Raw genomic sequence first — 72089 nt, forward strand, 5'->3', positions numbered from 1 at the left:
GACATAGAGTTATTTTTCTCTCTTGCAGTCTAGAATTGTTGTTCCAAAACCATTAATTATAATAATGTTCCATGCCACTCTAGAATAAAATGTGAGAAATGTCTATCGAGGGCTTTTATTCAGCCTGAACAGCTTTACACTATGTACTCGACCAAACATGGTCCTGTTTTCAACTAGGTTGTTGCAAAAGGATATATTATTGGAATCCTCAATTCTAAGGGTAAATTCAACATTAATGATTTTTTCTCAAGGGAAAAAAATGTAGCAGAAAAAATTGTATTTCTTTTGCATATATAATTTCCCATCAACAGGTACATGTATAATATACATTTCATTTGCAACTGACTAAATAGGATTAACTGATCAATAAAATACCAAATATGTCATCTCTGAATAGTTTCTACATATAGGCACAGTTACATTCTCAGCAAAAATGAATGCCTCTCAAAATCTGGCCAATGGAAATAATATGGAATATCTTGCATTTTTCATTGTCTATGATTAAAAATAGGCACAATGCAGAGATGCAGTTCAAAGTAAATTCAGTGTCACTGAACATTATCAAAATATACCAGTTTCCAAGACATGAGGACATCAAAGATAACCCCATCCTCATTGTCCCATAGAAATGAAATCTTATCCAAATAAAGGTGGCAGTACATTAAAATTTTTGTGAAAAAAAGTTTGCCTTGTAACACATTATATTTCTGGATAAGTTTATATCTATTTAAACTAAACATGTCACACAGCACCTTTCCTTTTAATCTTGAAAAACCTACATGAGCAAGAGTGGAAGAAAAAAGGATTGATTAGAAAAGCCCACAGTCTTTCAGATTCTCTTTGATTATTATATCTGTAACTGCATCAAACACGAACTTGACATTTTGGGTATCTGTAGCACAGGTCATGTGAGAATAAATTTCCTTATCTTCTTTTCTTAAATTCAGGTCTAGAAACTGATTCTTGATGTAGTTCCCTGCATCTTCAAATGTATTTGGCCCTTGTTAAAAAAAGAAAAAGAACACATTAATTACTTTTTAAAAAGAATAAACTTAAAATTTTAGTGAGTTTTAAGAGTTTACTTTTGCTGTAATTTGGTATACTCAGTATAGAAAAGTAAAAATGGCAATGATCAGGAATTTATACATCGACTTTGTGCTAAAAACTATCCTTACTCCAACAAATGACTCAGGTGGCTAAAATAGAACCTTTGCATCAAAAAACTCATAATACAGTAGAAATACTAACATATTTATACAACAAAGTGAGTAATGAAGTCCATGTATATATCTAAGGATTTGTGTGTGGATGTATACATAAGTGCATGTGTTTTAATATAAGTTAAAAGAAAACAAAGTATAGATGAGTAAACTACAGAATAAGGTGGTATTGAGCTGGACCTTGAGGGGTAGGTAAAAGAGAGAAGAAAAATAGTATGCGTGAAAGCCAGAAAGTGAGAGTGGAAATAGCATGTACCCTGAGGGTAGGGTTGAAAAGCAACCCTTTAGAGAATGTGCACTTTAGAGAATCTGGTCAGATGAGTGTGACAGATTTTTGTCAAGGAATGATCAGAAGATAGAATAGATGATCTGAGCCAAATCATGGACTATGTCCCTAACTAAACAAACTGGCTGCGATGAGATACGTTAAGATTATAAAGAGCTGTTCTTGACTAGTTTCAATAGAGCTAACTGAAGAGCTAATGAAGGCTGTACTTGGGAAAGTTAAGCCTCGTAGTAGGAAACATAGAATGAGGAAAGGCAGAAATAAAATAGTAAGGCTAATAAATACAAGACAACTAAAGTGACCTGTTGATTGGCTTTGTAGCAGAATGGTTTAGTGGGGACCTAACAGGTAGGGCAGTAGCATAAAGATTTTCCTAGGAGATAAGATTTTGTTCCCCCACTTTATATATCTAGGAGAGAAATTCTGTGAGGGACAATCTTTAAAACTATGTTAACACTGCTAAAATCCAAAATACTGACAACACCAAGTGTTACCAAAGATGTGGATCCCCTGGAACTCATATTCATTGCTGCTTGGAATGCAAAAACTTTGCAAGTCAGTTTGGCAGTTTCTTATGAAACTAAATATAGTCTGACCATACAACTGAGCAGTTGCACTTCTACACAAAAACTTACATGCACGCAAAAACCTGCATGTGGATGATTATAGCAGCTTTATTCATAATTGCCAAAAACTGGAAGCAACCAAGATATCCTTCAATAGGTGAAAGGATATAGAAACTGGTTTGCTTATGAAATGGAATATTATTCATCAATAAAAATAAATGAACTATCAATGCATAAGAAGACACAGAGTAAATTTAAATGCATATTCACTTAAAATTGAAAAGTGAAAGAAGTCAATCAGACAATACCATATACTGTATGATTCCAGTGACAGGACATTCTGGAAAGGGTAAAACTATAACTACAGTAAAAAGATCAAAAGACCTTGAATAACCAAACCAATCCTGAGAAGGAAGAACAAAGCTGGGGGGATTATGCTCCCTGACTTCAAGCTCTACTACAAAGCTCCAATAATCAAAACAGTTTGGTACACTGGCACAAGAACACACCCATAGATCAATGGAACAGAATAAAGAGCCCAGATATAAACCCATATATGCTAAATTAATATATGATAAAAGAACCATGAATATAGAATGGGGAAAAGACAGCCTCTTCAGCAACTGGCGTTGGGGAAACTGGCCAGCTACATGTAAGAAAATGAAGCTGATTATTGTCCAACTCCATACACAAAAGTAAACTTGAAATGGATCAGAGACCTGAATGTAAGTCATGAAACCATAAAACTCTTAGAAGAAAACATCAGCAAAAATCTCTTGAATGTAAGCATGAGCAATTTTTTTTCCTGGACAAAGGAAACAAATCAGAAATGGACAAGTGGGACTACATCAAACTAAAAAGCTTCTGTATGACAAAGGACATCATCAGCAGAACAAAAAGTCATCCTACAGTATGGGAGAATATATTTGTAAAAGACTCATCTGATAAAGGCTTAACATCCAAAATATATAAAGAACTCACACACCTCAATACCCAAAAATCAAATAACCTGATTAAAAAATGGGTGGAAGACCTGAATAGACACTTCTCCAAAGAAGAAATATGGATGGGCAGCAGGCACAGGAAAAGATGCTTCACATCACTAATCATTAGGGAAATGCAAATCAAAAAACCACAATGAGGTATCACCTCACACAAGTTAGGATGGTCAACATCCAAAAGACAGAAAACAACAAATGCTGGAGAGGATGTGAAGTAGGAACCCTCCTACACTGTTGGTGTGAATGTAGATTGGTGCAACTGTTGTGGAAAGCAGTATGGAGCTTTCTCAGAAAGCTAAAAATAGAAATACCATTTGACCCGGGAGTTCCACTCCTAGGAATTTATCTGAAGAAAACAAAATCACTGATTTGAAAAGATGCATGCATCCCTATGTTTATCGCTTGCACTATTGCAGTGGTCAAGATACAGAAGCAATCTAAGTGTCCATCAGTAGATGAATGGATAAAGAAGATGTGGTATATATACACAATGGAATGTTATTCAGACATAGAAGAAAAGAAATTCTGCCATTTACAACAACATAGATGGATCTAGGGGGCATTCTTGGTGAAATAAGCCAGGCAGAGAAAGACAAATACCATATGATTTCACTTATTTGTGGAATATAAAAACAAAGCAAAACAGAAGGAACAAAATAGCAGCAGACTCACAGACAATGAGAAGTGACTGATGGTTACCAAGGGGTTAGGGCAGGTGCCGGAGGGAGGGGCATATAGGAGCACAATACTTTGCAATCACAATGTAAGTTTATGACGGGGACTGTTGAACCACTGTGATGTACATTTGAAACCAATGTAAGGTTGTAATTAGTGATATTTTAATTAATTAAATAGATAGGTAGATAAACAAACAAACAAACAAATAAGTAAATAAATAAAAAGTTCAGTGGTTACCAGGGCTTGGCAGGGAGGGAAGAGATGTACATAGGTGGAACACAGGTGATTTTTATGTCAGTGAAACTATTTTGCATGATAGTGTGATGATTTATACACACCATGCATTTGGTCAAAGCTGTAGAACTGTACAACACAAAAGACTAACCCTAATGTAAACTATGGACTTTAGGTAATGATGTATCAATATCCATTCATCAATTGCAACAAATGTACCACATCCATGCAATATGTTAATAATAGGAGAAACTGGGAGCTGACTGGAGAGGGAGTATATGGGAATTCAGTATTTTCTGTTCATTTTTTTCTATAAACTAAAACCTGCTCTAAGAATAAACTAAGTGGAAACATACAGCCTTTAATTATGAGTGTATATTTAATGTGTATTATTCAATATAGAATGATTGTATTAATCACATGATAAATGTGAACTGTAATTAATATTTATAAGTATAGGAGAAAGATATAAACACTAATTATGGATTAGCACAAATAGCTATTTTGACAGAATGCCATGCTCCTATTAACATCTGGGCTACCCACATAACTGTTGGAATTGGGCTTGTAACTGTGTTTAAATCATAAATATTTCTACTTTATATAATTTCATAAACAACAGGGAATATAAGTATTTACAAAAGAAAAATTGTCTCCAAAGGTAAAACAGCCCTTCTTCAGAAGCTAACATTTACAGTCACTGGCTAACAGGAGCAGCATTAAAACTCGGAACCTGGAAAACTGGAAAAAGAGAAGATGTCACTGCTATCAAATGCAATCAAGCTGTCCGTCCAGGAACTTAATTCAAACTTTGAGATGCTACTGAGATCTAATACAGTATTACAAGGTTTCACTAGGAAATATATTTTAAAAATGACAGTTAAGAAGAAAATTACATTCCTAGTATAGTACTTAAAATAACAGTTTCCAATGTGGTTTAATATATAGAGTAGCAACCCTGGTCTATCTAACTACTTCCAATTTATTCATTAGAGCTTTGCCTTAATGTTGACTGTGTAGAGAGGTTTTTCTCTTGATTTGTAAGATTCTTTCCAATTTGGATCATACACACGACTCAAAAAATTACCATAGGCCTCAACCTCATAAATATTACATGTCAAGATCTACATGGGAAAATACATGGCTATACAGGAATTTAGTACTGTGGAATTAAAGAAAATAATCTTACCAGAGTACTCTGGAAAGCAGATACTAAGATGCACTTTGGTTATTTTTTCTTGGAAGAGATCTTTTTTATTGAGAAATAGGACAATAGAGGTGGTTGCAAAATACTTGTGATTACAGATACTGTTGAACAGGAGAAGGCTTTCATGCATTCTGTTCTGTTAGGTATAAAAGATGAGAATGTAGGGTTATTATTTGCAAATATTAATTGGGGCATTATTAACAAGGATTTGGAAATAGCACCTATTTTTGGCAGGCCTTTGTCAGGTTAGGAAATGTGATTGTAATGTTGGCAAGCCCAAACACTTGTTTTTCACCCTGGCCTTATTTTTGGTTAGACTTACCACCTGTTCATCTTCCACTAAGACCATGTCATAGGCACTGAGTGCAGCACAAAATATAATGCACGTGACTCCTTCAAAGCAGTGAATCCATTTCTTTCTCTCAGATCTCTGTCCACCTACGTCAAACATTCTTCAAAGAAATAAAAAATAACCGAGTAACAAATCTTACAGATATCCTCCAAAACTTACATTAAGGTTAACTTTTAGAGTGATAAGTGGATGCTCTCATGTCTTTAGAATGTATTCTTCTGATTTTATTGATTATAAAATAAGTCTTATTTGGCCAACTGCAGCTCAAGGACTATTGAAAAAGAGGAAGGTCATTTTTTTGTTTCCTTCTATATTTATGCAGACCATATTGAAATAATTCACATACTATCTTTGAGCAACTGGGAGATCTAAAGCAGTTTAGAGTTTTAGCAAGAAATTTCTAAGCTTTCATATATTTTGATCAAAGTTTGTACATAGTGGTAAATTAAGAGAACCTACAAGAAGATTGGAAGTTACTATAGTTCTGATACTAGGATTCTTGCCTGTTCTCTTAGCTCCTCTGACATTTATTTGTTTATTCCTTCAGTTATTGCCCTTTGTCCACTAGTACTCTGTGAACTGGACACTGTGCCAGGCCTGCTGATGCAAAGATTAAAAGATATGATCACTGTTTTCAAAGAAGTTATGATCTTGTAGAGAGACAAATACAATGTTGTAATATGTAATAGATATTCTAACATGCAAGCTTAAATGTAAGTCCAGAGGAAGATTTAAGCAAGCCTGAGGGATCATGAAACTTACTTAGAGATGTTTGAAAATCTGGCTCGCCCTCTGTTTTTATATTTTGGTAAAAGGTACCACTGTGGTCATAGCAATTTACATAGCATAGTAAAGAGAACTAGGAGTTATTCTTAATACCTCCTTTCCCTTATCCAACTTACAGTACACGTGAACAATGCAGTTTCTAAATCATCCACTTCTTTCCAATGCTTCTCCTTTTGTACAGGCGACCAATATTTCTCACCAGGGCCACTGAAAAAATTTTGCAGTTTTGCAAAGGCTTCATTTCCCTCGGAATCAAGCACAAACTGGTTTTATGTCCACTGAGGTTCTAGCTATTTCAGTTGCTGCTTACCTTTCCAAGTTCCACTTCCCTTCTTTTAATACAGTCCAATCACAAGGCAGTCTTTCAGTTCCCTTAATATAAACGTAACTTTTTGCTGCTTCATGATTTTTGCCCTCTCTCTCTCTTTTCATTGTGACATGATTCCTTTCTTCCTCAACTTAGAAGTCTTGTCTCCTTCAGAAAGAAGCCTCTTGACTGTTCCATGTCAATTGTATCTCTCTCCATCCTCCATTTATTTCTATAACATCACTTTCTTTATGTTCTTTATAGTAATTATCATAATCAATAAACTTTTAAAAACATGTTTATTACCTATTATTTCCCTAATACAATAGTGGCCTCACGAGGGCAGGGGCTTATCTATATTAGTGCCGACTACATTCCCAATGCCAGGCACTGTGCCTGACACATGATAGGCATACAATAAATATTTGCTCAATATATGAATATATTCCATGTTAATGCGATGGAGGGGGTACTTTTACATAAGTGCATGTGCAAGTCATCAAGGAGTGAGAGAATGTGGCATGTTTGGGGTAAGCAAGTGATTATTATCTTGGGGATCATGAAGATTAAGGTAGGAACACTGAAATATATGGGCTGATAATTATTCACTTATTCAACAAATATTTATTGATCATGCCAAGCATAGAGGTCCAGCCTCAAGAATCTTCTAATCTGGTGATGGTGGTGGTGGTGTGTGGTGTGTTTGTGAATAGATTTAGGATATCCATATATGATAGGGAATGTAGGAGGTGGATTATAATTTGAAATGGAGTAGTTGAAAGCTGCAGAAGATGATACTTGTGTAAAAAACTAAGGAGATGAGGTATCAAACCAGTGGATGTCTACGGTAAAATGTTCCAGGTAGAGGCAACAGAGGAAACAGCAAGAGCAATGGATTTAAACAGCAGGACTAAGCCTGAGGTGTTAGGCCAGAAATGGATTTACTGGGTCTTTTATCTTACATGAGATTAGATTTTATATTGCCGTCAATGGGGGACTGTGGCAGGTTTTTGGGTAAGGGATTAAGATTTTTTGTTTGTTTATTGTTATGATTTCAAAGGCAATAACTATAATTGGGGTAATAAATGTCAATTGGCTGATGTGTTGACAATCGAAAGTACAATATATTATACTGATTCATGTGTGAACTAATAATAGAATCAATACATAGAAACTAAAATTCCTCAAATACAGCTAACCTTTGAACAACATAGGGTTAGGGGCACCCCTCCATGCCCTTTAGTCAACAATCTGCATATAACTTTTGACTCCCCGAAAACTTTCCTAATAGTTAGTTGACCTTACAGATAGTTAGTAGCCTAATAGTTAGTAGCCTTACAGATAACAACAGTCTATTGACACATATTTTGTATGTTATATATGTTACATACTGTATTCTTACAATAAAGTAAGTTAGCAAAAGTAAATTATTTTCAAATTATTGCAAATCTCTGAAAGCTTTTCCAATATATTTATTGAAAAAAAAATTATGTGTAAGTAGACCCAGGCCATTCAAATCTGTGTTGTTCAAGGTTCAACTGTATATATATGCACTAATGCAAAAATCACTTCATTCAGTAGTAGATTGAAAGAGAAGATGCTCACAATATTCAAGATAATGTTTAAGTCTTCCATAGTTATGTGGCTTGGAAATTTAAATTCAGTGTCAATAAAGACATTTACATGTGCTGCAATTACCAGACTCTCTGTAGTTTCAGGCTTACAATATAGTTAATGGAGGAAGAGGACAGAGTTTTGATTTTAAAGTTATATTAATGTGAAAATTAGCCAACAAACTTAACTTTTAAAACTTGAAAGTCATCAGTTGACATTCTTATGGAACCAAGGATAATAAATTTGCATTTCACCTTTAAATTTTTAGTCAAATGTTTTCTTAATTCATAAAAGTGATCTTAGTTTTTTTTCAGACTTTGAAAATAGAGTTTTATCTATTGCTTTATTGAAATAAACTGTAAAATGTGGGAAACATGGAAATAGTTCTATCATAATTTTTATTTTCTCCAAAAATTCCCACATCAATGATTGTAATGTCTCAATCTTAATTGGTCATGTGTACTAAGAGTTTACTATTTGCCAGGCATGTAAGCATTATAATAATTTACTCACTTAAACCTCACTATTAACCTAAGGAGTAGGTAGAGTTATTACTGCTGTATTTCAGATGGACCCTTTAAACACCTTGTCCCAGGCTTATTAATTCAACTAATATTTGTTGAGGCTGCTATGTACCAGGTGCCGTGGCAGGTTCTGTGAACATGATAGTTATGCTGTGAAAGCTGAGCTCTGTTGTGAAGCTCGTTGAGTGTAAGTCTATCCACTTAGACCAGAGGTCCCAACTAGTATACAGTGTCTGCCATTAGCTGTCAGTGTCTCACCAAGTGGACTAGAATTATCTTTCTAGTTGAACTGATCATTCTTCCCCAAGTCAAGCAGTTCTCCATGTCGTCAGTAGGTCACTGGGCAAAAATTTAAAACTATTTCCCAGGTGTTTTGTTCCATTCTTTTAATGGAGTGAGTATAGATTATCTAGATTGTAGGTGTTGTACATATTCAATGTTTAATCACATATGAACATATGATGGATCATTTATTGGCAAATATGATATTGTAATTAAACAAAGATGCATTAATTTGTGGATTTCAGTGAGTTGAGGAGAGGGTCTACATCACTAGGTTGAAACTCTTCATAGGCTTTTCAAATGAAAACCATGCCTTTTGTCCCCACCCACTAGATTTTAACATGTAAGAACCTCCGTAATTCTTATTTCACCTTCTGCTCTAACTTCCTCCTCGGAGTTTGCTTCCATAGTGGGCATCTATAATGGAGAGTTAACCAGTCATGAAACCAGCATAAATGTCACTGAAATTAATGAAATGTTTGTGTTGAGAGGGCCCAAAGTTCAATTTCCACTGTAGGAATGGCTGTAGGAACCAAATTCCAGAACACCTTATTAGTTTTCTTCCATTAAACAGGACTTGGGTTAGTCCTGTTAACATGAGCTTCTTTTCTCTGCTTTTATGGTCAACTACCTATCTCCATCCATTCTGAGTGACAACTTCTTCCTTTAATCACATTTATATTTTCAGTCTGATTTATTCAAATCATGCAAATCTGAGAATATCCTTAAGGTGACTTTGTGTAATTGTCCTTAAGGTGACTTTGTATACTTGCTCAGACTCCCTGCATAGTGACCAAATAAAATACTTTACCTCAGAGAGAATAATTTCATTTTTCTATGTTAATGGTTTTTAAATCAAAAAAAATTTTTTTGCAGGGTGTCCCTAATCCCTAATAGTGAAAAACAGTAGTAAGAATGAATTATCAAGATATGGGAATATAAACTCCCCAGAAGAGGGAAAAAGGAAATTTCATATACTTCCTACTTATTTCTTTTCTACAACATAATGATCTCAGATGGCTTTCCCCAGAAGTGGAATATCTAAAAAATCTTTGAGGTGAAAATCAGAGTGAAAGTAAACCCAGCAACCTCATTGGCTATCTCACAAATTTTTCTGATGATTCAGCTTATTTGCAGCCTACGATTGATATTAACACAGATGTGAAAGATACAGCTGTTATCTTCAATAATTTATACAATCAATGAGTATAATCTAATATAGCCCTTAGCTCAATGTTCTTTCAACATATCATGCAGCCTCCAATAAACATGTTTTAATAGGCTTAGCTCTCCTAAGGTAGGGAGGACAAAGATTACTCAGTCTTAGGGTTTTATTCATATTGATAAAGTGGCTTTTAAAAGTCTATCTTGGATTGCATGCTAAGAATCTCATTTTATGACTCATTTGATAAACATTTTATTTTTTGCTGATTGACATTAGAGACATCGGTTCAAGGAGCATTAAACTTTTCTCTAATGTCATTTGCTATTACTGAACTGAAGGGTTCATTAGTAAATCAGACCAGTGGCTGGAGGTTTACATATATATTGATTCTTCTATTATATTAGCTCTAAGAAAAGTTATTTTGTTTTGCCCCTGTTGTAGTAATTTCTTTTTCATATGTCTATTTTCACTTTTAGCACTTCATCTAAAGATTAATTTGGGGCTTATTTTAGAGGAGTAAAGCATTATAATCAATTGAGAAAATTTGGAGATTCTCAAAGTGCAGCATTTGTTAATTATATTTTTCACTGAAGAATATATACATACACACACTCCATCACGGCCATTTTGTGGAAAAACAAAAATAACAAATCAGAGCAAAACACATATATTTGCTGACTAAACATTTGGTTTGGTCAAATCTACATGGGCATTCGATGAGGTGAGCGGGCATGTAGGTAACCACAGCCTTAATGATATTGAATGGAATTTGTAGTCCTCATTCTGGATAAAGGAGGGTTCTTATATTTAACAGAAAAGTTTTTAAGTGCCTGAAGTATATGTAGCTAAACATTGACAGGCCAGGCTTTTAAATGACAGCTGAACATTGGTTATTTGTCAAACTGACCATGGCATTAATGTAGGGCAAGTCATTAGAGTTTTATGGCTTTATATTAAGCAGCTGATTGAGCAGCTGAATTTTATAGTCTGTTTTAAATAGTTGGGAAAGCTGTTGTGTTTTATGGGCTTATGTCAAACAGTTGTTTACATATTTGACCACACAAGATTATTCACACATCATATCAGAATAAATTACTATGAAATAATCTGCCCTTTATAGTGCTTGGAAAATCATTACATAACCAAAGATAGCTAAAAATCAATAACGCTACTGCAGCTAATTTATTTGTTAGATGTCTTCGCTCACCTTATAAGCAAGATGACTTAAAATATCACAATTTCTGACATCCATCTATTTGACCATAGAACAGTTCATATGTAATCTGAGTTGGAATTTATTTTAAACTATTCTGTTGAATAGGTTTTACTCAAGATACCTGACTGTATCAGAATTGGTATAACTACTTAAGATGGCTCCATGTAACAGTGCCAACAGGTGGATCTGTGTTGTCACCATATCAAATGGTCTAACCAACTCTTTCCTTTGTCCACAGTTCTGGAAATAGATCAGGGTTGATACTTGCAGACACAAAACATATGGACAGAGGTTATTCTAAATGCCTTAGCTGCTCGTGATTAAAAAACAGAATCAAAAGGACTTACAACCATATGGGAGCCACGGTCTTAAACTCCCATAATTGTTAATATAATTACATACTTTCTATTAAAGCGTCTGCATGTGTGTGGAACTTAAAATGTCCCCTAGACAATATCTCATCATTGAATAATATAGTTCATAAAGTCATGAAAGTAAATTCTATTACTAGATAAATTAGACATCATCTTAGGTTTCTTCTTACTTTGGTAATATTAACCATGAACATACCTGAAACAAATATATAGTTACATATATATAAATTATTGATCTGTGAGATCTAATAGAAAATAACAGCTACGTTGAGATTGTGGCTGTTGGTGGACAACCAGACTCACTCTTAAGTTAAGGTGACTTATACACCTTCACAGAAATGAACACAGTGTACCTGATTTAATTTCAAATTCAGGATTTTATAATTTATTTTATATCATAGATCTGCTCAACCATTGTTAAAAATAGCTATGTTATCTTTACAAAATCTAAAGCTCTACATTGTGATAGTTGCCAACCTCTTTTCCTTGTCTATCATATAGTTTTCTGTCTTTTCAATCTGTTTTTTAATCGTGGAGCAGTTAAGGAGAAAGTGATTTTTCTATCATTGCTTGATAAATTCTTTTAAGTCTGTAAATTCTTTGTCCTGAGGAATTATAAAAAATGGCCCACATTTACACTGCATTTTAAATTTACACAGTACTTCAATATCTGTAAAGATAATTAATTTTATCATTTTGACTGTTGGAGTTCTGGTTTGGTAAGAAAATTTCCATTAAATTAGGTGATACATGAAGATAATACAGTACATTGGCAGAGGGAATTTTTCATTTTGATGTTCCTGTTTAAAATTCAAGCATTTCCCTATTTAATATGTAAATTAATTCTTTAGTTTTATATAGTCATAGGATGATTTATGCTATGTGAATACAAATCAATGCTAATGTAATGTGTTTTAATTCTGGGCACTTACTGAAATGAAGTTGTACATTATTTTTTATACTTTCTATTTTGAAATACAGAATTTTATACTACAAAAGCCTGTGCACTTTCAGATATTCACTTAAAAAAATGACTTAACTGGGGGAATTTATTAAGAGATTAATATATCTCAGTTGCTGTGACTAAGCTTAAAAATGTATTTAAGTGATTTTAAATAGTTCCTTAAGAAAAAGGTATAGTTGCATTTTCTATGTTATGCAGTAGAATTGCATTTTTTCAATACCTGTTTTTAAAGAAACTTCCTACATTTGAGTGAGTAGCTAGTATTCTCTATTCTCTTCCATATAGAAGATGCCTTTAATAACACACCCCCAGAGCCAGAGGGAAACCAAAACCTATTATTAAAAAAACAAAAGGCCTCAAAACCTGTTTTAGTAGATGGCAAAGAGGTAGTAGCTGAATAGTACAGAAAATGTGTCAAAATAAGGTGTCATGGGGCTTCACAATTCAATTCACAAACACCTTACATTTTAGCATTGATAGTGTAATAGAGAATCAGCAAGGCATTTCTCATTTCTTTGTAAAGGCCAACAATATACTAAATACACCTTATATGACTGAAGGCAATGCTTCATACAATTAACCACAGGTCTATAAAAGGACAGGAAATAATGATGTACCAATAGGGATTGGGAAGTCTAATTTGAAGAGGCCTATTATGAAGGAAACATTATCTTTAAAATAATATTTTACTTTTTTAAAAATTGCAAATTCTATATTCTACTTGGAATGTAATTTTAAAAAGTTTACGAGTATTTATATTACTTGGTATTGAGTGAAACAGTTGTTCCAGGGAATGAACATGATTTTCTGAGGTTTTACATGTTCATTGGCAATTCTCGTGTATCCTGGTTTAAGAGGCACAGACCTGTCAAGTACCATAGAGCCCTCTACCTCAGAGATGTCTCCCCAATGGGCTGTCATTTTATTACCCCTTCTCTCCTCTCTCTGAAGGGAATTATGATTGGCTAACAACATTGGAAGAAGCACGTACTATACCGAAAAAGAATGGTTTCCATTCCAGATTACCTAATAGCCCATCAGTGATATGCAATGTAAAAACTTCAGTCTTTGAAGTTAGAAAGATGGGCATTCTACTCATGTTTCTATATGATGTAGAAATCATGTATGATGTATGGGTCTTAGGGAAATCTCTCACTTCATTTTAGCCTCCATTTCTTTACTCTGTCCTACATGCCCAGTTCATCATGTTACAGGGAGGGTGTAAAGATAGTGTACATAGAATGCTTGGCATAGTCGGGTATTCATCCAGCAAGAATTAACTTTATGCTTACTCTGCTGGGTGCTCTGGTAATCACAGGAGACAAAGTACTGTATCAGACATGGCCTCTGGCCTCGTGCAGCTCAGAGCATATAAGGCAGAGGCAGAAATGAAAGAGCAAACTAATAAACAAGGCAATTTCATATATTGGAAGGTTTCAACAAAAGACAGTAGTGTGATTTATCAGTGGTACAGTGGTGCGGGCTCATCTTGGCATGGTTAGTGGGAGCTTTTGGTTTCTTCTCAACTCTGCACTTAGCGGCACCACAGTGGCAGGCTAAAAGTGGCCACTGTCAAGATACTGACACCAGTGAAGCCACAGATACGGCTCCTCTCCCCCAGCCCCAGAGAGCCAGCTCTTCTGTGTTCATCAGCACACTGCCAGGTGTAGTAGCGACAGGGATATGCAGGGATGGTTAATGAGATGGTCAAGTTTCCATGAGGAGATAGCATTTGATTTGGGAACTCAGTAATAAGAAGTTAAGCCAGTCCTTGCAGAGATCCAGGGTCAGAGTGTTTCAGGCAAAGAGAACAGTGAGTTCAAACAAAGACCCTAAGGCTTGGAATGTTCAAGGAATAGATACATAAAAAAGATCATCTAATTGTGACTCTTTCTGAGAAGATAGTAAATTGGTTGGTGGTGCAGAGAAGGACCAGGATTGTGAGTCTGTAGGTGTTCAGTATGTGACAGCAAAACTGGCTTATGATCCAGACAATCTAAGATCCAGAAAAATGTTGTTATCTCATGTAAAATTGCTAACAACCAGCTGTAACTCTTTGCCAGGACTTGACTTCACTTCATCTTTATTTGGAACCTAGGATTGGAACCTTCGTAGGACCAGCCTCAAGGCTGACACTCAGCTTCTTGTGTGTGTTTCAGTGAGGAATTTGGAGAGGTGGAAAGGAGAGTAAAGGAGAAAGGGGAGTGTGCCAGAAATGCTTTCACAGGCTTAGGAGGGACAGAGGGTCCGAGTAGCTGGACTTGGGCTCCCAAAGAAAAACTCCGGAACTGGATGAGAGATCAGCAGTCTGGGGAAAATAATTGCCAATGAGGAACTGTAGTACAGTGATGACAGGACAGAAGACAAATTTGGCTTACGTTTGCCAAGAGTGGATGTCAATCCCAGTCTTTTCAGTCCCTTTTTCCTGGCTTGATCTTTGCCTCATTTTTGGAAAATTAACTATTTGTGGACCTGAAATTCAGGTATAAATCTTAAAGAGCTTTCTTCCATATCAATTTGAAAATGCCCTGTCCATCTATGTAATAGCTGTTCTAATTCTAATATTATGTATCACCAATTTTAATACTTAAAACATTTTAAGGCTTTTATCCCACTGAAATAAATTTTTCCTCACAAATGGATCCCCATAACTCAGGTCACCATTTGTCCACTTTTTCTGCTTTTTGAGAATATTCCCATTATTGCATACATGAATGACTTATAGTTCCATTGTTTTTTTTTTAACTGCTAAATGGTACAGCTTGAACTTAGTTTTAATGCTTTAATAGTCTGTCTCATTCACCTCCATAAGGAGAGGTGCTTATGTGTCAAGAAACATTTTCTAACATTATGGTATGATTTCCATTTGTTGGTATAGGAAATGAGTAATTTTGCAATAGAATTTCTAGGAAGCTTTGGTATTGCAACAGCAATAAAAATAATGGACTTATTTTCATACTTGAATAAGCTTATAAAATCTGTGGCACCAGATTTTTAAATGGAAATAATATTTAAATAAATGTTACTTAAATATACTTCCTGTGTTTTTCAAAGCAGAATATCAGTTTGAAGGATGAGAAAAACAAAATCTAACTCCTACCTGCTCAAGATAGAAGCATTTTTCTTGGTGGGATGGTTGATACTCAGGGTGAGGGTTTGGGTGCCAGATACATGAGATCAGTAAGGAGCCTGGCACTCAGAGCGAGCCAGCCCTAGTGAGCACGCCCTAAAGGTTCACTGCACTTAAATGTGGGGGCAGACCCTTCCCCCATAAACCAGTATTCAACCTGATGCATATTTCTGTTGACAGAAAAGACATTTGGTCATACCTGAAGTACAAGTCTTTAAAGGAGAATTGAGTTTCAATGATTCCAGTTGTTTTCACTCGAGAATGTAGAACATCCTGCTCATTTGGGACATATCCAGGGGCTGTTATTCTGTCTACATCGTTAAGGTAGCTAATAAAAAAGAAAAATCCAGCATATGTATTTTTAACTTTGCATTTTATGATACCAGGATTCAGAACAAATGAATTTTTAGTTTAGGGTCCATTAAACTTATTTAACTCCAGACTGTTGCTTTTCATACTCTGCTCATCAGAATTTTAGGATCTGAATGGCTGGGATAGTGAGTGAGGGACACAGCTGACCCGTGGGGGCCTCTTACAGAGGCAGCTAGGTCAGTGCTGCCTTAGGCTGTATTTTCTGAGGCGTATGTGATAGATTTGCTGGTATATGGATAGGCCATTGAGAGAAAAATTCTCCTAAAGGTTCTGGAGAATCCAAAAAAAAAGCTACCTTATTATGTTAGTCACTTGACTATTCTCAAGATGCTGTAGTTTGAATTTAGACACTCAATTTTAAGAGAGTGATTGCTTAGGACTCTGAACCATTTTTGTTAACTGCCATCCAGTTAACTCAATAAAGGAAAATCTTTTGACTTGCTTGCTGGCTAATGCTAGAACTGACTCATGAAATTGCTGACCCATCCCTGAGCAGCAATCCTGGAGAAAGAATTTAAGTTCAGCCAAAATTTATACATTATATCCACTCCTACCTCCTCTTCTCTTCCAGGGCATCAGAGTGTCCTTAGACTCTTCTCTGGAGGCCTTATTTAAAATCCCTACAGTTACTCAGTTGAATACTGTTCTCTTTTTGCCCACAAGATCAAGGTAGTGAGGAGCAGGAATAAGATGGATTAAGCTGTGTGCTCTTTAAGTCTGTTGGATTAGAGGAGAGAATCTGTTCTTTGCTCCCTCCTTGAAACCAGATAATGTATTCAGGTTAAAAGTATTTTATTTCTTTAGAAACAGTTGAAAAATCACTGTTCTAGACTTTTGAAATACCAAGTCTTTAGTAGTTTAGCAATATGGCTAGCTCTGTGAAAATGTTACATTAGAGATTATAATAGCCTGGTAAACTTTTTATGACCAAATTGGCCACTATATTGAATCAAGTTTAGGTATTGCTTAAATAGAAAGATTGTGATAGCTATACATGTGTCCAGACAGAATATGAGAGGTAGAATCCAGCTGAACATTAGTTATGATCCAAAAGTTGAATTTTTCAGGGCCTAAAGAGCTGTAATAGCTTAGCATCTACAATAATGCCTTAAGAAAACAACAAAAAAATGATCATTTAATCTTTTTTTAATAAGTAAATTAAAGAGCAATATAGAGCATTTATTCTTGGAGGATCTTCCTGCTTTTAAGCTGAAACAAACTAAGAATGGGCAAGTAACCCAAAGGTATTTTGGCCAATGAAAAATAGACAGTTATCCTGCAGAAACACATATATGTGTAATGTGAAAATGCATCGTCATGTCTTATTCTAATAAAGTTTAGCTTTACTTAAAGAGACACAAAGCAAGATAGAAATATGTCAGAAGAAAGCATTGGGAGATTTTTCTAGTTTGTTTATCCATTTTCTATTTTGGGAAGCACGTTCCTTTGTGAATTCCCTACTGACTCGGTCTGCATGTGTGGTTAGGTATCTTGACAGTTGGTTCATGTAGGGGCAAAAAAAAAAAACATACCTGCCAACACAGAGATTAAATTCATTTTAATAACAGCTCAGTGAATACTTTGGTAAAGACAGATTTTAATGTACTTTCATTTGCATGTTTCAATGATTTCAAGCAAAACAAAAGCATTACCAGAGTGACACATTTGCATTTGAAATGCTTGCTTTAGTAAACAAACACAGGATTTGGGTGCTCGAGTGTGTGGTCTAAAACTTAATATAGCTCAACTGCTTTAAAAAACATCTGATTCTTTTTCTAATCATGTAAAAATAGTTTTTTTTTCTAGTAAAGTCTATGTTAAATATTAAAGCATATGGAATTTAAATAGCATAGTGGATGGCCTCAATCACTACACCATGAAGTAGTAAGTAAAATCTTCACCATTCTTGCCACGTCATGCCCTTTTCTCTTTTATTTGCTAGTACCGATGGGAAGGGGCTGCTGTGTGCTCAACAATGTGCCAGTCCTTTACTCTGAGTAAGACTCACCTTTTTGTTAGCCTAAACTCGAAGTGGATAGGGGACCACTCTGGTATTATATTTAATTTTAATATGTGAATGTAATTCAGTACTTGAAAAAAAATTTTTTTTGAAGAAAGCAGTGGCCATTCAACTATTTTTGCAAGCTTTTACTTACTATATATATTTAAGGACCTCTAAGGGCATAAAAGAGTTAGCATTTCGATTTTTTCATTTTATATGAAACCTTAGACAGATATGGGGGGTGAAGATCAACTTTCCTGTTGTTATTCTGCCATCCTGTAAATGAATCAGTAGTTAAAAACCAAAGAAAAAAGCTAAAACTAAAAATGAGAAAGTCTAGAAAATACAATAAATATCATTTCATCTGCCCATTTTGACTATACAATGAATAAATATTGATGCTAAAGATCAAAGTATTTGGTAAGCATAATGATAAAGTTTATGTAAGCAGAGTGACACATGTATATAATTGCAAGTGATACCTAATGTGTAATCACAATCGTCTAATCAGTAATAAGCATCTAATACTAAGTATATTAATTACAGCTATCTATCATCTGTCTCTCCATCTCTCCCTCCTTCCCTAGAACTTTGCTTAGCAACATTTTATGGAAATATTTCACAATTCAGTTTCTTATTAACTGTGACTGCCTTTATTAATGATTCATATAGAAAATCAATGTTTTCTATCCTAGAGGGAGCCCTCTTAGTATTAAAATGTGGCTAGGCACTGGGACAATTATAAAAAAAATTATTCAAGTTTATGTAGTCACATGATGATTTCCATTCTCTGCTTTATCAGAGAGATGAGAGCAGGACTTTCCTCCAAGGGCAATGTGTCCATTAGGATTGGAAATGAAAGTGAATGAGTAATCCTAGAAGACTGTTGCTGTTAGCTTTCCCTAAAATTTGTATGTTTTTTTTTCTCTCCATAATCCTTCTGCCATCACGATTTATTTATTTTAATTAATTAATTAATTTAATTAAAGTATTATTGATATACACTCTTATGGTTTCACATGACAAAACAATGTGGTTACTACATTCACCCCTGTTATCATGTCCCCTCCCACACCCCATTGCAGTCACTGCCCATCAGTGTAGCAAGATGCCACAGAGTCACTCACTATTTGCCTTCTCTGTGCTACACTGTCTTCCCCATGATCCCCCCACACCATGTATGCCACTCATAACACCCCTCAATCCCCTTCTCCCTCCCTCCCTACTTGCCCTCCCCCACTCATTGGTCTGTCCTGAAATAATCCTTCATTTGCTTCATTTTTACACTGTGTTTTTTTCTTAAAGTACTACTGAAGTATAGCATGTTCTGCTGGGAGTTCATCAAAGGATTGTATTTATTCTGTTTCATACAACTGTATGCAGAGACAAAAATATAGAATAATTCAGTTATATTTACATACATGTGCATACATGCACACAGGCATATAACCGTAAGATAGGTTAAAACCACTTACTAAAGTGGAAATTTAAAATCATTTTGGTAATGAAACTATAAATAGTGTCATAACCTCTTAATTTCCTTGAGGCTGATGATTGCTAATTGGTTATTATCTGTGAAAATTACATAATCTTTCTTGAGTCTCAAAAAGAATCCCACAATATGCAATTGTTTTGGAAATCAATATATTACTTTCTTCTAGAATTCTCTATCATGCTCATCAAACCAGTGAAACCAAAGCATATGTCATTACAGAATTATTTTAGGTGATTTCAGTAATTAAAGAGAGAGGAAATGAATAGCTTCAAATCTCAGTGTACATGTCACCAGTCTGTGTTATGTTGAGCACAGTACACAATGATTAATTCTTTGTAATTGGGAGAAAATACTTGCAACATACAGATCTTCTCAGGCAAATAGTTTCAAAATTAGTTCTTTAAATTCTCCCCTGCCTATATTTTTACATCTCTTTTATGTTATCTTGATATTTTTTATTTCTCCTCAATTACTTTTGTTTAAGTATAATAAAATGTAAAGCCATTTCCTTTCCCCATTTGTGATTACACATGCAGAAAATGCAGAATTATAATTCTTAATTTTAAATGTTTCAACTATAACTCCTGTCAAGTGCATTTACTTACTAAGCTGCTGAGTCACTGAGGTGATACTCTGATGCCCTTTCAAAGCAGGCCTGGGTTCCTGGATCACTCCATAGCCGTTTGATTACCTCAGCTAGTTCGGGGGTCATGCTGCCATCTTCCAGGGCATTTGCCATCGCAGAAAGCTGCTGTTGGTCTTCCTATATATGGTGTTTTTGTGAAAATGATAAAGATGTGGTATTTGGAATGACAAATCCTCTTTTTTTAAAGTAGAGTATTTCAATTTGATGATTTTTATCATATTCCTTTAAGTAATAATTCTACTTAACATTTATTCAATATAAAGGTTAATAGAACTGCTGTTCTTGATCATGGCTGGCTGATGTTCAAAAAGAGTTATCCATTGTGAAAGTTATGAAATATTATACACTCAAAATAAGATATTTTGTCATATATTACTAACTTCTGAATATAATGTTAAAAGTGATAACAGTACTTCAGTGTAAGTTCATTGAGCTCTCAGAGTGTCAAAGTGCTAGGGTAAAAGGGTAATGAATCTGACCTAATCTGTACTTTGTTTTCCCTTGATTATGGCCCTGTATTATCCAGGAAATAAATACCAAGTAAGAAAAAGTGGAAGATAAAACTTCAAAGTATTTAAAAAAAAAATTGTAATGTAATATTCTTTGCCATCACATACCTTTTGTTGTCATATAAATAAGCAATGGTAAACATTTTGAATCACAGACAGTTTTTGAGCATTTCTGTAGGTGGTGTTAATTGCATGCCTTTGGGGCAAACGAATAGGGCAGAGGTGAGATTTCATTAAGAAAAGAAGGAAAAGAACATAAAGAAGGCAAGCATTGCTTTAGTCCTGATAGGATATTTGGAGGTGACAAAGGCAGGAAGAAATAATGGTTCATTGAGTAAATAATGTATTCCATGGTTTATTTAAACTAAAATCAAAATTGCTTTATGACGAATTTTTTTGTAATTAAGAATTTGAATTTCAAAGTAATTAAACTACTGACGATGATACTTTACTGGGCAAATGAAAAAGTGTGGGCTCAAATCCTGGTTGTCATACTCCAAAGCTCATCCTCTTTCTAGTGCGCATTATTATTACAGCATACAAGACAGCACCTGTATTATCTCACACACTCCTCACAACAGCAGTCACATAGATACTGTATTTTCTCCATTTTACAAATCAGGAATCTAAAAGTCGGAGGTTAATTTGCCAAACCAATAAAGATAAGCATCAGAAGAAGTCAACCCTTATCCTACATTAAAAGTTATTATTAGAAGGTAGTAATACTTAATATTTACTAGGAGCTTACATTCTGCAATACTTTGTACTTCAATGTATTTCTTATGTTTCTGCTTCTTCTTACAATAGTCATTCTAATTCAATGAGGAAAGCACTAGCATTTTTGGATGAAGAAACTGACAGAGAGTTCAACTAACTTGTTCAAACTTTTAAAACCAGTGACCAAAAAAACTTACATAAATTTTCTTTCAGGGCTCTTTCTCTTTTGGAATGGCAATCTGTGTGATTATATACAAATGGTTATGTAAAAACATACAAACTGCATAAATAAACAAATTGAAAGCTAAATCAAAAGCCATGGTATTGTCAGGCTGCCATGTCTGGAACAGTCTTTCCCTGCACACTAGACAAAACCTCAGCCTGGACAGGATAGGGCTCTTGACTCTGAACAAGAATGAATTCTGGAGCAGGTCAGACGAGTGTAGGTAAGGAAGGAATTAATTAAAGCAAAAATAACAGGGAATGGCAGCAGCCTTGCAGACAGCAGAGAGCAGGGAAGAACAGAGGGAGGAAAAGGAAGCTCACTGTATTTCTGCTCCACATAGGGCAGATTTTTACCAAAATGCTAGCTATTAATGCAGACCAAATTGCTAATCTTCCCTTTGGTCCTTATTTTTTTACATCTTTAAATTAGTGGGTTATATTGAGGTATGGCAGGGAAATAGGACAAGGTTCATGCTATTGTAAAATCTACTTAGCTTGGAAAAAAGGCCCAGTTTATTCTTTAACTTAATCTATATGTTGTTCTTCCTCTTCTTCCAGCACCTTAATCAATTAAGTAACTTTGTAACCAGAACAGAAGATAGACCTCCAAAGTGTAAATGAACTTATGTGGATAAAGAATGCCTAGATATGGACCAACACAGTCACCTAAATAACCTATTCTTAAGACAAAACTTAAAAGAAATTATGAACCATCTGTATCATCATGTCTTATGCTGACCCTTACCCAAAAAGACCTATAAAACCCCAAACCCTAAACTCTTAAGTATGCCTCCTTTTTGAGGTCACCCACACTCCCATCTGAGTGTGTACCATCTTTTCAAATAAACTTTCTTGTTGCATAAGCCAATTGTGCTTGTCTCTGAACTCTTTTCCATGGTAAAGACAAGAACTCGATAAACCTCCACCTCTGGTGGTAAATATCTTTGTTCCTTTGCTATTTCATTTGGCTTTCTAGTCTTAACACAATCCTTTTCTCTCTTCCTGTTTTATTTCACACCAGTAGGAAAAGTGGAAGCTCTCAGAACATAATCTTACTCTATCCAGGGCTCTGTGACTCCCCCAAATCCTGGAGTGGTAGGGGCTTAGTTCCCATGCCGAGCAGATTCAAGCAGGCACTGGATGCCAGGTGACCCTGGCTTCAGGAGTTGGCAAGGAATTTGTCCTATGCTGAACAAGAGTTCAAGGAGCTTCCCTTTCCTCCCTCTTTTCTTATTTGCTGTCTGCTCTCTACATGGCTACTGCCATTCACTACTGAGGTAGAAAGGCATCAGGGAGCAACTCCTGCCCAGTTAGAGTACAGCGTGGGACCTGGAAAAGGACAAAGTCTTACAAAACAGAGTGCTTGAAATTGAAACAATATAACAACTTAGCCCCATCGGGACCCAGTGGTATAGAACAGCCCATTGCTCATAGTCCTGTAGTCCCACTAGTTTACAACAGAGCATCTGGGAAACCTTCACAGAGATAGTTTAAAATATAACTACCATTCTGGCTGACTGTAGAAAACTCCCACTGCAGCAAACATAAAACCCTAGTATAAGTCTGGGGAGAGGAAATCCCAGGGAAAAATACCTCTAAAAACCAAAATCAGTCAAAGGGAGAAATAAAGTTTAAAATCCATTCATTGCTCACAAGCTGCAGTCCCGGGATGTCTCTCTTTCCTGCTCCAGCAGAAAAAAAACAGCCCTCCCCTCACCTCTCAGTACAGATAAGCCCTCCTTGCCCAGGTAATTACCCACTGATAAGGAGATGAACTTCTCTCCACCCCTGAGGAATGATACAGATGCACTAAAGCCATACTTCTTTCCACCTCTGAACGCCTATTGATATACAGATGTACTAAAGCCAGGTGAGGTATTCTGGAAATGTTACAATTTACTTGATCCCCCTCTTCTAACCAATCTAGTAACATACAATAGCACCAGCAATAAAATCTTGATAATGCTCAAGCCAGAAGATTCAGCCTATGCAGATTAAGTAAATGTACTTTACTGCATAGTCTCTCACTAAGTACAAATATTTTTCTACACTTGTTTACTCATTCCTAACAACCATGCTAGATTGCTCACAAAACTTTTACCAAACATTAGACAAAGTCAAGCCTCCCTTTAAGCATTTTTTTCTTCACAACAGCAACACAATCATAATTCTCAAGCCAGAGGATTCAGCGAGGTTCAAAGTCCCATGCAGATTAAGTCCAAAGCTCATCCATTCCAGGCATCATGCAGCAGCTGCAGCCAGGGGGTGCATCCAGGACACAAGGACTGTAGAAGCAAATAACAATGATTGTGGGGGGCCAATTTACTGTTATTCTAGGACTACACAGGAGGCCAGCTTCCAGCCCTTTTCCCCAAGATGCCAGAAGATCCAGCCATCGCCAGCCCATGTGTCGAAATGTCCAGGGATATGTCCATTTTATTCCTAATTGCTGCACCCATCCTTGCAACACATGTCCAGTAAAGTGGGTGCCTTGATTGCTCTCAATCACCAGCGACCAGCCATAGGCTGCAAAGAGATGCTCTAGGCCCTTCTTGGTGGTTTGATAATCTGCGCAATGTGCAGGGCACTCCTTCCGGGCTTGGCTGACTTCTTCAAAGGTCAGTGGCAAGCCCCACTGGTGGGCTACAGCCCACATTGTCTTTTGCCCCAGGTACAACAAACACTGATGTAGCCATTGGGCCACATCAGAGGCAGACTTTCCTTCTGGCCAGAGCACTCCTGGGCCAATGATCTGCTTCATTATTCCCTGGAGATGCCAAAAGCAAATGGCCAGTCACATGATATATGGTAGGTGTCTGTGCCACACCACTCCGTGGCCTTTGGGTCCAGTCTCTCACCCACCCCATGATGGGATAGGTGATTATTACCTTGGTTGGAGCTGTTCCAGCAATGGACTCCGTAGCCAGCAAGGTGTGATACACAGCAGCCAGTTGTTTCACTACCAAGGTGACCCAGACCTCTGCTCCTTTCCATAGTTGTGACCAGGCTCTGGCCATCAGCAGAAGCAGCAGCAGTGGCAGAAGCAGTAGGCTCAGGCCATGGCTGGTGTTGGTCCAGCCAGCAGTGGTGGTGCCTCCACGACCGCATGAGTGTAGATACATGTCCCTCAGCACAAGTGCCACTTCTCCCCATCATTTCTAGGGGCAGCCCTCCCAAAGGTCACATCCATTATGACAGATTTCGGTTTCAGAGGAATCTGGCCAACTATGCCAGATGTAAGTCTGGGGAGAGGAAATCCCGGGGCAAAATACCTCTAAAAACAGAAATCAGTCAAAGGGAGAAAGAAAGTTTAAAATCTGTTTATTGCTCACAAGCTATAGTCCTGGGCCATCTCTTTTTCCTGCTCCAGCAGAAGAAAACCAGCCCTCCCCTCACCTCTCAGGTACAGAGAAGCCCTCTGTTGTCCAGGTAATTACCCATTGATACAGAGATGAACTTCTCTCCACCCCTGAGGAATGATGCAAATGCACTAAAGCCATACTTCTTTCCACCTCTGAACACTTATTGATATGTAGATGTACTAAAGCCAGGGGAGATATTCTGGAAATGTTACAATTTTACCCACACCTAGACACAGAGACCCCAAATGGCAACATTGCCCCTCCCTGCACCTGCGGGGAGTTCCATACTTTCTCTTATCTTGAATAAAGCTCTCTCTCTCTGTATCTGAATAAAAACTCTATAAATCTCCTGCCTTGTCTGTTCATGAGGTTCATTCTTCAACTCCGCCAACAAGAACCCTGGCATCACTACTATTCTTGCTTTAATGAATTCCTTCCTTCCCTACACTCCTCTGACCTGCAGAAGAATTCATTCCTGTTCAGAGTCAAGAACCCTCCCCTTTCTAGGCTGAGGTTTCACCTAGTGTACAGGGAGAGACCTCCCCAGATGCAGCTGCCCTACAACAATACCAGGAAATCTCTTAAAGGTCAGTTTAAAATCTTAGGTTTTTAGGAAAAGCCAGGGTCAGAGCAATAACTGAACTGCCCATAAAAAGAAAATCAATAAGTCACAGGATGACAAAGAATTAAAGAATATTGGAGTTCAGTTCCTGCAGCTTCCCCCTTTTTTATGTGAGAGGGAAACTGTATCCTCAAGAAGTAGGTGACTTACTGGAGCCAAGTTGTAGAGAAAACCAAAAATGGAAGGAGAGTCTAGCAGAATTCATGACTGCTTATCACCTATCTGCTTTAAGGATGTTCTTAGCATTTCCGTGCTCTGTTGGAATGAGGCAGAATAAAATGTTGATTTACCATTTCCTTTAAAATTAACAGCATGGAAGAAGTATTTTTCTTTGCATTCTAATGCCTTCCAATGGTAATTTTCACAGTCTAACTGTAAACTCTGGGGTGAGGGTGGGGGATAGGAGTCAAATGTCTCTTTCCTCTCTCTACTTACTGTACTGTTTCTATTTTTATTAATACAAGGTATCTAAGAACTACACTGTGAACAGTTCAGTTGACATCATCCAGAGGCAACCAGGAGGGGACACATGGAAAAGGTGAGTTCTTCCTACCACTTGTATACAATTACTCTTTTTTGGGTGTGGTTACTCTTGATATTTGGGTAATACTATGCTTCATTTGCCAGCTAGAATAGTTTTATGTTTACATACAAACTGTTACAAAGTAAGAGATTTTTAGTGTGTTTTAACATAAAATCATTATATTATAAAACATAAAGTAGAAGAAAAATGAAAGTATTAGATTTTACCTTATGAACAAAACTATGACTGAGTATATTTATTTTACAAGCATTTTATTTATTACATAATTCTGAACTCCTTTTTAAAAAAAAATTAGCATTATAAAATAATCATTTCCCTGTACCACATAGCCTTTGTAATTAGCATTGAACATTAATGATAATTATAGTGTTATTACTATCAATAAAGTCTCCATGAAATGACTCAAACTAAGAAAATATAGATAGAAGAAAGCTTGATTTTATGGAATAAGCTCTTTTGTATCTAGCAAATCTAGCAGTATTTTTCTCTAATATAGTACATTATATATTAGGTTTGATTCCTGGAAAAGCAGTTAATGTTGAATAAGGTTATAGCACACAGCCAAAAAGAAAAGTTTCATTTAAAGGAAAATAGGAAACCTTACACTAAACAGAATTAATGTTTCCCAAATTCATATTTTATATTCTTAAATTTTTGTAAAGATTTACTATTACAAATTTATTAAGTCCTACTGTTTTATGGCTCAAACTTCTTGGTAGGACTTACACCTGTCATTATTTGCATACTTACTGAACTTCTGGGATTTACATAATCAATCCCAAGGGTATCCATGGCTTTCACAATAGCTAGGATGGATTGCAATGTATTACTGTAAATTACTGCTTTGAACTCCATGCATTCTTGTTCACTGTAACCATTCTTATGGATGATCCTTTAATGTAAACATGAGAAGCTTTTGTGAGTTGAACAATTGATTTTTTGTACATTAAAATACATCAAGAATAATTTGCTTGGATAAAATTACAGTATAGATTTGTTAAAAAGAAGAATTTTGCACACATGTTTGTTAAGCCTGCACAATTTTATGGCTTTGGATTTTTATTATCATTGGGGTTTAATATAATATTTTCTCTCTGAGGTTTTTATGCTAAATATAAAGAGGATTTAAGATTTGCTCTAGATAAACCACTGTTTAAAATGAGTAAATCATGAGCATTTTACTTAGAAAGCTTATATCTTTTCAAGAGAAAAATTTCCAGATTCTCAAGACAAAGATATATGCAGAGTTCTGAAACATGTCGTGTTTACAACATATCTTGAGGAAGTGAAGTAATTTAGTGGGATATTCATGTCTTTTCCTATCACTTAAGATACAGTGGAAAATAGGAGTGCCTGGTTTCTATTTATAGCATTAACAAAGGCATCTTTGCTTAATGTAAGTAATTACCTGCGGTGAAATTCCTTGTTACTTTTCCATCTGTGTGCGTGCTACTGAGTTCTGAAGGCTGAAATGCCCAGACATCGTTTTATTTGGGGGAACTCGTCTTTTCCTTCCATTCATTTAATCAGAACTCAGAGTTTAACCAACAGTTTTGGAAAAACAGATTAAAATAGATTTACCTATGCAAAGCTTTGCATATGTTAATTACTTTATTGCATTTTGCTGCATAATATATTCTCGTTACTTTCTGTTGTTTTTTCTAATTGTTTTTGAAGTGCTTTCTGTTCATTTGGCATTATTTTATTTGCCAATTACTAAGGATTTGTGTTGTATCCCTACACATAGTGGCTTCAGCATGGGGGGAAAAAGAACACAAATGCTCCCAAGATATTAAAACCTTCAAATACAAGGATTCTGCAGTGAAAGGAGTAAAGGCAGTATTTACATTTATTATTTATTGTTTTTAATATTTGATTGCCAATGGTTGCTGTATTTCTACTTTAAACATGGCCATATTTGTCTTGCTGAATTAAATACTTAACTAACTTATAAAAGTAATTAAAACAAATTGAAAGCTGTAGAAAAAAATGCAGTAAAATGTCTTTATGGATAGACCAGGAGTAAGTTCATTCAAGAAATCCCAGTTCACTGTCAAAACTTGAAATTGGAAAATAATGTTAATTATTAATAGATTTTTGAATTTTGTGTTTTGTATACTGTTTATAGTCTCTTCCCATTTATATATTGGGCAGCTTATTCTTCTTAACAGTCTATACATCTTTATATCTTAAGGTAGTCAATTAGCATATTTGTAAATTTTTTCTAGTTTTCTATTGTTTAATTTTATTTAAAGTTTGGTATATTTAAATGTTTTAATTTTTATGTAGCTAAACAGTTGGTCATTTCTTTTTTTACTGCATTTAACCTCGTAGAAAATGGAGAGGTAAAAGGATAAGAGGGATTCTAGCATGGTTATAGCCTGAAAGAAAGGTCAGGTGAACACAGTAGTAATGTCATAAGGAAATGTGAAGTGACTTGGGTGCAAAGGTGGAGCTGAACACCCAAAAGCAGTATGATCAGTGATTAGGATAAAGGAGTTCTACTCCTTAAAGACAGGAGAAAGGGTAAAAATTTGGTTGCAGATAAAGGTAACAGGAGATGTCAAAGGTAGGACTTAAATACTGATTGATACAGAATTTACATGGCATTATTATCTAGGAAGAAGAATAAAACAGTGGCTTAGCTTATAGACAGACAGTTTCATCATTGACTGGGATAATTTCCTCATATAGTATATTACAAGGAATAAGATCTTCAAACATATAATTGAAAGTAAGTAAATAATGATTATCTTCTTCTCCTGTAACAATTGCTCCTTAAAATCCTTCAGGAGTGACAGAGCCATGAGGTTTTGTATGCATCTGTGCTTATCGATTGCCATTTTATTCATTTAGACATTGCATTCTTGAATTACAGCACTTTTGTGTTCATTATCTCCTTATTAAGAAATTCAGGTCCACTTATTTCATTATAAAGAGAAAAAAAGTAGACAGAATATATGCAAAAATAAATTGAAATCCATGAGAGTGGTAGTTTTAAATATGCATCCTGTGCCCAGGTAGGCAAAATGCCAGTTAGATTTAACAAATCATTTCCTCCTAAATTCAGATATATCATTGAGTGACATATTTTGAAATACTTATGGCTTATGCCCATGGATTTAAAGCCCTAGATCATATTCATATTAATATATTTAAAAAATAACTGCTTTTAGTATTCATCTCAATGAGAGGCAAAATTTAATAGAAAAATGGAAATTATTACCCATTTGTATGCTTTCTGCTAAAAGGAAGAATATTTGCACAGGAATTGTCACAGCTCTGCCACTACCTGTGATTTAGAGGCTACCAAACAGATTTTTCCAAAATTATTAATTTTAAGAATGGCTAAATACATGGACAGACACCAAATAATGTGTACTTACTTCATTTGTTTAACGATAGTACTTTTTCCAGATTCTCCTGCTCCTGCAACAGAAAGATGGGAGTATTACCAACTGACACACCAAAAGCATACAGATATTAAAACTCGTGTCTCACTTTGTCATGGATTAATCTTTCAGACAGACACCTCCCCTGTGTAAAGGAGAGTAATCTTTCTGTCAAATCTTGAAAGGTATTAGCTCTTTACTTGCCAGGACAGCAGAAGAAAATAAAATGCCTGTATATTGATGCTAGATCCAGATATAGGTCTGGCTCAAAGTCACAGTATATCTTCTAAAGCAAGAAGTGTATACAGTCAGGAAAAATATTCTGTTATTGCATTTGGACGTAATTTGGAAAGCTTGTATTTCCTGGGTTGTAACCCAAGAGAAATGGTCCCAACTTCAACTTCATAGTCTGTAGATCACTCCTTCTCCCAGAATGACTTCTCATGCATCTTATTTGATTAAACAGCAAGAACAGCAACAACAAAAAAAAAACACTAGACATAGTGAAAATAAAACAATAGCCTTTTATTTTCACAACTGTTCAAGCTGATTCTGACTGATGGATGGGCTCTTGTCATCAACATCATACTTAACTTGGTACGCAGCTCTTTTCTGTTTAAACAAAGGAGATTTGCTAATAACACTAAGAAAACCTACAAGCCTATGGGTTAACTGATAGAATCCGGACAGGAGTAAGCCCACCCACCATCTCAGAGAGATCTAGGTTTCATCTTACTGAGGCTACAAGCATTCTCCAGAGGACACATCAGCAAGGCATAAGCCCACCTTTCCCCTGACCCCTCCTTCAAAGAGCCCCCCCAGAAATCCTGGCCATAAAAAGCCTCTCAGCCTGTGAGAGACACCTTCTTTGTTCTGCCAGCCAGAACAGGGGAGTCTCTCTCAGGTTTAGCAATAAACCTGCTTGGACTGTTGCGTTCACATCCCCTCTTTTTTCTTTCATTAACAATGATACAGCAGTGTCTCAAAATGGATTACACATTCCTCGGGGAGGGGCAAGGGGCAAGTATATTTATTCCATATGTATGTATAGATATATTTATTCCATATATTCCATAGCATATCCTGTTTATATAAAATTCTAGAAAGTACAAACCAAAGTATAGTGACAGAATGTGGATTAGTAGTTCCTGCTCATGGGAGAAAACAGAATGGATTATAAAGGCATATGATGAAAATTTAGGGTTAATGAGAATGTTCAGGATCTTGATTATTGTAATGATAATTTCACCTGTGTATACATGTCAAAACTCATCAAGTTGTGGCCTTTAAGTATTTGCTATTATATATGTACATTTTATCTGATAATCCTGTTTAGAAAACATAAACCATCAAAATTAAAAGCAATGACATTGTAGATTACTATCAGGAAAAATACAGAACATAAAGCAAAACACCTCAACAATTTTCAAGGTCTAATAGTACCAAAATATCATGAATTTTAAAAAGTGGGATGTTACATATATGTAGTTGTATTTTAGGCAGTTGGAAATGCAGTGGGACTCAGGAGAATTCATGTAAGGGTGTTTAAAATAATGATATAAAGATGGCTGCCATATGAGAAATTAGAATTAATATGACTCTTGAGAGTGATATGATGAGAATTTTTTTAAAATTGTACAATATGCAGGATATGGATAAAAAATAAAAACAAACTTTTTAGTTTGTCCTTGTCTGTGAATCCTAGGCTTGTGAGGGAGGAGTGGGAACAAACATATTCAGGCAGTGAGTTCAACTTGAAAGTCCTGGTTTTATAGGCAGGAGAAAAGCGGGGAGTCACCAAGAACTGATGATACAAATTTGTTCATAGAATTTTTACAGAGGATCACCAACAAACCTAGAAAGTATTGAGGAAACAGTATTTTAGAATTGATATGGAATCACATCTTTTAGAATGTGTCCGCAGGTTACAACTAACATTTATTAATAGAAATATGATTGAAATCTGATATGGACCAAGGGCTTGATCTAAAATGTCAATGAGCAGATTTTTAGTCTTCTTCTACCAGTTTTTATATCTTTTAAGAGGAGGAAATATAATTAGTATATTACTGGCATTCCAGAAATTGGGTCACAGGACATCTTCCGAGGCTCAGTGTGCCTGTTAAATTTTAGACATATTTCAGAGTAACACAATGAAGGCAATTGAAAAATTTCCCAAGAAAAATCCAGATTCAAAAAAACTAATAGATGTACACATCTCTTACCAGCATAGCAGTCAACTGCCTTGCTTTACCAAAACTAGTATGAATTTATGTCAGCAAAGGTAGTACGACTTTTGGTAACAGTGAATCTCAGAATTCTATTCAGATTTATATTAACATATATATTGAATCAGAAGATCCTGATTACCCTATTTAAATTGTAATGCCACGGTAACCCATTCTATCTTTCTCTCCCTGCTCCATTTTTTTCTACCACTTGTCTTATTCTACAAACTTATAAATTGTTCACATATTGTTTTTAATTTTTCCTGTCTGTATTACACTGCTACAAGGTAAAGTCCATAAGGGCAGGGGTCTTTGTCTGCTTTGTTCACCGGTATATCTGAAGCACCTAGAAAAGTGCATGATAGTAGAAGCTCAATGAAACAGATGAATTCTTTAAACTCATACTTTGAAAATAGAATTTTGATCCATTATGCTCAGGGAAATAAGCCAGGTGCAGAAAAACAAGTGCCAAATGATTTCCCTCATTTGTGGAGTATAACAACAAAGCAAAACTGAAGGAACAAAACAGCAGCAGACTCACAGACTCCAAGAAGGGACTGGCAGTTACCAGACAGAAAGGGTGTGGGAGGGTGGGTGGGGAGGGAGGGAGAAGGGGATTGAGGGGCATTATGATTGGCACACATGGTGCGGGGGGGATCATGGGGAAGACAGTGTAGCACAGAGAAGGCAAATAGTGACTCTGTGGCATCTTGCTACACTGATGGACAGTGACTGCAATGGGGTATGGGGGGGACTCGATAATATGGGTGAATGTAGTAACCACATTGTTTTTCATGTGAAACCTTCATAAGAGTGTATATCAATAATACCTTAATTAAAAAAATAGAATTTTGTCCTCTATTTTGTATATCATTTTTTTCATATTGAAATATTCAGCCTGATTTGCAATGTTTTCTTAGGCTATGATGAACAGATATAACTACACCTTAATTTCATTCTACTTCACAGCAAATCTGTTTTGTCTCAGGCATATCTAAATGTATCTAGTTTGTGCAGTTATCTGAAACAGCTGTCCATTTTATATAATCTTGAGTAGTGAAGCTATGGGGAATAGTATTTTATTGCCTGGGGATGGTATATAGATTCCCACTATACTTTGGGTAAACTACTAGCATACTTCTCCTTACTGATTTTCATGCTCGAGTATTCTATAACACAGAGTGTGAAATTTGACTACAAAGTTGATGAATGCAAGAATCAACCAAAGCAATTTGCTAATCTTTTTTCATACGCTTCTGGTAACATAATCAAACACAAACTGACAGATTGGGCACAACCATCTCATTTAATTAGAGGCAACTATGTCCAAGAATAAAAAACATTTGAGAATAAAATAAAAGTCACAGTAAAATACCACATCCCCCATTCTCAGAAGACAACTGGCTATATTATTTTGCATGGCTGAGCACTGCTTGTGTGTGAGTGGCAATAGCCAATCAGCGAGCTTTGCATGATATCTTGGTTCATTGGCTTTGGAGAATTTGCTCTTTTGCTCCAGGCTGTGTTGTCACTTTGAAAGAAAAGCTATCCAATAAGATTGTAAAACTCTTCTTGGTTGTTTTTTGTTTTATACTTTCTAACAGTAAAAGTGAGCATTAGAAATTGTAGCATCATTCTACACAGGTGACAGATTTGGAGAATATCTCACTTTTCCAAAGATATTTTTTTCAATTTTGCTGTTTGGAAAACTGCAGAGTCATAGGGATGTGGGAGGAAAATCAGTGGGCCCAACAAGGATTTCAGTATTTGTTCATGCAGGTGTATTTATTTCGATCAGAATGGAAATAGTGAGTTAAAAAAACCTGGTGAAAATCTGAGACTGAGAAAAGAATGTTTCATTTCTGATTATCAATTAAATTTCCTTAAAAACTGCTATAATATCTATGATATTATATTTCTATGATATTATATTTCTACAGTGGAGTGAAATTAATTTAGATCATTTTCATTTAAATAAATTATCTACCTTAAGAATAATGAAAAAAAGTGTGTAAAGAATTTTCCACAGTTGTACCAGTATATGTTCTGGACAAATACAGTATAATTGAAAACCACTATGGACACCTACAATTATTTTTTTTTTATTAAGGTATCATTGATATACAATCTTATGATGGTTTCATATGAGCAACATTGAGGTTATTACATTCACCCATATTATCAAGTCCCCCCACCCCCTATTGCATTCACTGTCCATCAGTGTAGTGAGATGCTATAGAGTCACTACTTGTCTTCTCTGTGCTGTACTGCCTTCCTCATGACCCCCCTACATTATGGAACACATACAGTTTTTTAAGTAATCACAACCAAATTTCATTATATTCATTCTGTGTTACTGACAAGTGAAAAGTTTATCATACATTTGAGGAAAGCAACTTTTAGACTGTGTCAGAGAACTGATGTACATCTAGGATTTTTTTCTACACTTCATAAATATGGCCAACTTACTGATGACAATAAGACCTGGTAAGTTCCCCAAATTATTTCTGAAACTAGAGAGTATATTATTATGTAATGATTCTTTATAATTTAGCTGATCACGATGTGTCTCAGGTAGGCAAAGTTATCTATCACTTTAAAAATAGCGTGCAGTTTGTTAAGAAACTGTTGTCAGGGCAGCTGCATCTGGGAGGTCTCTCGCTGCCCATTAGGTGAAACCTCAACCTGGATGGTGGAGAGTTCTTGACTCTGAAAGAGAAAGAATTCTTGAGTAGGTCAGACAAGTATAGGTAAGTAAGGAATTCATTAAAGCAAGATAGTAGTGAATGGCAGAGAGCAAGGAAGAGCAGAGAGGGAAGTGAAGCTCTTTGAACTCCTGCTGGCTTAGGGAAAATCCCTTGCCAACTCCTAAAGCCAGGGTCACCTGGCATCCAGTGTTTGCTTGTATCGCATGGCATGGGACCTAAGCCTCTACCACCCCAGGATTTGGGGGAGCTGCAGAGCACTGGGCAGATTATATTCTGAGAACTTCCTGAAGTCAAAGAAAGAAGATTTTTCAGGGAGGCTACTAAAAAGCATGATCTACAGCTGAAGTCCTGTCTGGGTCACCCAGGCAATGGGAACTTGCAAACCCAAATGAGAGGTCTCAGTAGCCGTTCCATGCTTGTTTGAAGTAGGACAGAGAGAGTAAATACTTGTGTTTAAGTCTAAAACAGAATGAAATAATGAAGTAACAAAGATGCTTATCACTGAAAGACCACAGAGACAAAATGCAAAAGTTGAGCAGTGAGAAGTCTTTATTTAAGGCAAAAAGTACTCAAAGGGGAGTGTGGGCAAACTCAAGAGAGGAGGCGTGCTTAGAGGCTTAAGATTCTGTCTTTCTAGGCTTTCAAGAATGGGGCAAAGGGTTGGGGGTGGGGTATGTGGGGTAAAAGGAGTGGTGGGGGTCAGCCTAGGCTTAACATGTGGTCTCAGGATGTACCTCTCTGGTGAGAGACACTGTGTCATCATCCATAGTCTCTTCTCTAGATGTTCTGTAAGATAAACTTAACACAAGGGATTTCTTGATCCTGTTCTCCAAGATAGTGGTTACCCTCAAGCATTGCAGACATACCATTTAGGACCACTTGCCATGGCTTAACATAGGGTCAGTTGTTGGTTAATTACCATAAAATATGTTAGGAATCTTACCTCCTACTCCCTGGTTTTTAAAATGGGATCTTAGCCTTAAGGTTGGGTCCCTCCTCTTCTTAATATACTATTTATATCTCTTCATTTTTCATCATAGGCAGGAAAAGTTAAAGATGATGCTTGCTTGTCCCATGTCCCTGCCTTACCACAAAACTTCATATGAAACATTAATATGCTCCTTTGGAAGACTTTACAGAAGGTATCTGGATTCCTTGCTCTGTGTGTTGATTTCAGACTTCTGTATGAAGGTTCAGTAGGATCAACTATAGCATTAACAGGATAATTTCTGAAGAAAACTCAATCTCTCCAAAAATCTCATTTACTATTTAGAATCCTGTTGCAAACTTATTTCAGAAATAAATTTGTGAATCCCGTTCTCACAATGCTTCTAGGTCTTAGTTCACAATAGCCATTCCATTCTTGTAAGATTAGATCATGTCACAGAGCCAAATATTACATCAAAACAGCACATTCACATAGACTGTGGGTGTCCCAAAATAATCTCTTCCTTCCAAACTGTGGTCACCACTAAAATTATTTTCTGGGTCAAGGGGTACCAAAGGAATTTTAACAAATACACATTTATTTCTTTGAAGTAGGTAATGTTTCAAATAATTACTTAAGTTTATACTCTGTTCATACTTTAATATCCATAAATTATTTTAATCTTATTATAATTAATTAGGGTTTTTATTCCACATTTTTATCTACAAATATAAAAAACAATTTTAAAGTTACACTATATCTGTATCTGTAACTGAACTTCAATTGAACACACTGAAGGCTTGAGTGCTTATTTGGTATAATTCACTGAAACAGGCAAAATAAGAATGCAAACTTCTACTTATAATCATGAATAAGATTTTTTGTAGGCAATCTTAAAAATTCACATAACTCTACAGTAGAAGGAAACTTCAGAAATCAACTATGCACCTCTCTTCATTCTATGCATAAGAAAAGTGAGTCCACTAGAAATTTGATAAATCATCCAAAGCCTCAGACCTGTCTTAAAGCAGAGACCCTAGGTCTCCTGATTCCATACTAATGCTGTAATATTGCTTTGTTTTTAAGAATGCACTGATAGTGTTCAATGTCAAAATGATTTCAGTACTTACAAATTATTTAAATTCATTTATTTTAGATTAATATAAAAGCAGTTACTTTCATGGATATACTGGTATGCAGTATCTGCTTGTTAACCATTGGTAGACTGTTGGCACAAAAGACTTTTTAGGGCAATCCTTTTGAGCTACTTAATTTGTTGCCTCACTATTCCTCCTTCTCATGGGGCAACAAAAATTCTACCTGTCTCTTCCACATGACAACCCTTCAAATAGTCTAGAGTGAGGGGAGGAGAATGTAATAAGCATACTTATGTTTTGAAATTAAGTAAATGTGGGCTTGCACTTATTTCTGACTGAGTATCCAGATCAAATTTAAGAGTGAGTTTCCTGTTTTGTAAAATTGTGTTATTAATATCTACATCTTAGGGTTTGGGCAGATTAAATTACACATAAAATACTTAGGACATACTCAGATAGTGAGCTTTCAACATTTTCTATTACTTGAAGCATGTTCTATCTCTTTTGTAAGAGACTTTTCAAGTATAATCCATTTTTTTAGTCCTTTTTTGTGGAACATGATCTTTAGACTCCTTACTACACTGAATCACACTCCACACAAGAGCCAATGTTCTTCCAAAATGCTGGTACTAAATATTGTGATGTAGATATCAGGAGATTTATCAAAAGCACTGGTATGGTATTCTGATGTAATAGGATAGGAATGCAATTTAGGTGTGCCTGACTCCTGGTAATTGTTTCTAAATAAAACACTTTTCTTGATAGAGACCATGATTAGTTTGCCTTTTTTTTTTCTCTGTAGCTTTATAACATTCTTTACCTATATTGTATTTATACTAGTTAAAATTTGTCTACTTTTTTTCACATCATCTCTTAGCAAACATATTCTCTCACATACTACATATGTGTCATTGATTTTGACCTCAGTAAAAGGTAGCTATTAAATTCCACTTTGTTTATTTGGACCAAGTATTTCTGCTAGTTGAGAGCACTTTGTTATATGTCATTGTATGCTTCAATTCTGAGTCTTACTCAAGTGTGAAATGCTCCCTTATCCACCTTACCCAAATCCCTGATAAAAGCATTGGAGAGAAGAGCATCAAGGGCAAGAGACTGTAACAGGCCCACTAATAAGTCCTGGTTATCTGTAGTCAACAATGCTAAATGCTTGCTCTTAAGTATGACTATTACTGAAGGTTTTGTACATACTGTTTTATCTGGTTAAGGGGATTGCCATCTATTCTAGTTTAAGCATTTTTACTGCAAAACAGATGAAAGTTTTATCTTTTTGTTTTTCTTTCGGTGCATCTCCAAACAATCATGATGAATTTTCTCCCCTAACAATAATGTAGTGAGTAATACTGATGTTGTAAAACTGTTTCAACCATGCTTTCTTGGGATAACTCCCTCCCACTTTAACTACCACCCATCCCACAACTTTCTCTCTTTATTTAAAAATTTTTTACATTGTATACATTGCTGGAATAAGTTTGCTAATATTTTGCTTTGACTTTTGTATTAATGTTTGTGAAGGAGATTGGCAGGTCACTGTCTTTGTTAATTTTACTTGGCAAGGTTATCAAATAATGCATTAAGAATTTACTGTAAGTTTTATGTACTTTTAAAATGATTCATTCATGAGATAATTGGAAAAATTCACTTGTAAATCTATATTGAATTTGCAGATAGATTCATAGATAAATTGTATAATTTCTTTTGCCAGAAAATAAGTAATATCCCAATGTGCACTTGTTTTCCCAAACTGTTTATTTTAGTAATCTTAAAACCTAAAGTCTGAGAAAATAGTACATTAGAAACCTATATTTTATACTCTTAAAGTTTACCAGTTATGAATGCTTTTTCATGTTTACTTTCTTTCTAATATATATTTATACACAAAATATTTTTATATGCTTTGTTTTGATGAACATTTTGAAAGCAGACATTTTACTCATAAATACTTCATAATACATCCTGTAATCATAAGGACATTTTTCTATAAAACCACAATACTATTTTCATGCTTGAGAAAATTTATATAAATCCAAAATATTATTTAATATACACTTCATATTCACATTATCTGTACCAAAAAATGTTTTTCATATTTTTTGGATCTTGGATCCAATCAAGGTTTACATATTATGCTACTTAAATTTTTTTAATTTAGAACATTTTGCTTGTCATATTGTTGGTATTTTTGTTTCATGACACTGACATTTTTTCTGAACTCTAGCACAATTTTATGTAATCTCTATTCTATATTTGATTAGATTTAATGTAAATATTTTTCCATAAATATGACACAAGTAATATTATGTTTTTCAGTGTAACACATTGAGTCAGATATATTTTTATGACTACTAATATTTTTGAGTGCTTATTTATGTGATATAGTATTAATCAACAAAATAATTTCACTAATCTGTAAAACACCTCATCAGGAAAACTAAGAATGTTTCAGTTGTCAGAAAGAATGTTGTGACTATGTACTACTGTCTTTTCTTTCTTATGAAATTTTATTGAATACTTCCAATTTTATACTTGTTTTAAAAACATCCGATAATATTTCTGACATATGAGCCTTCTTGGATTTTGAGATGTATTTAAACAAATATGTCACCTTTTTTATTAGTATTCCCTTTAGTCTAAAAAAGGAAGAAACTGAAGTACATAATTTTTCCCAAACAGGCCTATTTTAAATAGAAACATAGAAGATTAGATAGATATTTGTCTAAAGGTAAATTCATTGCGGGAACAGTCATGCACACAACTTTTTGTATAAAATAAAGCTTTAAAAAAGACCCTGGTTAATTACATGGTTAGCCTATACACATTTGATGCCTGGAATGTAGTCAGCCACCAAGTTCTATTGATTTTGTCACCTAATGTCTCTCAAATCTTACTTCCAAACTTGTAATTTCCACCTAATTTACAGTCTCATCAAGTACTTCCATGGCAGTGACAAATTTCCTAATCATCCTCATAAAATCTCAGTCTCATAGGATAGCCAGGATGGCTTTTGACAAAAAACTCCAGGTATTATAATTCTCATTTACATCTGAAAACTTATCAATATCTTACTATCTCAATTAAAAAAAAAAGAAAGCTCCTCTGTGGTGAAATATATGGCTGTCTTCTAGCTGTATTCCTACATGCCAAATGTATGTTTATGCTTTAGTCAGGATGAACAACTTATAGAAATATTTTAGATTCCAATTCTATCATGCCTCCATACATTATGCATGCATGCTGTCCGGTGCTAAGCCGCAGGAATTCAGTGAAGAGCAAAAGTAGACACGTTCTGTTTTCACAGAACTCAGAATACAGATAACTAATTTAAAACTGACACACATAAAAATCAAAGGTTTTGTTCTGTATACAAGTTTGTGATCATAGAAACTGAATTTCCTTCTTAAATTCTCATTTTCTTTTTATCAATATAATAAAAATAATATCTATTTCATAGGGTTTTCCTGTATATTGAAAACAATAACAGAAGCAGTGGAAAAAGAGAAATAGGAGGTCTAACCCATCAGAGATAGAACTAAAACTAACCTTTGTGAAAAGATTGACAATGGGCAGGGAATGATCACAAAGAAATGAGCTAAAGAAGATAGAACTAGAGAGTTGATAAAATGGAAAAAATATAATGGGGACCCCATTAAAAGCAAAGTTTGGGGATGAATAAACAGCAAGATAAACTTGGAAAATAATTTTAAGGTCTCTCAAAGTACAATCAGGTTATTGATAAATAATAGAAATTTGCAATTATGGGTCAAGAAATGTGGTAAAAAAAGGATGTTAGTGCCATTCTTCTAGGAATGATAATTATGTCCGGATAAGAGGTTCCCAAGAAAGAGTACAGATTGAAAAACACAGAGGTCCAAGGACAAACTTTGGCGAATGAAACCATTTAGGAATGGGGAGAAGAAGCAAACTTGAATTGAGGAGTGAAGGGATATGAAAATTGAGAAGGTATTGGAGTGTTACAGGAGTTAAGAAAGAACAGAGATTTAAAGTTATGGAGGTCTGAGTTTTGTGAATTGGGGGCTATTGGAGCTGTGGGAGATAATTTTTTAGTAAAGAGGAGGATAGACAAGTTAAATTATAATTAACTGAGAAGTATGTAGAGGGTAAGAAAATAGAAGTAGTGAGCACAAACTACTTTGAGAAGCATTTCAATATAAAAACATTTTTAAAAGATAAAACCATATCTTCATAGGATGAATTCAAGGGGATTATAGAGTCAAAGAACTTTTTTTTTTAGACTAATGGAAATATCTTTAAATTACAAGAGGAAGGAGTCAGTAAAGGATTTTGAAAATGGCAAAAGAATAATTCATAAAGCAAGATTCTTAAGATATGGAAGAGGATATAATTTGTAGCACAAAGGCTGAAATAGAGTCTTAAAATGGAATACTACCACTTCCTTAACAGTGGTTGAAGTAGAAGAGGATGAATTAGTGCTCAGTAAGATCTGGAGGTGATGGCTTGATCATGCTCACATGCATGGGTGGTCGTCTAGGGTGGGAGGGAGGGGAGGAAATTCTACATGAGTTGGGAATGCAGAAACAGCTGCCTTTTAGAGTATTTTAGTAGAAAACTAGGAATAAATAAAATAATATTGGCCCAGCCAAAGTTCAAAATGAATTTGTCAGCCAGGAAACTGAAAATGATAAATTGTTTTATTTTACAATGCCTGGGAATGGAGGAAATTAGGAGTTTATGGGGGGGATCTGGGTTAGATCAGCACTAAGGGCTGGAAGGATGTTCAGTAGCATCTCTCTGGAGGAAATCCGTTGGGAACAGTGTATTAGAACAGAGTGGTAAATGGAGAACTTTGAATAATTATTCAGGGTTGATGGTGTGAGTGTCAATAAAGGTAGAAGATTAAGGGGACAACATATTCCAGAATTTTAATAGGAATGCAACTAAAATGACTGACTCTTATTGGAGGGAAGTATTTGAAATTGAATAACTAATACAGTAAGCATGGAAAAGTATGAGAAATAATACAATATAACATCCTGATGAGAGAATGAAATTTCTAGACTATCTTAAAAGAACAATTCTAAGTAGCAAATTCATTCTACTTGAATATAAAATATTGTGGCAGGAAATAACCCATGACTTGTACTTTATAAGCCCTGAGATCAAAGACACAGAATGGGTATTTTCATATCTTGATGAAATCTCATCTTGAATCCTATTCTTTAGGTTCAAATTCTACATTGATGTATTTACACATTAGTATTTAGAGGACCCTTAAATAAGGAGATGGTTTCTGAATTTGCATCTAAAATCTTAACTGGAGTATATTTATTCCATGTAAAACATAGTGAGTCTTTATGCTGTCAAATATTCCACTAACCTGCTTGCTTTCTAACAGTAGGGGTAAATAACTTTATGTTAACTGTTGATTGCCTATCAAATTGTTGTTCTGGCATCAGTAATTCAGGATTTGAATGAAAAAATGTGAATATAAAAATATTCTGTGATATTACCAGGGAGGTTCTGTTAAATTGTAATGTAAGAAGAGACATTCTTAGCAACACAGGATATTTAATCTCATTAACAAATACCATCATTTGGTTAAATACGGAATGGCTTAATAAATGGTTTGCATCTTTTATATGAGAGACTTGTGAGTCTATGTTTAACATGTGCTGATTATTTGAGATAAATTAATCTTAAATAATCAGATTTATTCAAAACATTTACCCAAGTGCTTTTTGCTTTTGGAAAAAGGTGTGTTTTAGAAAGCTACTTGATGCTGCCATCTGCCATTCTTTATAAATGCAACTTTATAAATATTTGGCTTTGCTTCTGGAACTTTGAAATCGCCGTGATGTGGTCTGTTACATTTTGGAGATAGTTTGAAACTCTCCAAGTAGAGCTTTACTGCATGTTTTCTCTCCACATTATTGAAAAGCAATTTTAAACATTTATATTAAAAACATTCATGCATCCACAGAAGTGGATATCTTTAGAGACATAAAATAAATTATTATATTTTGAAATAAAATATTAAAGCAAGGAAAGAACAGCTTTAATTTAGATAAATAAAACAAAATATTAGAAACATTATTCAGGAATATGCCCTACATGTTCACAACATACTTCTCTTATTACTAGTGATCACAAAGAAATTTATTGGCTCATCTTAATATCATTTTTTTCAGGGGATCTGTTAATCTGATTGTATCTATGGACAGGCATTGACTCTATTGGTGTAACAGAAACTCAAAAAGAATGTCTTACATTTGATGAATTTATAATCTACCCAGTGACTCAGGGACACCTCTTGTTTCCTGCATCCTCTCCTACTCATATCCAGAGGTACTTTTTAAAAATAAAAATAAAGACCTATTTAAAAATAGAACTAAGTTTTTGAGTCTTGTGTCCTGTTTTCTTTTAAGTATACAAAAAAGGAAGAAAAATTGTATATATTTATTAACATTCAATTTACTTCAGTCTTGAGAATCTATTACCCAGAAGAATAAGCCATATTTGTCTGGATTTGTACAATTTACAAAATCCTTTGACACCCATTATTTGAGGCCATGTGACTAGTCCTAGGTCACTCAGAGAAGTGAAAAAAGCATAGCACTTGATAAAAATGTTAACATATCAGTTTTTATCTCAGATGGCTTAAAAATATCTTCTACTTTACTGGTTTTGAATTGTAGTCTCTCCATTCTGCCAGGTGGACAAACCTATTTAGATAATTCTGCTGTGCAATCTTATATTTCCAGCTATTTTGTAACAGACTTTTAGAGAGTTTCACAGTCATCATAATTTTCCTATGTCTTACTAAAAAAAAGTCATGCGTCCAAAAATGTTCATTCATTGAATAAATGGACCATTTGGAAAATTTGAAAATGTTGCTCAGCTAGGTTAATATAAACACATTTAAAGTAGACAATCTTTTTATCTTTAGAATCCATCAAAGTTCATGTTTGTAGAAGTCAGATGATTGGAATAATATTTTAAAACAAACTCAGATGGCACCATCAAAAAAAGTCTGATGTTTACAATATAGCACATAGAAAAAAAAGAATAAAAAGTTTTAGAAAACTTAAAGGAAAAAGAACACCAACGATGCATGGCCCATGATAATGCTGGAAATCAAGTCTGAAAGCTCATTATATCATCACTGAGAATTGTAGAATGAATGTGTAGTGTTTCACATATGAAGGAAAACAAGCTGATTTTTTTCCCCTATACTTCTCATGGAGCTCTGAATCTAAAAAACTACAGGAGAAAGTAATGTAAAATTTGAAGAGAAGGGACATTACAAAAAATGGAAACACGGTCCGCACTCTTTCCACCATTAAATGACAGGTATTTCTTTTGAATAGAAATAAAGTTTAATCAAGCATTTGTAAGTCTTAAAAAAGCTAACTTAGAAGTCTACAAAAGAGAACATCTTACTAATTAGAATTTGTTTTTCGTATTAAAATGTTCTTTTCTGGGGCAGCTACAGGCGTTTTTTTTTAAGTGTGTGACTTACTGTCCTAATAGCAATTATCAAATGTGCCAGGAATATATGAGTCATCTCCAATGTTTCCTAGAAGCCTTCTTTTGGCTTAAGAAGAAAAATTTGGCATCTGTGTAATTTCACTGAATGTCTGAAACGCATAATAAAGAAGGAATCTGTCTGCAAGGTGATCCTTTACTTGTAAGATAGCACTTTAAGAGCTCTTCAGATTCAGTGGAATCTTGTGTCCAATAATACAAAATTGTCCAGCTAGTCTATAGTGCATGTTAAATTCGGCAAGTTTCATTATGTGCTTAAGTACGTAGGAATTCATCAGAAAACAAGATCAACATAAAGAATGAATTCTGTCAAAAATGCTTTTCAATTTCTAATTTTTACAGAAATAGTGTTAGACTGATCCCTAAGCCTTAACTTAGGTTAGTCTGATGTGATAAACACTTATTGATAAACTTAAAAACTGTTGTTCACACTACACTGATAAATGAGTCACTGTTTCAATGATGGGAGAAATTAAATAGGTTTTATTAGTGAGAGGATCTAGGGATGGGAGGGTGGGAAGGTTTAGTTTAGTTCCACTGAACACATTTATATCTTAATGAGGGCAAATTGAATATAAAAACTGCACTTTAGTGAATTTAAGTTCAATTAAAAAATGAGAATCAAAGCAGAGTTGTTACAAGACTATTGTTTTGAACTTGCAATTGAATCATTATGCATAGTACTCAAATAGAGTCCAGAAGGGAAAACTTCGTCAAGTGTTTGAAATATATTTGAAATAGGAAGAGCTTAAGAGAATTTGATTCATTTTGAGTGAATAAGATGTGACAAGTTCAGTGCACATGGTCCTGGAACCAAAGAAATCTAAACAGATTGAAGGGTGACTTTGGATTTGAAATTATGAAATTGTGATTGTCTTGGGAAAGTAAAAGATGTAATAGTACCACTAATGATTCTTTTATATTTCTGGTTCCAAAAGTTACCCTTTCTTCTTGATCTAACCCACCACTTTAATGTAAAAATATTTGATACATTGAAAATATATCTGTTCTTTTGAAATTCTATTCAAACATGGGGATTTTAAATGTATTTTGCCACTACTCTTACACTATTGTTAATACAAGAAGGACACAGAATGCATTTGTAGGAATGCTTGGCTTTCCCTCTCACCTTTTATTTGTTTTTTTCTTTGCATGACCAAAGCCTCAGAGATGACTCTGGAGTGTTAGGGAAAGTATATTTGCTGGTTTCACAAGAGTTGACCCAGTATCTTTCTCAGTTTCCAGCCCTCTAGGTGGTTACTTACAAGTGCTGTGGGCAAGGGTGCAGCCACAGAACTTGTTCATAAAGGGGAGCACATTTCCTTTCCTTTGAGGAGTAAGTGCTGGAAATACCCACAGCTGGTTTCTCAGACACTCGTGCTGCTGGGAGCCAACTAGACACAGTAAAGGACCATTTAGGAAACTGAGGACATTTTGTTGTGTGAAAGACTCACAATTCTGAGATAAAATGAAGTCCTTGTGTGTAAGAGCAGGAGGAAAGCACACTGGTTAAAGTTAATGTTTTGTATTCTTTTTATGGGTCTTTATTTTTATTTCAGAAACACATTTATCTTCCAGTAACCACTACATGTTAAACATTTTGTTTAGAAAAATGTGTGGTATATGGATAATTTTCAATCTTTCAGGTCATTGAACATTTATTGAATTTGTAGTTGTATAGAACATTGTACTGAGTTTAAGGGAATGGAAAGATAGAGGAGACATAATTCATAACCTGAATGAATATATATCCTAAAGGGATTTAAATCGAATATTTTCTGAGCATACAGGTACTACTGTAGGCAGTATTAAGAAGGCTGAATAGTATAAATATAACTTGAAGTATCTTATCATTACTCTCTGAATAACTTGAGACTGATTTTAATAGCTCAAGTAATTAAATAATATATCAAACAACTCAATATATTTCTGTTCAAAGACAATAACAAATCTTTATAGTTTGTTATTAAAGGATTGTTTTCAGTATTAAAAAGCTGACATTCAGGATATGACTGGGGTGTGATAAAATAGTAAATGTGTATGAGTTTTCTTTCAATCATAGTAAAATGCATTACTGACAGATAAATTGAGTCATGTCATGTTTGTCTCTCACCTTAACAATAAAAATGGAATGAAATGCTAAACAAAAAATTAATAAATATTTATAGTACATATAAAGTTATTGATGTTTCTAACCACATTTTCATAATAAATTTCCTGTATGGTAATACACTTGAAATTAAAGTTTGAGAAAAATAGATACATCACAATTGGAAAAGATCAGCATTTTGAAAGCAAACGGAAAAAAAATTACCTAATAACAGCAACTTTACAGTTCTTGCATCTCTCTCAGCATCTTTCTGAAGCTTTTTCTCCAGTTCCTTTGATCTTTTGGCTGACTCCTTGTTCTCTGAGCTAATTCTGCTTCCCATCTTGTGGTGTTAGATATTTGTCAGCTTATTTGCTCAAACTTTTTCAAACGCAGAGCTCAGGTCTCTGGTTAAGACACAGGATCCAAGAGTAATGCCCTGCCCAGCTACCCAGCAGCCATCCCTCACTCTCTAAGATTCTGCTTTGACTAAGGAGAGGCTTTCTGAACTGTTGCCTGATCAGAGGGTCAAATCATACAACCCTGTGGCTGTATGGTTGAAGCTAAAGAGGAAATTCCTATGCTTTTAAATTAAATGACTACTTCTAGAACATCTTTGAAAATCTACTCATCTTCTTAAAGAAGAGTATACAGTAATGTAGAAAGTTGTCCAAATCTATACACCAAAGATAATCTGAAATGAGCAATTCAAATGGAAATCTTCTTACTAATAAGCAACCTTTTTACAGTTACTTGAAGTTATTACTAGTCAAGAAGCTTGCATCTTTTCTTCTGTCTTCAAATTCTTAATAATCACTCTAACTACCAGAATATATTGAATTATCCAAACTTATAGTCTACTATACTTAGATTCTGACTCAGCTATTGAGAATCTCTACAGAAGCTGCTGTACTGTAAGGACTGTTATTGATTTGGTACCAAGGGAATAAAAAGTGGTGTACTTTGAAACAGTAGGTAATTCGGTTCTTCCTGAAAAGTTAGAATAGTTCAGTATACCTAAATATGTTCCATTGCTATGGATACTACCTATAGGATAATACCCTACCCTAATAGTAATTGTGTACTTCTTGAAAATCTGCAAGCTTGGGGACAGAGATTATATTGAACAATTTTTTTGTTTATGTGAAGCATAAAACACTTGTTAGGTAGTCAATCAATATTTTCCTACCTGGGGCAGCAGGCAAATCTTTCAATGCACATTTTGGAATTTGTGAATGTGGGTTACCAGGAAATACTAGAATAGAGTCAGCTCATCAGCTTGTCGGTGCTGATCTTCTTGTGGGATCATGTGCAAAGTTTGAACAGGTGGGTTTTTGCATATTCATACAACAAGGCAATAGGCTTCTGAGTTAAATACATATTCCTGCTTTGTTTACCTTTTCACATAAAATAATAGCCTGCATATACATAAGCATAGTCAAAACTTTTTGGATTTCATCCCTTCAAATCCATGTGAGATGATAGTACAAAGATGTGGACAAGTAGGTATGCAAGGGTTTGTGCAAATCATGTGCTATTGCTTTTACAATGCAAAGGGCCTGCCCCAAAGGTACAGAATTCACACTGCCTGGCTTATTTATATTTACCCAGGAACAGAGTCCGTTCTGACAGAAACACAAAAGAACACAAACACTAAAATCTGTTTTTGCCAATTGTCTTTATATCAAAATTGATTATACACAGTACCCTGAATGTACAAGATTCTTGTATGTTCCATAGCAATTATTAACTGGCAAAGTACTTCATATGAATTGACAACGACAAAGTAATAGCCTATAGCTTTTTGCTCTTTCATAATATAGCCCATAGCTGCTTGGTGGGGACATACCCTGGTTTTGAAAGGATATGCATTTTACTAAGACTTCTTGTGTGGGTTTCTGACTAAAACTGACCATCTTTTAGGAGTAGAAGTGTACATTTTCTGCACTGTGTAAAATTATGAAATTTTACTTTTCTATGTAACCCCGAATGTTTAGTCATCAACTTCATGAGATTATTATGTGATTTTTTTCATCAGGGACTAAAATATTCTTAACATAAAATTCAAGATATATCTATATTTAGGAGAAGCAGCCTGGGGAGAGCCAGAGGGTAGAGTTTCCTTTCTCAGCCCTTTCCCCTGGGTACCTGGGACTCAGATTCACTAATGAGCTGTAGTTGTTAACACAGTTGTTAGTCTGTATTGCCTCACTTAGAATTAGAGCTTTCTGGACCTAAGAAAATGATGAAAATAAAATAGCAAATTCCACTAGTGTGGGGGATAGTATCTTATTCCCTTGGCTATGCACAGTATTTAGACTTGCCATAGCAAGTGTTCAGAAATTATTTCTTGCTAATGCATTGCTAGAGTCCTAGAGCCCCTTTTCTCTCGTGCTCTGCTGGGATGACAGTATGGTTGCATTTCTTCTAAACTTCAGCATCATAGTGGGTTTATCTCAATACCCTAGAAATTTTAGAATAACTCCAAAATCAATTAAAAAGCCCAATTTTAGATTGAAATACTGTCAATCTATAAAATTACAACTGTTACAGTGTTTAAGCTTTTCTTTCTCAGCCTGAAAAATAACACCAGCACACTCCCTCTCTGTGGTTAAACCCTGTTCTGTACTGAGGGAAAATTGATAGAAGATGGCAACAAGAAAAGGTAACTAAATTAGATGCTTTTTATTCAGGGAAAAACATGGCCATAAATTTTGTTTGTTCTTTAAAACAAGGTACAGAAGGCTTTCCAGGACACCACCATGTTAGAGTTGTATATATTGGTCAGCTAAATAGAGACTGCTCTGTGTGTACACCCACACACATGCACATACACCCCTGCACATACACTGAAAGCAAGGGACATGGTGTTGGAATGCTGTGGTCTTTTAGAAAAGTCATTGAGAATGACTTCTAAAAACTTTGTTGCTTTTTTCTTTTTTCTTTTTTTTTTTGTATCACAGCATTAGCCTGACTGAGAATACCTTCTTTTGGTACAAGGCTGTGCAAGGAAGAAAATCAACTTGAGGTGAAATACAGACAGTAAGCCCTCAACTCTAAAGGTCACTGAAATACCACAAGCTTGTCACTGAAATACCACAGGCTTGCCTGGTGTGAATAATTTTTCCTCTGGCTATTTTTGGTCAGGGTCTCCGTGGAATCTTCAAAAGAGAATATTAGCTCTTAAAAGGTTTGAGTAATCACTATTTTATATTTATAATTCAACATCCAGCTTGAGATGGCATGCAGATATTTCCCACCTGCTTTTAATAATGAGATTTCAACCTACATTTTTGGAGACATCTCTTTTGCCAGTATTACCTGGGCTTCTATGGTTATCAGGCTGGTTTCCCCCTGAGAATGTGCCATGTGGCTGACTTCAGTAAGTAGCATCAATGGGTCAGTTCCTTGTAGAAACTGTAAATATAAGCTGCCATCTGTATTACTCTTTATTTTGTTTCCATTTTTTATAGGAGGTGTTGACTTCAGGCCTTGGGTCCCCAGGTATTTCGAGGCCTGGCTGCCTTAACAATGACCTTTATCCTTGCATATTCCCATGAAATTTGAGGCAAACCATGCCTTGTTTGCTAATGGTACTCATATGTGTACTTCTGGGAGCCTTGTGCATAGTAGTTTCTCCAGAGAGTTCATGTCTTTGGGGACTTGCTGAGAGCAGTCTTTTGATCTGAAGGGAATAGGACAAAACTTGCTGTTTCAAGTTAGTACATTGAGATGGTGCAATAAGTTTACAATGTCAGCGTTACACAGCTCTTATGTCTTCAAAGGTAATATGAATATTTATTTTTATTCATTAGAGTCGATTTCTACCTTTGCATATGCCCCATACTCTTCTTTATGGATAAGGATATGATTGTATGCAATGATTATTGAAAATAAAAATGTTATAAGCCTAATTGACAGAGAAGATGAGAGTCATGATTTCCCAAGGAGCCTTTTTCTGTCCCAAATTCTGTCTCTTTTGGGATGTTTTTTATGTGTCTTTTTAACACAACATTTCCAATATTTAATCCCTTAATCTTGTTCCTCAGTAACTTCAGTCCTGATTATTGCCATTTAGGTTTAATCTGATTCTAGTCTCTAGGTTTCCTTAGATTCTAGCCTCTGAATCTTAGGTTTCCTGATTCTAGTCTCTGCCCTAGTCCAGCCTAACCCGTCTGATTGTGCCTGGTTTCATTATTATTCTTCCCTTGTTGAAAAAACAAGAACTCCTTTTTTATCACAGACTCCTATTTTAGTCCTGCTACCAATAATCTAGTTGGCACCACCCATTGTCCAGTGTATCTCCCAGTACTTCTCATAACACCTCCTCTCTTATAGCCAGACTTCAGCTCTTCCCTGCTTAGGTGCCCCAGCTTAGCTTTCACTCATGCTTTTCTTCCTCCCTTGGAATATTGTGCTCTTCCATAGCTGACTTTATATACTACCAATTCTTTAAGAAATAACCTAATATGAATATTCTCTGTTATGTGTCTCAGTGACTGACACCGTTGTGTGATTCTTTACTTTCCAAATTCCTAAGAGGAATCTGCGGCTGCTCAGTTTGTGCTTCCTCACTAGGTAGGCAGGATACATTCCTGTGTTTATGCCCTCTGGTTCTTCTCTTCTGTTTGCAGGTTCTAAACTGACAGTAACTAGAAAATCTTGTTCATTAAAATAATCAGTGAATAGTGAGTGACTGAGCTATAGATGGAGTTTGATAGTTCTTTGTTCCATCTTGAAATGCATGATCCTCCTTCCCAAATGTTTCCAAGTTAGAAATATTGCCTCTAGAATTGCAGGAATTCATTTATTCAGCAACTGATGTATTCAGCATTCTATACCAGGCATGGGAGATTCAGCAGTAAACAAATTAGATATCTCTTCTCACAGAGTTTAAATTTTAGTATGTGAGTGTGTAGAGGGGTTCACCCAAACAATAAACATGATAAATATTTTAAGTATATATAATCATAGATGGTGACAAATGTTAAGACAAACAACAGCAACAACAGAATGAACATAAGTGTGGTGGTGGTGGTGGTGGTGAGGATGAGATTGGAAGTTTATATAACATGTCCAGGGAAGACCTAACTGAAAAGATAATTGTTTTAGATTAAGTTCCCTTAAAACTGACTTTAATATGAAAAACACACTTGGAAAGGCTATTGGAAAGTGACCTTCAGAGCAGTCCATGTAAGTGAGTGAAGGAAACAGTATTGGCAGAAGGAGAAATCGGATGTCAAAGCTGTTGTAACAGAGAATTCAGCCAAACCCCCGGGGAGCCCTGAGGCTGTGATGGTTCTTCAGATTCATGCTGAAAGGAGGTGCAAAGACTGGCCTCACACACTCCTGTAGGGAGCACAACAGTGGGGGACTGGTCAGTCTCAGCAGCCTCCACTCAATATTCTTCACTATGCTGACTCACTTTGGCACAAGCCAAAAAATGATACAGGGATTATGCCAGCTGCCATGTGCATTCCGATAGTAAATGTAGGGACTCAAATCATTGTCAGCTGCATCTGCGAATCCAGTGGATCCACTGCAACCTTGACATGGTCCAGGATACAATTTAGTACCTCGTTCCCACATGTTTCCACTCTAACATGAGGACCATGATGCTACTGCTGGCCCCCACGTATCAAGGTACACTCAGACCCCTTAGGGTATCTTTAGTAAATCTTCACGCCATACATTTGTCAGGTTGTGAAGATTTTGCTTTCCTGGGGACCTTTCAGTAACTGGGTCCTGGCTCTGAGATATAACTCAGGTCTAGAAATAGGACAAGGAGTCTTAACTTTTTTGAGGGTGGCCATCATTATCCTCATAATGATTAACCTTGACTCTACTGGTTGACTAAACTGAGTAATACTCGTGTTGCCTGCCCATTCATTTTGCTTTAAGAACGTTCTATTAACTATTTCCATAGGTTTCTTTATATTAGGCTTTCCTGGCTGCCACTGTGATCTTGACACTTACTGCAGCATTATACCTACTTTGGATCTCAATTATTAAATGCTGGTACCTGATCTCTCTTATTTGGGGACCTTATTTCCATTGCTTTGAGGATGACTAAATCTGTAATTGCATTTCTGTCATCAACCCCTGCCTGTAAAGAACCTTCTCAATAATGTTTGAAATCCACCTCACTAGTGCATTCCTTATTCTTTCAATGCATGGAAAGCTATTTGGTCATTTCTTAGAGTCTAACTAGTTTTTTGATCTAGGATGCCAACTTCTCTGAGCCTTTTATTGCCTTTGTCTACCATTTGCCGTGGAGCAGCACTATATCAAGTCTTCCAAGAGCCATTTTATGAAACAGGTTAATACTATCTCCCGGGTATTATGGTGGCACCTGGTTATTGGAAAGGGTTTCCATATGATACCTCTCCTTTACCCAACCATATATTTCACCTTCCTTTGATCTAGCACTCTTAGAATCCAATCATATATATGTGACACTTGTCACCATCTGTAATTCTGAATACTCTTCCAGCGCCTGCAAAGACATGTTGGTTAGTTTCTGTAGCTCTCGTGGTACCATGTCCATACCAGAACGTCCTTGGCAGCTTATGTCACAAGTAGATTATAGCTGTTGACCTAGTCTCTAGGAGCAGCGTGTGTAGATCCTCACTAGATTGAATGTTATCTTAGAAGACATAGGCCTCTGTGTTGTCTTCATGCAAGCAGAGAGTGCTAGCCTTTAAAAGGGAAGAGTGTACCACTTTTGCCAGCCCAGAGGGTCCAAGTGGAATCTAAGGATTGATGATTTTTGGTGCATCAGCCCAGGCCTGGCTGTCCCATTTCCATTCCTTTCCAATGAAGATCTTGATTTTGGTGTTATAGTCTTGCCACAGTTGAAAATTCAGTCCTCTCTGGAACTCTCCTGTCCTTATAATGAACTCTGTTCATCACTTTCTCCCTCACTTCTACTTCAGGATATTAGAGTCTTTTTGTACAACATAGGAAATCCTCTGGCTTTTGTACTTTACTTTAAATTGGTGATTAATCACTTTGGGCCTTCCGCTGTCTTTCTCCAGTGAGAAAGCCCCCAACTGGACTCCTTATAATTTCTACTTCCCTAACTCAGACTCTGAGAGTTTGCACATCTGTACATTGTCCCTCACTGGTGTCCCTTCTCAGGTCACAACCAGTGATAATTTTTAAAATGATACTGTATCTGCAAGCCACCTCCCATGTGTTGGCACCTGGATTAGTAATATACCTTTCAGTAATATACCTGTCACCAGTAATGGGGTTCTAATTGTCCAGCTGGCTAGAGCTTGAGGGGTGGGGGCAGGTAATCTAGTTCCAATACCTGCTTTTAGAGTCTGTGACTTACTATCATTTCTTAGGACCACTCTTTCGGATTAAGCTTTCTGGAAACAGAATCTGACACAGATTTGCATGAGGAAGGAGAATGTGAATACCTTTGGCACATATAGCTGTATGGACTGAGGGGGGCAGGACTTGGCAGTGGGAAAGCCTGACCTACAAGGTAGTCTCAAGAGAGGCCTCATATGATCCTACAGGGATCCATAGGTGGACTGACTCTTCAGTCCCAGCTGAGATGGGAGATAAGCCCTTACACTCCTAAGCCACCTGGTCGTTGGATGTGGGCTGCTCTCAGGTAGGAGTTACGGCCTTGGGTAGGGCATCTCCTTTTAGCCAAGCACAGTTCCTGGAGGGGACTTTCTGCCAACGCTCCCAGTTGCTGGAAGGATGAGTGTCTCAGTCGTAAAAGGAGTTCTGAGTGGTGCACAGAAAGTCCACCTTAGTAACATTTGAGCAAAGGCATCAAAGAGATGAGGAATGAAAAACACAGACATCTGGAGAACAAATCTGAGCAAACAGAGTCACAGCAAAGCCAATGATGTGAGGCCAGCTCTTGCCTAGTGTGACTGGCAAACTGTAAGGGAGCAAGGGTGGCTGGAGTAGAGTGAGTGCAGAAACAGTATAGAAGAGGAAAGCAGAGAGGGGGCATGGGGGTGGATTGCCCAGATTATTGAGGGCCTCCTAGGTTAGCTCAGGACTTTGGCTTTTACTCTAAGACTGGAAAACAGGGTTTTGAACAGTGGAGTAAACTGACATAAGCAACATGTTAATGGGAGAAATCCAGATAACATGTTGACAATTAGGAAAGTCTTACAATCATCCAGGTGAAAGGAAACATGATTTAGGCAAGATTATTGGCACGGTGATGAATGGTCACCACTCTCACTACAGGTAGAGCTGGCAGGTTGTGAGGGATGTAGGGTTTGAGAGAGAGAGGAGCTCAAATAAGTTTAAGAATGGAGTTGCTGATACTGAGATAGGGAAGACTGTGGAAAAAACAGATTCGGAGGACAAAAATGAACTCAATCCTGAATATCGTACATTTGAAATAACTATCAGGCAGCTAAATTAAGAGTTCAAGCAGGCCACTATGTATGAGTCTAGAGGTCAAAATTTTGGGTAGGAATGATTTACGAGTCATCAGCAGATACTGGCATTTAAAGTGACAAAAGTAGATGATAAAGTACAGGAAATGCAAAGATAGAAAAGAAGTTTAGGGACTATGTCCAAGGTCATTTAAAGGAATCTGAGAAGTTTCTGCTACTGTGGGAGGAGAAGTATCAGGAGAACACATTGTCCTCCTAGAAAGCAAGGGAAGAAAGGGTGTTAAGAGGAGGGAGTAACGACTTTGTCTAATGCTACTGCTTGGTCAAATGAAATATGTTGAGAATCAGCCACTGAATCCAGTCAGGCCTACATCTGACATTTTCAAGGCCAGAGTGTCACTCAAAGCTCACATCCTGCACATCTAAATAGTTACAAATCAAACTAACATATTGTTATATAAAAATGTTCTTTCTTCTTAGAAATAACTTCATAATGCTGTGAAAAGACGTGTTCAAAGTTAGCACACCCTGACTCCTTTTCAACACTGAAACATGAAAGAACAAGCCTCCTGCCCTTCCTCTCTTCACACTTTCAACTCCAGGCTTTGCCATGGCAGAACTCTTGCCTGGGCAAGCGCTGGCCAAGCTGTTGACACCCCTACAAACAGCTGCTTTTTGGCAAGCCCGCTGGACTAGGAGGTGTGGACCACAGTGCTGTGATCTACTCTTGAGGGGTCAGAACTCTGGCAAGAGGAGCCCCACAAGCTCATCTCCACCTAGATGCCCCTCAGTCTGCAGCTAGTCCCGTAGCATTTCAAAATCAATGTGTTTGAAACTGAAATTGTCACATTGCCTCATACACCTTCCCCATTCCTTGGTGTGGCAGTGCAATTCTCATCATCCCTCACACTGGAAATCTGAGTCATGTCTGGATCTCCCTTTCTTCCTGCATTTAATATAGGTTCTGTAGCTCCTAAAAGTGCTTTCAAATCCTTTCTCCCTTTCTGTTCCCCTTGACAACCCTCTTATCCAGGCACATGGTTCTCTCTCTCCCCCTTATTATTGGGGCAGTCCCCTCATGAATCCTACTTCCTCTTTTCATCCACATACTTATTCAATCTGGCATCATGAGGATGGACAATCTATCTTCCCCAGGAACAAATGGCAAAATCCCTTATAACATGTCCACTGTTTAAATTGAAAACAAATTTTTAAAAGTCCCAATGGACAGAAACTAGCTGAGTTTTGATTGTTTTCCTTAGTCAGCTAAACAGTAGGGGTTGAAAAACTGAAATACTCAACAATCCCTACTTGTGGAAATTACACAGTTTCCACCCCTTTTACTGACCATACTTCCCCAGGATCATTGTTGAACTGCAAGTTTAAATAAAACCAAAGTCCACCACCTTTACCACAAAGACCAAGTAACTGCAGATTTATTGAAATTATCCATTGTACAAGACTCTCCCCTTCCCGGTATCCCTGTGTGAATATTTACTTTGTGTTTCCAGATTGAAGGAATGCACTGTAAAACAAAATGCCTTATAAAAAAACAAAATTTTAAATCTACACCAATCAATCTCAATCCACCTTTCTCCTAAATTGTACTTTTCTCTCCTCTGATCATTTTAAATGGGAGTCAAAATGACTGTTGCCCACACGTTTTGTCAGCCTTCATGCCTTTCTTCACTAACCCTGTGCTGTTCTTGTTGCTGCAATGCCCTTTCTCATCCCAAAAACTTTATTAATGCCCATGCAAATGTCACTGCATCTACTACTTTCAGCTCCACCCAAACTTGAAAGCTATGTATATGTTCTCTGAAAACAATTTTTACTGGGATCCCTTTTATAATACTGAATGGACTTACCTCAGTTTATTTAAGTCATTTCTATATCTGGCTTATACTCATTCCAGTGGATAAACTGTAGGCTTTGGAGACAGAGAAATATGAGAAAAAGTACTGTAAGTTACTTGTATTTTAGTCAGAACTGTGCAGTAGAATGTTCTGCAATGATGAAAGTCCTCTGTATTTGTGCAGTCCAGTTCAGTATCTACTAGCTCCATGTGGCTATTGAGCGCTTGAAGGGTGCCCAGTGCCACTAAGGAACTAAATTTTAAATTCTATTTAATTTTAATGATTTTGGACTTAAATCTCAATAGATATAAGGATCTAGTGGCTTTTAGATACTACATGTTCAGCCTTCATCTGAACAGTAAGAATTCCAGGGAAAACTTCATCTGCCAAATCCATCTATCTCGCCACATGCAGATCCTTGCTGTGAATGCCACACGAGGTCCAGGCCTAACCCACCGCAGGACTCACTGTACTTGTGGTGGGCCCTCTTTCTAAGACTCATGCCACACGAATCCTAATCTGGCTATTTCCTCCTTTCCCTCTCTGCCCACAACACGTGAGTGTCAGAAAGCAGTCACAGAGCCACGACTCTCCTAACACTAACCCATGTTCCAGTATGTTCACTCTTATTTGCTGCTATTTCTATTTGCTGTGCATATATGGATCAGAGAGATATATTAGCTGTTGGTGGTAGCAGGAAGAAAAATGAATGTTTCAACAACTGTGTGTTCTTCTTTCTCTCTTCATTGTGTTAGCTAAAGAATAATTTTGTATCTCCTTGGAATTATCTTTTCCCTAATAAATCCTCAAATTTCTCTGCCTGTTCAACTCCACTTTTATCTTTACTGAAGTTTTGAACTATAGTCATACTAGAGAAAGATACTCTTGAAGAATGTATAGTTAGGACAGTAACCCAGGAGCACATGAAATGAAAGCTGTGATGCAAGATGTTTATGGCTAATATCAGAAGAATTGTATACACACACAGACACACAATTCAAAGTGTTCAGAGAAGAGACCTAGCTTTCATATAGTGTAAGAAATGTTATGTGAAGAAGTTATGACTTCAGCTATGCTTTGAATTGTAGTTAAAATTTTAAGTGAATGAAAGAAAAGGCATTGAGAACACAGTATAGAATACTGAAAGGACATGGAATTTGTAGGCAGGAGCCACCATTCTCTTGGTAGTTGTGTTGTCCTGTGCAAATTTCTTGATATTTAAAGACTTATTTTCTTCCCTTATTAAACAAGAGATAACATTCTTTAGAAGATTAGAAAAAATGTCTGTGAAACTCCTAGCATGGAGCCTGGAGAATGCCTTTTCCGATGAAGGAAAAACTGCATGTTCTGAGAACCAGAGGCAGGAATTCACACAGACACAGAGAGTTTAAGAGAGTGTGTGATGAGTTACCGTGGACAACTGTGGCTCAAGGGCTGTGTGCATTTGGGAGCAATGGGAGATAACATTTAGAAAAATGGATTGAAACAAGATTATGAAAGCCATTGTATTTCGACGAAAGGAGTTTGTTGTATAGGTTGTAAAAAGCCAATAAATATTTTTGAGTAAGGGAGTAGCCAAATACAATAGATTTTAAGAATAGAAATCTACCAGTACCATGACAGCTGACTTGGAAGAAAGAGGAAGAGAAACAGAGAACCAGGTTAGGAATTTAGTACCCTAAGTAAAACATTAGAAAATAAGACTTAGAATTAGGGCTCAGATGTGGAAACACAATTTAAAAATAATGTACAAATGAAAGAAATAATAGCTAGAAAAATATAATAGATGCTTGATGAAAAGTGAACATGGAATGAAAATTTGGTGGAGTGAAAGGAACACCTTTTTTTTCTGTCAGAGAGTCTGGGGCTCAAAATCCTGCCTTCACTCTTTTTGTGAATTTCATCATATACTCATTTTCCCTAATTTCTAAAATAAAAGTAGTAATGCCAGTGAATTTGTTGTACAATTATAATATGATGGAATAGTAAGGCATATTTTTTTTATTCTGAACTGGGATGATGATAGTATAAGTGAACAGGATTTGGAAAAAGAAGCAACATACCTGAAATAGAATTAGAAAATTTATTTTAGGTAAGCACAGATCTAGCACTCAGAATATTGGATTTATATTGTGCTATGTGTTGACTCAAACAATTTGATTCAAATGCAGAATGAATAAGAAATCACATGCCTTTCCTTTTTCTTAGTTTTAAAAATAATGCAAATCCAAACATTTCCCATTAAGGGCAGTAATGGACAAATGTAGAAAAGGCTTTACCATTCATAATGATGTTTGCCTCAAATGGGCAGCCAACATTACTGAATAATCATTGGCTTAATTTTATTTGACCTGAGGCCAATCCCTTTAAAGAGAGTTGTCCTCATAAGAAGTGAGCGAAATTGTTATTTGCACTATCCTACCTCCCTTTTGAAAGTTTCTCTCTTCTCCTGTCTCTCGGAACATTTCTCCTTGAAAGCACAGAAACCTCCCTGAACTTTCCATTTTCCAAATGGCACCCTTTCCCCAAACTCTGCCACTAAACAGAACCTGTTCTACCCTTTAAAGATCAAGCTATCAAAGCTGTTTTAATAAGCAATATAGGAGTATGGAAAGGCAGTCAGATCTCACAAACTTAAGTCTTCTCTAAAAATGCAGATACTTAAATCTGTTGTCACAAATAAATGAACTGACACATGATAGAATATTAGTGCCTTGCATATGGCAGAGTTTAAAAGATGATATTTTTCCTGGTCTCATCGAGTAACCAGTGATGATTTTATCTGCAGCACAATTCTTTATCTTGTGGGTGGTTTAAAGGATATGTTTACTAGGATTTTCCATTGATGTCCTTTGTAGATGTTGTGCCTCGCCACCCACACCCTCCTTCAGGACTGGGGGAATTGTTGCTTCCTGATAGCTGTGAGCTCACTGCTCTCCAGAAACTTCCCCGCAGCCAAAAATGTCTACCTCACTCAAGGTCACTTAGGTCAGAGGAGCTAGTCTGCATCCAATGACTGGTGTGTCTCAAGTTGGGACAAATCTGAAGAGCCACCCTGTGGGATTAATGGGATTAATACATAAATCAAGTAATATAGGAATCAGATGTACAAATACATATGACCTGATTGTTTCTCCTACAACTCCTGATGCATGATCAATAACAGAATTAGTATAGACAAAACAGTTCCTACAACTCGTGACTGCCCTCACATGGTTTCCGTGTCCTTGAGGAGCATCACGCCCTAGGGCTGGACTCAAGGTCAGATAATGATTGTGTGTTGGTCATGTGTTGAACCCCCTACTCAGAATTCTTTGGATGTTTGTGTTCATTTGCCCAATAAATATGAGGAGTGCCTTTTCGGCATTACCCTTGTGCTGTTACGCCTTGAGTCCCCTGGCTGGCCCTTCCAGATCTTCGATGTCTCATCGCGTCTCCTCCCTTATCTGCGGGTCAGAGGCAGGGAGGGGACTGACACACCCCACTTCAGGGCTCCCTGTAGGACGGGCTGAAACATTGTTACAACTGCTCTAGAGCCCAGCCTCTCCCTCAGTCTGACTCTGCCTCTTTTACTTCCCCCACAGTATGACCCAGGAGCGCTCCCAGATCAGCTTCCTTTAAGATAGTCTGTTTCAGAGTCAGCATCCCAGGGAAGCACACCAAGTGACTGTCCTGTGCCAAAACAGACCACCACTGCCAAAGATATAACTAACCTTCAGTGACCCTGTGTTTTCCACTGCGTTTTGTGGGCTGAACAGCACCATTTTGATTCAGTCAACCAAGGCAACCTTCTTACTCTAATTTCATTCTCATATCCAGGGTTCCAGATTTTTACTATTCTTGCTAGTGTGTACCAGTATCTCATTGTTTTAATTTGTATTTCCCCTAATGACATATCATGTAGAGCATCTTTTCATATGCTTATGTGCCATCTGTATATCTTCTTTTGCATCTTACAAAAATTGATGTGGGTTATCCAAGATCTAAGTGAATCTAAGTTTCCAAATTTATGGGCATAGAGCTGTTCCTTCTAATGTCTGTGGGATCAGTAATTTCTTCTTTTTCATTTCTAACATTAGTAATTTGTCCACTGCTTTTTCCCTAGTTAGCCTATCCATAGTTAGGTAATTAGACTTACCAATTCCACTGATTTTTTTTTAAAGAACCAGCTTTTGGTCTTACTGATTTTCTCTATTGATTTCCTGTTTTTAATTTCATTGATTTTTGTGTGTGTGATTTTTATTATTTATTTTCTACTGCTCACTTGGCATTTATTTTGCTCTTCTTTTTCTGTTCCTAAGATGGAAGCTTAGATAATTGATTTTAGATCTTTTTTCTTTTCTATAAGCTCTCAGTGCTATAAACTATCCTAAGCAATACTTCCACTGCATTCTGCAGATTTTGATCAGTTGTGTTTTTATTTACTTGAGATTTCCTTTTTGACCCACGTGTCATTTAGAAGTATAGTGCTTAATTTCCAGGTGTTGGGGGAATTTCCACCTATCCTGTTGTTATTGACTTTTATCTTAATTCGATGTGGTCTGATAGCAGATATCATGTGATTTCTACTCTTAAATTTGAAGTTTGTTTTATTTACTTATTTTAAATCATTGTGTATTTAATTCATTTAAATCAAGGCATGTTTTATGGCTCAGAATGTGGTCTGGGTGAATGCTCCCTGCAAGCATGAGGAGGTTGTATGTTCTGTTACTGCTAAGTGAAGTCATCTATATTGTCTATTTATATCCAGTTGATTGATGATATTATTTCAACTCTTTCCTTATTGGTTCTGCCTGCTGGATGTGTCCACTTTTGATGGAAGGGTATGTTGAAGTCTCCAGCTGTGATAGTGGATTCATCAATTGTCCTTGCAGTTCTATCAATGTTTGCCTCATTTTGTTGCTACTCACAAATACCTTAAATATTGTTATGTCTTCTTGGAGAACTGAACACTTCATCATTATGTAATGTCCCTCTTTATTATCACTTCTCCTTCAATTTTGAAACATAGTTTCTCAGAGCACAGAATTCTAGGTTGGTAGGGTATTTTTCCTCTCAGTCTTTAAACATTTCACTCTACTCTCTTCTTGCTTACATGTTTTTTGAGAAGAAGTTAGATGTAATTCTTATCTTTACTTCTTCATAAGAAAGAGGTCCCCCTATCTGTGGCTTTTTTCAAGATCTATCCTTTATCTTTGATTCTCTGTAGTTTGAATATAATACGTATATATATAGTTTTAGATTGTTTTTGGTTTGTGATTTGTTAGTTTGGCATTTATTCTGCCTGGTATTCTCTGTGCCTTCTTGGTCTGTGATTGGGATTCAGATATTAATATGGGGAAAATTTGAGTCATTATTGTTTCAAATATTTCTTTTCCTTTTTTCTTCTTCTGGTATTACCATTACACATACTTCATATGCTTTGTACTTGTCCACAGTTCTTGAATATTCTATCCTGCTTTTTGCATTCATTTTTCTCTTTGCTTTTCAGTTTTGGGAAATTTCTACTGAGATATACTCAAGCTTAGTTCTTTCCTCAGCTATATCCAGTCTACTAATAAATCTATTAAAGCATTATTCTTTTCTGTTGGTGTTTTTTTTAATCTCTACATTTCTTTTTTTTTTCCCCTTTAGTTCTTAGAATGTCTCTCTGCTTACATTTCCCATCTGCTTTTGCATGCTTTCTACTTTATTAGATCCCTTGCATCTTAATCATAGTTGTTCTAAATTCCCAATGTGATAATTCTAACATCCCTGCTGCATCTGAGTCTGGTTCTGATGGTTGCTCTGTTTCTTCAAACTTGTTTTTTGCCTTTTAATATGCCTTGTAATGATTCTGGGTAAAAGGAACTGCTGTAAATAGGCCTTAGGTGATGTAGTGGTATGGAGCAGGTGGGGGAGACACATTCAATCAGCTGATGATTATGTCTCAGTTTAGTGAGTCTGTGTCTCTGGACTGAGATCTTCACAAGTGCTGAGGTTTCCCCTTCCCTTCCTTTAGATAGAACAGGATTGTCTACAGTGGGTTAGAGTTGGGTATTTCCCTTCCCCCAGTTCAGTTAGGCTCTGATAAATTTCCAGCAGGTTAATCTGTAGTTAAATGTTTTCCCCTGAGGACAGACCTTCTTAAGAAAAACAGAGCACTCTGATATGCTGCAGAAAGGTTCCTTTTCCCCTTTCCCCTGCTGGAAGCATGAGGGGACTTTCCTCTGATATTTACTGCTCCAGGAAGTAAAACTCATTAGAGTTTTATCAGCCCTCCAACGACTGGGTCCCCTTGGAGGTTTTTGTTTTTTTGGTTTTTTTTAATTTTTGTATCATTAATGTACAATTACATGAGCAACATTATGGTTACTAGACTCCCCCCATTATCAAGTCACTGTCCATCAGCATCATAAGATGCTACAGAGTCACTACTTGTTTTCTCTGTGCTATACTACCTTCCCAGTGCCCCCCAACCTCCACATTATGTGTGCTAATCGTAATGCCCTTTTCCCCCCTTATCCCTCCCTTCCCACCCATCCTCTGCAGTCCCTTTCCCTTTGGTAACTGTTAGTCCATTCTTGGGTTCTGTTAGTCTGCTGCTGTTTTGTTTCTTCAGTTTTTGCTTTGTTCTTATACTCCATAGATGAGTGAAATCACTTGATACTTGTTTTTCTCTGCCTGGCTTATTTCACTGAGTATAATACCCTCTAGCTCCATCCATGTTGCTGCAAATGGTAGGATTTGTTTTCTTCTTATGGCTGAATAATATTCCATTGTGTATATGTACCACATCTTCTTTATCCATTCATCTACTGATGGACATTTAGGTTGCTTCCATTTCTTGGCTATTGAAAATAGTGCTGCGATAAACATAGGGGTGCATATGTCTTTTTCAAACTGGGTGGCTGCATTCTTCGGGTAAATTCCTAGGAGTGAATTCCTAGGTCAAATGGTATTTCTATTTTGAGTTTTTGGAGGAATCTCCAAACTTCTTTCCACCATGGTTGAACTAGTTTACATTCCCACCAGCAGTGTAGGAGGGTTCCCCTTTCTCTACATCCTCACCAACATTTGTTGTTGTTTGTCTTTGGATGGCGGCCATCCAAATTGGTGTAAGGTGATATCTCATTGTGGTTTTAATTTGCATTTCTCTGATGATTAGCGATGTGGAGCATCTTTTCATGTGCCTGTTGGCCATCTGAATTTCTTCTTTGGAGAACTGTCTGTTCAGATCCTCTGCCCATTTTTTAATTGGATTATTTGCTTTATGTTTGTTGAGGTGCAGAGCTCTTTATATATTTTGGATGTCAACCCTTTATTGGATCTGTCATTTATGAATATATTCTCCCATACTGTAGGATGCCTTTTTGTTGGGTCCTTTGCTGTACAGAAGGTTTTCAGCTTGATTTAGTCCCACTTGTTCATTTTTGCTTTTGTTTCCCTTTCCACCACCCTACTCACACCACCATCGTGAGCACCTCCTCCTGGAGTTTTTTCTCTCAGACTTGTCCACACTGAGCCTTCAGCAATTTGCCTCTTATACATCAGGTTTTCCTACCTTGGCTCTGGTTCCTGCAGAGATTTCTGCTTATGGGTATCTTCTCTGATAAGTTGTGGTTTTCTGTATTTGCCTTTAAGTCTTTCCAATTTGGGGAGCAACGGTTTTTCCTGTGAACTCACTTCTCTTAGGGTTCCAAAAAGAGTTGTTAATTTTTCAGTTTATTCAGCTTTCTACTTGTGGGGATGGAGTGGTGGCTCCAAGCTCCTTATATGCAAAGGATCACCACTTCCTTCACACATAAAAAGTAAAGTTATCTAGAAATATAAAGTTTTACATAACTAGATTTCTGAAGGAATATTGTATTACCATAAACCAAAGTTACTTAAGTTGTTAAGCATTCTGCTTTGTGGTGAATGAGCTGAAGATCACTTCCTTAAACCAGGTCTTGTTAGGAACAGGGTAGAAGGCAATGAAAATTTAGAAGCATGAGTAGAATGTGGAAAGGATAACACCAAATGGAAGAAATTGGACAGAATAAATAAATTGGAGGCACAAATGACAACAGCACATTTTCCATTTTACTGAGGAGAAGCTTTCTTATAGCTCATTGCTTCTGAACTCCACTGACCTTACCAACATTATCATTCTTACCATCTTCCTTCACCTGTAACACTGAGTGTTCTTTGAAAACAATACACATGTGGTTTTGCCTAGGGTAACAATTCTTCCAAGAAAATCCCAGGGGGGAAATTAACTGCACATATTCAACAGATATTACTTCTGGGAAATAAGAACACAAACTCACACATACACATTCCCTTACTAATTTCTCAGACCTGCAGATAGAGATCTTGCTTGACTTGGCTACTCAATTCAGCCAGCAGCAGTTTGCCCTAGTCATGCACAGGGCCCTTCATGATCCAGCTCCTCCTAAATCTCCTAGCCACTTTCCTTGTCATTACACCCCCACTGTAGTCATACTAAGTATCTTAGCCTACCAGAAATAAAATCTTTCTGTGGACTCCAGAGATTTTGCACACACAGCTTCCTCTGCCTTGAATTTCCTTATGCTTTAAACTCCTCCAATTTGGATAGTTCCTTCTAATCTTTCAAGTATCAAATTGATCTCTTATCCTTTTTTTACTATCAAAAACAAAACATGGTTCTAAGCTATGGACATTTTTTTGGAAATGTTTTTCTCTTAAAGTCATTGACATAATATCAGTTTAGGGCTCTGAATCAATCAAAGTAGAACAAATGATACTGCTTTAACAAACAATGCCAAAATCTCAGGGACCTGACACAACAGTGATTTCATATAACGCTCACACTATATGGGATAATATTGCATGGAGACAGTACTCATAGAAGGAAGAGACCAGAATTCTGAAGACAGAGTACTGGGGAATACTTAACAAGTAAAATAAAGAAGAAATGTTTCCTATATTCCAGTATAGATACATGAAGATCATGAAGATAATTGTTTCTATCAACTTTTACTGCACAGAAATGTATTTATGTCCACTTATGTGAGCAAAAAAAAACTAAATAAGTTGAATGTTCAAGATTATTTAGCTACCCAAGCTATTGCTATTAAATTTTCCTGTGAAAGTGAGGCATTTATATTTTCAATTACATGACCATTTTCTCCTAAAGAATGGCTATTTCATTTTTTTTAATTCCAATATTCAGAATAAGTGCACATGAAGGAATATTTTCTTTTTAAATATATGAGTTAGCAAGAAAAAAACTTTCTTACAGAAGACTTTAATGACAGCTTATGAATTGTTTGCACATTATTCTAGTTTTTTCAGATTTTATGTTTTAGTTTAGCTTTAATCAAACTCTAGACCTTATTTTTCTATATTTTTGTTGAAATATTTGGTTATTAGCAGTTTTTTCAGTTTTTTGGAGAATTGTTATTTTCCTAATTCATGTGCTACCATTCTCTGGCTTATTTCCCACAAATGGAGAGAAAGTCTTACTTTAATAATTCTATTTTTTATGTCTTTTTGTTACTGAGAATGTAGATAGTGGTAATTTGTTAAATGAAAATATGTATCACTTCCTACTATTGCCCAATTTCTTCTAGTTTATTGCTTCTGACTGCAGACAATATTCTTAACAAAGGACCAACTCTGCTCATGAGTAGATAGGTAGGTTGATAAATGCGTGATACAATCTGAGTGGTTTCAAATTTCTCCACCAACCAGTTCTAATACCTCACTTTTGCACATTGACCAAGCTTTTTAAAAGTAGCTATTTTGGCACGTTTATAATGTTAAACAAATGTGTTTATCTGTTTTCTCTATGTTGTTCCCCTGTTTTCACATTTTATTTCTCAGAATTTTAAAGAGCAATTTTAAATTGTGAAGTTATTTTAGAACTGTAAATTAAAAGGAAAGGACGAGGAAGGCTTCAGTCACAGGCCAGAAGCTATTAGCATAGCTCGTATCAGTCACTCCCTTTCTTGTCTTGTAAAAATTATTAAGCAAGGGAAGCTCAGAAAGGGTCAAGGAAAGCTACCCTTCTTCCATGACTTAAGAATATGTCTTTTCTTCTATGGAGGGGGATATCTATCTATCTATCTATCTATCTATCTATATATGATATATATATTCAAGGCAGAGGAAGCTGTGTGTGGAAAATCTCTGGAGTCCACAGAAAGATTTTATGTCTGGCAGGCTATGTACACACACACAATGCACACACACACATACACACACACACACACACACACACCCCACATACACACACATACATATTTCTTAATCCTGATTTCATTTACTTATTTCAAAATCTTCCAGTAACTCATCTCTAATTAAATTGAAAGGTAAATGGTAATGGAAGCCACCCAGTTCCTTTATAATTATTCCCATTTAATCTTGCTTAGGTAGGATTGTTCATCTCCTGAATTGGCCTGAGGACTTCCTGAGTAGAGTAATTCCATTTTTTCTTTTAATTTCCAGAGTACCTGACATATCAAGGTCTTCAATAAATCTGAAGAGTAATAAATGAATTGATGGATATGCTTTAAAACATCATTCAGTTATTAAAGAGATTTCTGGAATTAAAGCCTAGAAAATCTATTTTTTTGAATAGTTTTAAAGCAGACTTAAAATTGATTTCCCAATAAGCAGGTGGTTTGCAATACTCAGATGAACTCAGAAGATTGTTGTGAGTAGTAAGTAATGTAGGTCAATTAAGTATCCCTCTATGAAAGACACAAAGTGCTCAGTAAATGAATACCTTTAAAAGTGTTTTCCAAGGTCCTTTTAACAAGTTGCAATGTACCAACCATAATATAGGACATACAATCTGCTGACCAGTTCCATTAAGTAAACCACATCCATACCAGTCCAAGTAGACAATGGTTGGGGTGCCCAGCATCTCACTGGGGAGATGAGTTGAACTGTATTGGTAGTTCTTCAGTATTAAGGGTAACTTGGGGCCTCTTTTTTAGCCTCAGAACCCAAGGCCTCTCCAGTGAATGCACCTTGAATCTACTGTATTATGTCATTTGTGTCTACTCTTCTGCTTGGTTTCTTCTTTAGCATGACTGTATCTAGTCTTAATTGTGTTGCGTTCATCAACTTTGGGATTCTTAAACATGGGTGAAATTATCTTTGTAAACAAATGAGAAGAATATTTATGAACATGATTTTTAGGTTTTTTTTTCAAAAGAATCACAAAACCCTTTCCATGCAAACTAGTATGAAGACTAAAACATCCTTATTATGCAGACTACTATCAGGCCTAGCTGAGAAATGTGAAGGACTTGCTTGAAAGAGAACATCTAATTAAAAGTTCAGACGTCTGATATAAGATATCAAAGGAATACAAAGTCTTAGACAAATTTACCTTCAGTCACTCACTCATTATTACACAAATTGTTATGGACAAGTGGGAATTAAAATGTTTCCATTGTTGCTATCATTTGTATGTTATGTTATTTTATAATAATATATGTAGCTTTGAAAGTTTAGCAAAGAAATCCTAAATTGTTCATTTACATCCTTGAGAATACTCCTTGAAATAAGTTTCCTCGCATCTTACTTTCTCAGGGACATCGTACCTGCAGGGGTCAGGATCCTGGGTGTCACTGGACCCATAAGAATCTCTGGAAAAATGGTTTTCCTTGACTACATCTGCAATTTGCCTACAGCCTATTTTCTTTAAAGCTTTCTGCCTAGTGACTCATCTTGATAACCAGCCAAAAGGAACTTCAAGACAAACACAAAGCAAAAAGGCACATTCAGCTTTTTCTGCACTCCAGGACGCAGGGTTATTTATTTATTTATTTATTTATTTATTTATTAGTTAAAAGTCCCACCTAGAAAAATTTATGGAGTGGAAAATTTGGGGATTTTGAGTGTTCAATTTTCAAAAACTCATTAGATTGTCCTGAGGCTCTAACCCTTATCAGAGCTCCCCTTCCTCCACCTCCTCTTTCCTCCCCACCCATCCCAGCAGCTTTATCGCCTCCTCCTCGGTTTCCTGGAGAAAAAACTGTGGATGTCGGGAACTTAACTGGAAGATTCTTCTGAGCAGGGACATGTTTTATTTATCTTTATTTTTGTCTTCCCCAAGAGTCCCTGAGGCACAGAAGCTGTTAAAATATTTATTGATTTTTCTTACTGCTTGACTAAATGTCCACATACATGAAAAACAAGTGAATGAATAATCATAGTTATTATTCCAGATGTTTGTAATATTGCTCCTCTTATTCTTTCAATTTACTTTAATAGGATGGTCATTGTAATTAGCTTAGCCTTCATTATATTTTGAATTTTTAAAAATAATTCTTAACATTATTTGGGTGTATAGTCTACTATTACTACTACTTATTTTAAATGCCTTAAATTACAATTAAATATGTAAACTAGTGTGCCCATATAAATGTTTGAAACCAACATTGTTTTCTTTCTCTTGTTTTTTCTTCTTTTTTCTTTGTAATTTGGGAACATTAGGCCTCAAAAATGCACAATTTATTCAAGTCAAAGATGGAATATAGTCTGGTTTCTTGTGGTTCTTTATCCTTTGGATGGTAATAAGACTGTATGGATAAGAAGAAGAAATTAAAGAAGTGAAAAATCCCTGTCAGGTGCAAATAAATGATAGTTCAGGAAGCATAAACAAAACAGGACTCTTACAATAAAGAGATGAGCAAAATGCAAATAAAAGAGTATTGTGAAGTAAGGCATTGATTGCAAATAAAAGAGTATTGTGAAGTAAGGCGTTGATAAAGTATTGACAGGAAAATCTGAGAAAAGCCTGGAGGTTTATGAAATCTGAGGGAAAACAGAAGCTTGGAATTTTATGACTAGGTGATAAATAGAGATTATAAGGTAAAAAGTTTTCATGTCATTGATTAGAGACCTGGATATTTTTCTCAAAATAATTCTGACAGTTCAGTTGTAAGACAAAATTAGAGTCCAGGTTCTCTACTTTAAGCCTAGTTCTTGGATGATTTTAAAAAGATTGCCCATATGTTAATACAAGCTCATGTAATATATAATGAGAAGAAAGATTTTTGTCTTCTTCACTGCGGTTTCCCTAAGGTCTAAAATAATGTCTGGCCATATTAGGCATTCAACTAGTATTTATAATATACATGAATATGCACTGAATATACATTAATTTATTAAGAAAATTTCTGAGGTGTTTCTGACAAAATCTTCTGTGTTAAATAATGAAGTTCAAGGTGTAAAAGCCCTAAAATATTCAATTCTATTTTCTTTAAATACTTGTAAAGTTTCAGTAAATGTGTTGAATTACATGTAACTACTGATATTTGAACATTTCAACATAAAAATGGCAATTTCCTGTTTCAGTTGAAAAATCACCAATGTAAATTCAATAATGTATAATTCTAAAAGTATGAAAAGATAATGCTATGTAATGTCGGAAAAGAATGTATCAGCTCTGATAATGGCAAAAAGTGATTTTATCTGATTAGGCTGGATTATTTAGCATAAAACTCCTCCTGGAAGTTTATTAAAATGTACACTTCTGAATCCCTACCAACTGAGATTCTGGACTAGAAAATCAAGTCTGCACTCCTTGGCCTGCCATTCAAGGCCCTTTGCATCAGGTCATATCTTCAGTGTGGGGTCCCTCACCCCATTTTACTCCCTTCACTCTCAGTCACACACTTTGTATTCTTAAGGCTCTCTGTCTTTACTATCTCTGTCTTAAATGCTGGAGCAGTTTGTCAAATTAATAATTTTCTATGCCATTTTTTTCACAACTTATTTATCCGTCTCTCCCAGTAGCTAGGAAAATCCCCTGTTACAAGACCATTCACTGGCATTTTTCCAAGACCCTGGTAAATTTTTCTGGCAAATAGAATGTCATCAGTAAATATTTGTGATATCCATAAGTGAAAGACATGTGTGTCCACTTGCTATAATATAAAGCATAATGACATAAATATGAAATAGAAAATGTATATTCCATGCAGTGGGCCTACATGGGTAACCTTATTAGTTCTGGAGTGGGGGTAGTTTTAGGAAAGACTTCATTGAATTGGTGGCAGGTCAGGGTTGAGAGATTGAAGGCTAAAGATTTCCTCCATAGGCAAGGACTGACCAAGATTCTTAGTTTTCTCTCTTTAACTCTTACTCTCTCTGAAATTGGCATATCACAAATAAGTGGGGGGTTTTTCATTAATTTCTCAACTAATGTTTGTTACTGTCTACCCTTTATATTAGTTTGGCATAACTAGTTCAATGTTATATTTTTCTCTTTCCTAGTGAATTACTATTAGCTCTTTATAATTCTCTTGGTATTTGCTCTCAGTGTAAAAAGGAGTTGGTTTTTGGAAGCATTCTAGAAACTTTGACCTATGATTTACAACATTTATTTAATGACACAAAAGAAAACAAACAAAAGAACATTTTTGAACAACCCCAGAGACTTTCTTTATTAACATCTAATTTTAGTTTGCTTCAGTTCCTGCTATTGGCAGTCTTAGGAGCTGCCGGTTCACACAGTGCTTTCACATTTATGAGAGAAGGCAATGAGAACACATGAGACCAACATTCTGTTTTTCATATTCTTCATTTTAACCTTTCCCTTTAAAATTTAATTAGCTTGAGAGGAAATAAACTTTTTGTCTCAATTGTACAATGGGAGTGATATCCTCCTCTGTTTCCCCAGTGATAGGTTCCAGATGGTGGCCTTAAACTACAAATTTTAAATCAGGTTGACTGCTATGAAAAACTTGGCAAGTATTTTTACCAGTGGAGGCCAGTTGTTTCTAAGATGAAGTCAAAGGGTCAAATACCAGTCAAAGCTATTCATGAGACTTACAGTTCAAATTTTCAGTATTCTGCAGTAAGATAGCTTGTGTCAAAGAATAACATTTCACCTGAGATATAACCCAGAAATGAAAATATTATGAGAAGACTTAGGATTAATGGAGCATTAGGTAGCTGTCAAAAAACTGGGACTTTTACTGTAGTATTTCTTCTGAATATTTATCAAGATGTAAAATTTAAAAGGGAAATAAAGAGAATTATTAAAAATCCATAGTTTTTCTGAGCTGTTTATTTCTCTTGCTTCCTGAGAGGGGAAAAAAAGCAAGTACTCATGAAAAATCTATAAATCTTGGGAATTTTACCCTTTTTTTTTTTAATCAAAGGAAAACCAAAGATCATTAAGTATCAGTTACTCCTTCCCAATTACATGTGAAATGGAATTGCCCGGATAGATATTTATTCCCTATGGTATTCATACTTAACTTAAGGTTCTATATTTTAGTGACATCAGAATCAAAAACCAAAATTGCCATTCTTAAATCTTAGCAGGGGGAGTAAATTATCTAAGAGAAATAAGTTTTACCTTTCAATGATTATAGTATTTTGACAAATAATTGATTTTTTTTTTTAAGGAAGACTGGATGAATTTGTATCACCTCCTAGTTCAGAAGGAGTCCTCAGGTAGATATAATTAGGGTTTTCCTTAATTATTGAGTTATTGCC

At 35.9% G+C, this 72089-nt stretch overlaps 1 protein-coding gene across 1 annotated transcript; it reads right to left on the reverse strand.

Annotated features, from left to right (window-relative positions):
* Positions 1 to 611: 611 nt before the first annotated feature.
* Positions 612 to 46838, reverse strand: GNAT3 (G protein subunit alpha transducin 3). The gene is made up of 8 exons (XM_036897989.2): positions 46610 to 46838; positions 29787 to 29829; positions 27151 to 27292; positions 20381 to 20538; positions 16106 to 16234; positions 5515 to 5644; positions 5175 to 5328; positions 612 to 1000 (listed from the first exon to the last, which is right to left on the reverse strand). The coding sequence occupies exons 1-8, from the start codon at positions 46725 to 46727 to the stop codon at positions 810 to 812; spliced, it is 1065 nt and encodes a 354-aa protein (XP_036753884.2). The 5' UTR covers positions 46728 to 46838; the 3' UTR covers positions 612 to 809.
* Between the last annotated feature and the right edge of the window lie 25251 nt (positions 46839 to 72089).

This window comes from Manis pentadactyla, chromosome 7 (genome assembly GCF_030020395.1).
Source record: "Manis pentadactyla isolate mManPen7 chromosome 7, mManPen7.hap1, whole genome shotgun sequence".
NCBI lineage: Eukaryota > Metazoa > Chordata > Mammalia > Pholidota > Manidae > Manis > Manis pentadactyla.

Excerpts from the sequence above, each read along its gene's own strand:
- GNAT3 (XM_036897989.2), bottom strand. The coding sequence starts at position 46,727 with ATGGGAAGCAGAATTAGCTCAGAGAACAAGGAGTCAGCCAAAAGATCA. Across the intron at positions 20,539-27,150 it reads ATGTAAATCCCAGAAGTTCA|GAAGACCAACAGCAGCTTTC; the intron begins GTAAGTATGCAA and ends CACCATATATAG. Across the intron at positions 1,001-5,174 it reads CTGCTTTCCAGAGTACTCTG|GGCCAAATACATTTGAAGAT; the intron begins GTAAGATTATTT and ends TTTTTTAACAAG.